The sequence below is a fragment of the Anomalospiza imberbis genome, chromosome 1 (assembly GCF_031753505.1).
Source record: "Anomalospiza imberbis isolate Cuckoo-Finch-1a 21T00152 chromosome 1, ASM3175350v1, whole genome shotgun sequence".
NCBI classification, from domain to species: domain Eukaryota; kingdom Metazoa; phylum Chordata; class Aves; order Passeriformes; family Viduidae; genus Anomalospiza; species Anomalospiza imberbis.
The window spans coordinates 36,225,245-36,292,619 of NC_089681.1; the positions used below are offsets into that span (position 1 = coordinate 36,225,245).

General features: G+C 38.8%; 1 protein-coding gene across 2 annotated transcripts; it reads right to left on the bottom strand.

Annotated features, from left to right (window-relative positions):
- Positions 1-36,567: 36,567 nt before the first annotated feature.
- Positions 36,568-59,609, bottom strand: YTHDF3 (YTH N6-methyladenosine RNA binding protein F3). 2 transcript variants are annotated; one of them, XM_068187910.1, is made up of 5 exons: positions 59,168-59,609; positions 57,112-57,136; positions 51,984-52,069; positions 49,102-50,694; positions 36,568-37,539 (listed from the first exon to the last, which is right to left on the bottom strand). In XM_068187910.1, exons 1-5 carry the CDS (start codon positions 59,189-59,191, stop codon positions 37,516-37,518), a joined length of 1,752 nt encoding a protein of 583 aa, XP_068044011.1. In that variant the 5' UTR covers positions 59,192-59,609; the 3' UTR covers positions 36,568-37,515. The 2 variants fall into 2 exon arrangements, with proteins under 2 accessions (XP_068044011.1, XP_068044020.1); XM_068187919.1 differs by lacking the exon at positions 59,168-59,609 and adding an exon at positions 57,885-58,744.
- Positions 59,610-67,375: the final 7,766 nt, after the last annotated feature.

Below are 67,375 nucleotides of genomic sequence, written 5' to 3' on the forward strand. Positions count from 1 at the left end.
CAAGGTCATCAAAGTATTCAGAAGTTGGACATACTTGCTTTTTTACTCTCTAGCCTCCTTCTGCTTTCAATTGTAGCCTCAGAGTAACTTTTTTAAAGGTCTGCTGTCTCTCTTGAGAAACATATTCCTGAGACTTATTTCCTATGAAGTCTTATCAGTCAGTTTTCTGAGTTGACTCTGTTCTCCTTGCCTTACCTCTGTAAGTTGCTTCAGGTTGTTTGCACAGGAGCGCATCATAAATCACCAAGAAATATAGACTTGAAATTTTGTCTTTGTTATAATGCATTGCCAGTAATAAATGTGGCACCTTTTTTTTTTTTCTTTCTTTTTTTAAATGTTTTCTGATTTTGGGTTTGGTGGGGTTTTTGGTGGGTCTTGGTTCGTTGTTGTTGTTGTTTTTATTCTACTTTTTATGCTACGTACCAAAAGAAACAGAAATTATTATAAGCAGAGAAACAGCAGGATGAGGAATCATTTTGGTGGGCAGAAATAAGCACCCTCATGCTCTCTTTTTATTTGCCCACCTTCACAGTTAGGGTATATTTTAGAAGGTCGAGGAACAGATATGAGAGGCATAAAAGCAAACTTTCAACATATCAAGGCAATGATATCACATTAGCAGTCGCAGCTGGAAATGGACTCATGCAATCAAATGCATCCCCTCCGACAACTCTGCAGCACAGGCAGCTCTTGGGGAGTCTGCAACAGCCTCTTTCACAGCGCCATCCATACAGCTACATGACAGAGCGAGCAAACACCTCCAACCAGCACAGGCTTCTGGTACAGGCACACAGAAATCCACCCCAGGAATTCTGCAGCGTTTCAAGGTCAGTCTCCGTGGCAAGGGCAAGAGATTTCCGCAGCAAACGCTCGTCGGTGCTGCGGCTGTAGTAACGCGGTGCCATCTGCAGCCCCACACCCCCCGAGTCCCCTGTCAGCTGCTGCCGAGCTGGAGGAGCCAGGGCTTTTCGTAATTCCACGGTCACACACGCGCTGCCCGATTTATTTAACCCTTTCTCTGCGCTTTGCTACTGAAGCGGCGACAAAAGAACCTAAACGCCCGGAGCTCGATCTGAAGCGTCAAGAGCCGAGCAGCAGAGGCGAGCGCTCCCCAGTCCGGACGGGGCTGAGCTCCGGCAGGATGGACGGGGCTGCGGGAGGGGAGCTGTGCCATGCGCTCCCCGCACACGGCGAGCACCTCTTGACGCAGGAGAGGCTGCTGGCTCCCAGGGCCTGCTGAAGCCAGCAGCTGCCACCAGTCTGTGAGGCGCTACCCAGATAAGCCCCTGCTGCCAGGCTCGGGCTCCAGTGGCATCCCGCAACCGAGGGAGGGAAAAGAGTACCAGCACAGCCAGGCTGTCGACTCTCCTTCCGATTGCTGGCATTTCAAAGGGATTTCGTTCGGCTCAAATCTCCTCACTTGTGTCTCTAAGCCCTCGAGCAGGCACAGGCTATCTCACCTTTATTTCTAGTGTGACACGCCGTCCTGGAGCCTGCAGCTGGGAAGTTTGCCCGCTCCTTCGCAGTCCCTGCAGAGCACAAGATGCAGCACGAAGGTTTTGCATAGCTTTAACCCAGAGCTCACTCCAGGCTCACAAAGGTGACAGCTTATCCCACAGTTTGCCATAAGCTGGTCATGTGAAAATTAGAAGTGGAGGTACAAGGCATTCACAACCATAACCAAGCTCACGTTCCCTTAAGATTTGGATGGATACAGAGGGACATAGAAGAGGGATGGGAAGTTTGTCACAGGGACAGTTATGACACACAAAGAAATGGTTCACATCTGGCTTGAACCAGCAAAAAGGCCCCAAATTTTCCCATCCTCAGTATATTGTCCAAAGACAGAGTCTGTCCAGCTAGCTGGAAGAAGTTCACTGCATCATTCACTGTTCACTGCAATTTCAATGCTTTTGCACTTTCATCAGCCGGGCAACATTCAAAAATCTCTGAACTGACCTCAACACAAGCATGGAAGTGCAGAAGTATAAGCAAGGGGGAGTAGGAAGCCTTGTAGCTTCTTCTGCCTTCAAAGCATTGTCTTAGAATTGGCTGGGACTTTAATTGTGGGCAGATATTTCTAGTTTCACTGCACAGCCAGTTCATTCCAGCTTAGCCACTAAATACATAAATTTTTACAGTATTATTCCACTCTCCAGTACAAGCACTTTTGCCTTGCAAACCACTTGGTTTGTCACTGCTATACAGAAAGAAAACAAGGAATTTTTTCTTTTAATAAGAAGCCTTAAATATCACAAATTGGATGCCATTCAGGACAAAACTTTCAAAAAAATTCATCTCTAATAGAAGACAAGACCTGAGCTAAATGAACACATTTTTATACATCCAAGATTTTCTTCAATTACTGAATATTATTCTTTTATTTTTTCTTTGAAACATGATGACAGTTCCTGAAATAGCATTTACTGGTAGTAAATTCTCCTAAATTATCATACCAGCTATTGCAACTGATCAATTTAATTTTGACTGATACGTTAGAGTGATTATAGAAGGACCAGGCTCCTGAATATAATTGAATTTCAATAGAACTGTGGCACTTAGTTCCTTTCAATATGTAGAAGACTCCAGACTTTAAGACTAATTATTAAAGCTGCTTAAAAAAAATGCTACAAAAAAAATTCCAAACTACTCTGCTTTTCACTTCAGAAAGTGCTCTCAAATTTACATCATTTTCCACACAAAAAAGATGACATTCCAAAAAGAAAATCATAAGAAGACAGGGAAAGTTTTTATTGAATATGATTCACGAAACATTTGTTTAGCAGAACACATACAGGCCACCAATTTTCACATTTTTGATTAAAAATTCTCACCCACTAATGAAAAATTAACAGATACCTGATCTAAATGATGTAAAGGTAAGATTAAATATTTAATAATTATCATAACCTACCGTTAGAGGGTTGTAGAAATTTCAGAGCTTTCTTTTTTCTATCAGACGAGCTGAGGTAGATTAATGTGGGGTTTTTGGCACTTAAGAAAATTGAAAATAATTAATCTGTAATGGCATTGATGGAAAAAGTGTTCAAAATGTCAATAAAAGTGCTGCTTTAACAGTACTTCAAATAGTCTACTTACGCAACTTAAGAGACACATTATCTGCCAGACTACACATTTTCCATTAAAATCTATGAAAATCTGCAGGTGTTTAATTACCTGCTCTCCCATTGTTCCTTGGCTGCACCAGGAGTAGTTTGAACACTATGTAAAAATTAATGTACAATTTAACATAACAGTTATGCAGATTAAAACTTTCCCTAGTTTCTATTTTGTATGAAGAGTCTCAGACAAATAAACCATAAGTTGCTTTTCACCAGAAAGAGTTGTTTTAATATTTTCACTAATTTCAAAACATTTTGGACTTACAGAAAGAGTTAAGTATCACTATTATAATTATCAACATAAGACCATAAAATACCTGGGGAAATACTAGAAGGAAAATTACATCTCATGGGAACAGTTTAAATACACGCTCCTTTTTCCCAAAGCAGGAGGCTGTTCAATAAATTCTTGTTCAGGAGTTGAGTTTTCACAGAATTAAAGCACGACTGAAACTGGAAGGGATTTCTGGGGGCATTTGGTTCCACTCCTGTGCTTGAGCAGGGCCACATTGCTCAGGTTTATGTCCAGACAACTTCTGAATATTTCTGTAAATGAAGAATCCACAACCCCTCTTGGCAACCTATGTCAGGGCTTCATCACCTTCACAATGAAAAAGTGTTTCCTGATGTTTAGAGGGAAACTCCCACATTTCAGTTTGGGCCCATTGCCTCTGGTCCTAGCACAGGGAAACAGGAAAAGAGCCTGGCTCCATCCTCTTTGCACCTTCACTTCAGATGAGATCCCCCTAAGCCTTCTCCAGGCTGAGCAGCCATCACTCCCTCAGCCTTTCCTCATATGAGATCTCTTCACCATCCTTTGGTCCTTTGTTAATTCTCTCTGGTACGTTCAAGTCTCTCTTGTACTGGGGGAGCCCAGATTGGGCCTGACCTTCCAGATCACCAGCAGTGAGCAGAAGGCAGGATCATCTCCCCAGAACTGCTGGCATTGCTTAGCCTAATGCAGCCCAGGATATCATTCACTTTCTCTGCAGCAAGGGTGCATTCCTGACTCATATTCAGCCTGGTGCCCACCAAGACCATGCCAAGCTGCTTTCTAGCTGTGTCACCTCCAGCATGTACCAATGCATGAGGTTGTTCTTCCCAACATGCAGCAGTTTGTACTTCCACTTGTTGAACTTCACAAGGCTCCTGTTGGCCCGTTTCTCCAGCCTGTTGAGGTTCCTCTGGATGTCATCATGATTCTGAAGCCTATCAGCCAGTTTGGTGTCATCAGCAAATTTGCTGCGGGTGGACTCTGTCCCAGTATCCATACAATAAAGAAAAACGTTAAACAGAACTGGACCCAGTATTGAAACCTGGGCATCACCTCTAGCCACTGGCCTCCAACTAGACACTGCACCGCTGATCACCCCCCTCTGGGCCCAGATGTTCAGCCAGTTTTCAATCCACCTCACCATCCACTCATCCAGGCCATGCAGCAACAGCTTCTCCATGAGGACCTTACAGGAGATGGTGTCAAAGGCCTCACTGAAGTCCAGGTATGTGGGAACCCAGGACATCCCTCTGGCTGCCCTGGCTGTCTTGAGACCCTGGCAGGGACTCAGAGACCTTGGCATGAAGTCAAAAACACCTGTGGCTTCCATTTTAGCCCGTGTTAAAAACTGCCAACTTTGTATGAGGAATTACAAGCCACAAGGGTTTGAGTAGTATGGTAGCTGAATTAACACAGGGTGAAAAAGTAGAATTTTGGGGTTTTTAGAATGGGGTTCAAGGGGACAACATGGAGGGATCTGGGCGTGTCCTGACCATCTTCTCCTTCTTCTTGCCCTCCATGTCTTGGTGTAATGGTGACACTTTTCTATTGATTTAAGGTAGAGACACACTGTCCAACATAAATGATAGATACTGGCACGTTATTGTAAACATAGTACATGTAGTTTTTAATATAAAATGTAAACACTGCCCTAGAGGGCAGACAGAAGGCCATGGTCGACTTGCTAGACAGAGGTCAGCAGGTCACAGAAAGAATGTTATAGATTAGAGAAAATAAAAAAACTTGAGAATCTGACCCTACACATTCAGACTTCTTCTTTGGCTGTGCGGGCTGGGAAACAAGGACTTTTACACTCTCAGGGTCACCTCGACGCCGGGACCCCGAGACAGCTAGACATGCTGCACTGCCCACCCTTCATCAGACTGGTTGCTCCATCACAGAAGTTTATCAAGTTGATCAAGTCAGAAGTCAGCCATGCTGACTACTCCAGATGATTTTCTGATCCTTAATGTGCCTGGAAATGGTTTCCAGGATTAGTTTGTCCATCACCTTCCCAGGGACCAAGGTGAAATTTGGTCTGTAGTTCCCTGGATCTTCCTTTTTGGAACAAGCACCTTGTAGTTCTTCTAAGTCTTTTCTGTTAGAGTTTCATCAATGTCAGAAGGACGCACAGTTTGATGATTTTGGCCAAGAGCATCTAGTATCTTGGGTCTGAACAACGTACAAAGAAGGTCTAGAAATCTGGGATTTCTTTTGGCATTTTTCCAGGATCCAACCAGCTTTTTTGGCAGGCTTCTTATTTTTCTGTTTCATGCTTCATCCTTTCAAGGCAGGCCCACAAAAGGCAGTCAGTATTTAGATGTGTAGTTCATGAATCCTGAATCAAATATACACATATACTCAAGGACCATGAAGGGCATTGCACTACATCTTCATTGACTCTGCCCATTGCAGAGTCCATTGCATGCACTTTAATACCATGCTTCACCCACGATCAACAGTCCAGGACCCACTTCTGGGACCAGGCATCTGCTTTCTTTCATTACAGAATATACTTCTTCTCTATTTCTAACACACTGTAGGGTGAGAAAGCAGGAAAGGAAACAAGCCATATTTTGTGGAACTGCTCAGTGATGCTAAGTTGCATACACTCTACAGGCTTATGTGTTAAATTCAGAGCATCACTCTCCAAGCCAACAGGAATTGAGGAACCTCCACCCTTGTCATAGAAGCTATCCTACACTACAAAAGAAGATCTAATTAGCAGTGGAACAAAGGAAAGAGGAGGTGTGGATAAACAACATGGAACGGTCTCCAGGATGCACCTGGACCACTTTAAGGATAGTAGTTTTATGTCTCACTCACTGGTCCCTTTTAAACATTTTTTTTATCTAACCAAGGCACTGCAGGATTTTGCCATCTCTCTTGAGATTAGCACATGCTATCTATTTGCCTCTCATGTGAACCAGATGGGATGTCTGTCTGAAGGGACACAGCTCATTTCTGTCAGCCCAGGTCCTTGATGCAACGCTGAAGAACCATGTTATGTTTCACTTGCCATGATGCTACACACTGGTTCCTCAGCATCTTGCAACCCCAATCCCAAAGTTTAGATTCTTCCTGAACCTTTCAAGATAGAGACTGTCATACCACTGCATCTGCATTGCAGACAGACAGGCAGGCCCCTGGACAATCTGTATTTTTTGCAATCCTTTGTGAAAACAGCTCATTGCTTTCAAAGGCATCCTGGAATATATTTTACAGTATTGTTGCTTCTTTAGATAAAAGGGCACAATTAGACCTTTCACTTGGCAGATGTCCCTTATGTGGGAATTACTGCCCAGCTCTCAAGGTGGCCATCATAGGTAAATCATGCCCTAATCTGTTGCAAAAATGTGAGATGGATGGGATCAACTGCTTTGTTATCCATGTAGGCTGTCTGATCAAAGTACTATTTTCTCTGGATAGAGAGCACAACATGTCCTATCAACACCATTACAGTTAGAGATGCTAACTTTAGTTTTATGCAAGTTATTTATAGCTTTCCACATAACCATTTAGGAACTGTAGAACTCCTACTTTCCTTGTTTCAAGGCAAATTTCAGCTTGTTCTATTCTCCAGTCTAAGCAAAGAAAATAACCTGGAAGCTGTGTGGTCCTGTTAGCAGGGGATTGCACTCCAACTAAGATGCTCTAAAAGAAACACTCCAAAAGGCAATCCAGACATTCCCCAGTTTAGGTGACAACAATATTTTGATTAAACTCCTTGACCTAGAAGTAGCACAGTCTTTGCTGTTCAGGGCTAAATGTCACTCTCAGTCCCGAAAAGTGCTAGCCCCAGGCTTCCCCACAGTATGTCTGATAGCACGTGGATGCTGCATGAGGCAGTAGTGAAAGCCTCACAAAGGGAATTTCCTCTCTCTTTATACCTTCTGCTGCTCACCACCAACCCTGACCAGCTGAAAAGACATCATTTCATAGGAGATTTCCAGATTTTGCTGATTTTGCAGAAGCAAATTGCCTTATGTAATTTCAATATTTTTGCAAAGCTAAAAATACCAAAATGGGGAGTGGAAGGGATGAGGTAATCATGTTGAGAACTTTAAATATATAGAATAGAACTAAGAGAGCAATACTTGCATTTAGTAGCTGGAAGAACCTTTCGGAGCATGAGAAAGAAAGAGACAAAGACTTCAATTCAATTCTTTTCTTTTCCTATTATGCAGGACTGCAGCATCAACAACCAGCAATTGAGAGAAGAGATACATCATTAAACTTATTTATAGCATTAACTACTTTGCATTCATCCACACAAGTGAAACTGTAAAAAGAAGAAAAAATTATAAAGGCAGTGTGTGGTTCTTTCATTAGCTTGTCTGTAATGTTGGATTGGTCCATAAATTAATGTGTAAAAAAGGATGAGGGGAAAAAAAAGAATTCAAAGCTTTGCCATTGTAATTATAGCTCTTTAAATATCAAAAGACACAAAGAAAGATTCCTTTTGAAAAGAGTACCGATTCTCTTGGCAAGCCACTATTAAATACTTGCATAAATCTACAGTCTGTATCCTGCAAGTTGAGGTGACATTGCTATCATGGCTTACAGATCTCTTCATGTGACTATTGGTGCACTTCAGCATTATTTATATTTATATATATATATATTATCAGGACACTTTGATGAGATAAGATACCTTCTTTCTGTCATGAATGAAGAGCTAGTAAATAGCAACCAAGAAATCTTGCAAGTAAAAGGACCTTGATGAAAGGTTACCTAATTGATTTGGGCTGTTCCAGATACAAACTCTGGAAGTCTCTTTGGTACAACTCAGATATTCAGGTGCAGTTTCATCACAGATGAAACCAGTAGCTCCTCCACAGTGTGCACTACATGCAAATACCATGTCACAGCAGCAAGAAATGTCTGCATCCCTCTGTCTTCAAGTTCACACAGTATTTGAGCCCAGAGAGCCACTAAAACTAACAAAATATAGTAGTAAAACATCTTCTAGTATGCAGAGCAGAGTGAATTGTTGGGCACTGCAATTTCAAATTAAATGCCACAAGCTCAGATCTCACCCACAATTTATTCCTTCACAGGCAACATTTCCTCACAATCTCCCAGTGAGTCTTTTGAAGGGTGCCACAGAGAACAGATCTCATTTTTGATACCTGCCAGGATAAATCAATGTCCGTTGTTCCTTTACAGATTGCAAGTTTCCTCAGGTCCAGTCTCAGAGCAGTAGCTCCAGATATTTTCCAAAATGGCCAAATCCCACACTGCATGGGGTCTAATCCTGAAATAAATCAGAAGCAGGCTTTTGATGAAGTTGAACCACTGCTCCCACAAGGTTAAGATCAATACCTTTGTGAGCAGCTGCAGGCCCTGTGGGTTTTTCAAGGGGCTGCTTGTTTCCTCAGGGTGCCCAGAAGTTGCCCTGTTAATGCTCAATAGTCATAGGCAGAGCCCATGTGGAGTGCAGCATCATTAAGCCTTGGTTATGGCACAGCCTCTCTTTTAAATTGACACTTTCAAACAAAATCCAAGACACAGCTCATCAAATACACAAAGGAATGAGAGAGTTCTTTGGTTAAACACAGCAACTTTTTCCCAGATGCTAGAAACATAAGCCAATGTCCAGAAATGGGCACTTACATGAGAATTTTTTTGAAGCCAGGGAACCTGGATGCTCTCCTCTTCCTGGTCCTCAAGCACACAGTCAGAGGCACTATCCTTTCTCACTTCCAGGTATTACTTTACTTTAAAGGATAATCCATCTGAAAAGAAGCAGGGTGACTTTGTTGGTCCCCTAATGGGAATTAACTGGACTACAGGAGGGGAATACAGGAATGGACCATAAACTTCATAACTGGGACATGACAGAAATGTAGGGCCCAGAGGCAGTGTGGGGCACATCATAGAGCTTCTTCCCATAGCTCCTACTGAGAAACTGTGGGTGAAACAGCTAATTTCTAAATGTAATACATTTTTGAATCCAGCTACACAGTTTTAAATCTCTCTGCTGTTGGTTTCATATTTGAAGGAAATTGGATTTAAGATTCATCGTGAAGAAAAGCAGTTGCTATCACAGATGCCCTAACCATCCAAAATACACAGTATTTTTTCCATGGGCTTGCCTAATTGTGATGAGGAAGACATTCAAGAGCAGACCCTTGAGGTACAATGTACTGCCTTCTAAGAGTGACTTGACACCATTTAGCACAACCTATACGCATTCTTCTTCATGAGCTAACAAACCAATTAATTATGAAATGCAACAGGTTTTGGCCTAAAGCCAAATTACAGTGGTGTCATTAGTCTTTGCTTTGTAGCAAAATCAAGAGTCCTGCCTGGATTACATTCTTTGAACTCTTCGGTTCAAGGATACTATGCCGTAGAACTCTTAAGTAGGTGCTGACACTTACACACATATCATAATAACGGGCACTATGATAGCAATAATCATCCACATTTGTAAAGGATTTTTCATTTTAAGTGTTCAGAACCTTTTGGTAAAACCTGTGACCTCAAACAAACATCTTTCTTTTGCATCTACCCACCTGAAGATGAAGAAACACTACCTATTATTAATACATAAAGTTTACCTGGAGGTAAACCAGCAAAACTCCTACCTCATCCACAGCTTGCCCCTGCTCTCAGTACTGCCCCTATTTCTGACTTCCTACACCTTGTATTTTTTGCAGATTATCCCTATAGATTGATTGCTCACAAATGTAATTTCAAGGAACTGCATTTTTACAAAACGAATTAAGGATGTTTACCTGAAAAATATTTTGTTTCAATGAAGATATGTTAAATTATAATAATATACTAAAAAGCAGTTCTGCTGGGTCTACAATATACATTTTAAAACTATAGATACACAGAAAAAAAAATCAATAAGCTCTGAAGCAGAGACATAATTTCAAGAAAGGTGGTGATCCCCTAAAGATTTTCTCCAATTGGGCTGCACCTCTACCACAACACTTTAAGGTCTTCCTCCTGAGATATCTTCATTTTCCACCTCATTTCATCACCCAACACTGCTATGCCACCCCCTGGAGTCACTCTCTGAATTGCTGAGCAGGCTGGAGAAGCTGCCATGAGCCTCCCAAGCCATCAATGCAGCATGCATGGCTCAGTGATGCGAGTGAGAGAGCTGCAGCCAGCCAAGCAAACGCTCGATTCAGAAATTGGGAAGGCTCGGTCTGAATCCCACTCAGCATTATTTATTATAAAGCGTCATATTTAAGCTAGCAGGATCAATGGCTCATCTCTTCAAATTTCTGTATAATTTCTGTCATTCTGAAACAATGAGAATTCACCCTGTGACTTCTGTGGTGCTGTTGCTGCTTCTGATAAAATATTATACAAACACATTAAGGAAACCAACAGAAAACACCTGAGATATCTATCTACGTTAAAGTTTTATTACTTCTGGGATCTCAAAAGGCTTAGGAAACATCACTGAACATTGTTTCATACATACTCATGAAAGGGTAACGTAATAAAACCAGGTCAAACAACACTGAATATTAAATTTAATATAAAGTATGCAAAAGAATGAAATACAGGAGGTGTTGGAAGAATTATTAAAAATAAGGAACTGTGCTTGTGATTGGAGGGTGTGGTGAATATTTTCTGGGATAGTTTGATGGGTTTTTAAATGGCACGCAAAATTATTTTACATCCATAGAAAGATGCAATTAATTCTTACTTTTTTTTCTGACTAAATTTGGAGCAGCTGAGAGGTTGGTTATTTCTATCTTTAAAAATGGACTTATAATGTTGCCATCTGTTGGCATATGACAGATATAGCATCCCACAATTCCAGACAGAGTCACAAAAATGCAGAAAATTAAAGGGACAGATGTGAGAAATACATGCTCTCATTTGGTTCCAGTGTTCACATCTGTTCTCCTCAAAGATTTTTCAATCATATAAATCTATCCACAGAAGCTAGTACCTTGAAATGTTATGGCATTTCTGGTAATCATAAAAATCATATTCAAGTAGAGTTTACTGCATTCCAAAACATCACTGGATTCATAAAAATCTGGTTTCCATCAAGAGGACACAAAGTACATAGCAACATTACCTGTCTGCTTAAGTTCCCTCTCCTTCACAAACCATGAGCATATCTCACACAGCTGTAAGATCATTGCAAGAACACAATTCCAACAGGTGTCTGCAGGTACTCTGCACAACAACTAGAAAGGATATTGGCAGCTCTTTCTGATGGTGCCTGTACATTGCCCCGTCCCTGTGGGATCCTGGAGAGCATGACCTCTGTGCTGCTGTTGTGAGGGCTCTTCTTGTCACTGAAATGGTTGCCTACCATTGCAAGCACATCTGTCTTTATTTGCAATGTCAGCCATTTCTTTTCACCATGCTTTTGATGGGTTGCTTCCTAATGCTTCCAACAACAACCAAGATTTCTCCCTCTGCCTGCTTCCCTGTCCCAGCTCCTCTAGTCACATAGCACCAGCTCCCTCACTGATTTGGATAGTGTAAGACCTCACTGCTCCTCACAGACAGAGATGAAATAACCACAAAACCAGTCACACAGATTATTACTCTTCCCTCTACTACCTCAATTTTCTACACCTGTTAGCCATTTTCCTTTGGATTTGAACTTCACCTATCATTTCCATCCAAGAAGACTGAAAAAGTGCAATCCCTTCCCTCCCCTCCCTCCCACCCCTATTCTCTTCATGGGAGTGGGGACTAAGCATGCTTGCATATTTGTGAGACACACATATTCTTCCATGGGCAAACTTGTACCTCCTTTTTTATTAATGGATAGGTTTTAATGGAGAATAGAGAAACGATGCTCAAATTCTTATTTTGTTTTTGGATATGGTAAGCCCATTTTCATCTTAAGTACAACATGCCTCCTCTGTAATAAACTACATAAATCCTCTCTCAAAATGGCAGCATCATCAAAAATTAAAAGGTATAGTACAAAGCAAACAATATTGGAACTACATAAGCATGTTGATTATTCACATGAACAGTTTTTTGGTATTTACAGAAAGCATTGACTGATGCAGCTTGCTGGCCCCATGAGCACTATGTTAAATCAGTGAAGTATGAGCAGTCTTTATTTGTATTGCAGTAATATTCTGTATTGCCATCCCATCCCAGAACCCCAGTGTGCTCAGCACTTGCAAACAACCACCAAATCACGACTTGTATTAGAGAATTAATTTTTTCCTTTAAAAACTAATTTAATCTTTGACAACTCCTCATTTTTCTACCTATTTTCAATTATTTTGAAGCACAACATTACCTGCAGGCTACCAAGTAGAAGACAGAATTCTTCCACGTGCCTCCTGGATGAAACACCAAAATAAGTAGAAAATCCTAATTACTGCATATTCCAGAAAGGTCAGTGACCTATATAAGATACACAATACATAAGCAATTACATGCTTGGCTTTAGCTGATAAGTGATAGTTGAAATAGACTTTCTGGTCACTCTTGTTCCTCAGGTAAATGAATAAGAATGTAATGAAAAACATGTTTTCCTGAAAAAGATTCTAAATTTATGACCAAAGCAATTTTTGTATCAGCTGGTACTTAGCAGTGCCTATCTAAACATGACAGAAGTTTAAAAATAACAGAAGCAACCATATATTCTTAAATTTCAGATGCCAGTAAGCAGCAGGACCAGTGATTCAATATCCCCTCTGTGGGTTGCCATTTGCTAAGATCTTGTGGCCACACAGCAGGGCCATGATTTGTGTTGCCACGAGAAGCCAACCAAGGGAATAAGGAAAATACAGCAAACTTAAATAAAATTAGGGCTGTCATTGTTAATATGGAGTCTCTCAGAAACATTTTGTCTTATATTTAATTATACTAAAAAGTAAATTATATTTATATACTTACTACAGTGCAGTTAGAAGACAGGTTTAGGCTAGGATTTTTTACAGAGAAATGTGCACTTGCAGTGTTGATCTACAGTTAACAGTTTCTCTTTTTTCATGTTTTCCTCCAGACCAATAATTCTGTGCAAGACATCCCACTTCAGTCAATTCCTTATACAACTGTTTGACCCTCAAACTCCTTCTCAAATGAGTGGATTTTTGGTTTTGTTTTTTATTTGTTTCGGTTTAGTTTGGTTTTGGTTTTTGGAGGGGTTTTTTTGCCTTTTTTCAAATTCTAGAACTATGAGGAACAGTTACACAAGTTAATTTTCTTCACTCAAAATCCTAGCTGTGGTAGAGATCTGTATCACCTACATTTAGTCATCTGACCAAAAAGCCTACACTGAAAGTCTAGAGACTAGTAGTTCTAAACTTCTTTACACAACAAAACCGCAAGAACCTCTGGGAGTTGTTTTGATGTTCTTATGACCCTGGTCATGACTGGAGACAACCTGCCTCTTTCCTCTATCCACTGGGAAGCCAGCTCCTGACCCGTTGAGGTGAAGCTGAGCTGCTGACTTGAGGAGCTTTTGAGAAATACTTGGTTCACTTATGAAATAAGATGTTACATAAAAGAGAGTCACCATGATACCAGACTCCAGCTCTTCAGTAAAAAGAAGAGCAGAAGAAGCAGCCAAATTTGTGAGGCACCCTATTCTGTCAGTCTTGCATCTCGCCCACTGTCAGGGACATAAGCAGAGAAGCAGTCAATATTCTGAATCCTGAAAAGGCCCAAGCACAAAAAAAGGTAGTGGGTTGCCTGGCACTTGCAAAATGAAAACAATGCTGGCCTTGCTTTGAATGCATTTAAACAGTTTTTAATTAATATACAAAAATCAGTAAACTTGTAGAGTGCAGATTTAGAGAGTGGGGGGGTTCAGCGTGAGACCAAAACACTTACTTACCTCTGCATCTGAGAATTGGAGGGTATGACTCATCAGCAGAGCACACTGTGCAAACGGGCACCCCTCCAGCCCCTACCTGAGCGGGAGGAGGCTCTGGAGTCAGGACTGCAGGTGGAAGCAAGACCCATATCCGCTCTTGCAAACAAGGGGTTAACAGCTTGTTATATCCCCCTCCAATAAAGCCGCTGCTGATAAATGCAGAGTGACACTTCCTTAGAAATCAAAAGTTACCAAAACAAGTCGATTTCAAATCCTGCATTGAGATGCAAACAGATTTTTTTAAAGACAAATATACAAACCAGAAAAGGTTCACCTGGCTATTTGTAAGAGAGAAAAACGCTTGAAGATGCCCAATGCTCCTGTGTCACTAGGGAAGGGCCGTGTAAAAAGTGCTTCTGTTTATTTCATTAGTATCCATTTTCATCAATACCCAAGATGGTATCATTTCACACACTAGAAAGCAATTGCCAAAAACACGCTTTCAAAAATGTATCAATTGATCAGAAAGTGCTGATGAGATGAATCAACTTATGCAGACCAAGGAGAAATACGCTCATAATCCCCTCGCAGCTGGAAGAGACTGAGCACATAGCAGCCTGGAAACAGCCGCAGCAAAGCCCTTGGGTTTTTTGCTGGTCATGCTTAACAATCCTACACCACTGCCACCTGCCGGCAAACAGAAAGGTGCACATTTCATTCCGAAAATATAAATAAAACATTAGTGGTATTTTTAACCATGAAGTGCTAAGGCTGGAAGCAAGGCGTTTGCAAGATCCAGAGATGCAGCAAGGCACCTGCGTTCCCCTGGAGACACCACAAGCTTGGAAAGCACATCACCTTCCACCAGCAGCATCAGCACCACTGACTGATGTTGCTGCTCCCTTTTAGGAAGGATTTGCCTTTGCACAAGAAAAATTAAGTTTTAAATGTTCCTTCATTAAGACAATGAAAAAACTTCCATTGATTGTGGTGGGAATCTACAGGTGACGTTTAAAAAGCACTGACCGGTTGGATAATACTTTTTTATTGACAGTTTATCTATGCAATCAAAAGAAGAATCAAAAAGAAAAGTACAGTGCAAAGTCAATGCACCACAACATTTTCTTCCTCTCACTCATGAGTTTAGGTTTTCCATGAAATACAGAAGAGTCTTTGGTGACAGGCACAGCAATATGTGCACAGACCTCAACAAACCTTCCTTGCATCTCTATGAGTGCCGAAGTGCTACACTGTTTACACAAAAAAATTTACAGCGTGAGTGCTCTTTCATTTTCCCTGACCAAAGGGTGGATCACCTGATCAATACAGATTGGAACACCAGCAGTGAGTTTTCCTGTGCATTTCTTTGGGATTAACTGATGAGAAGGAAAAACATTCAATTCTGAAAACTCAGGCATCAGCCCCAAAAGCAGAGCATCTTTCACAGGTCAAGAACTAAAATTTTTCAGTTAAAAATTAAACTTTGTAGATAGAGAAAAATAATAATAATAGCAAAAAAGCAAACAATTTATTGCCAATGCAGTGATGTTCTTTTCGGAAAGAATGCAGATTTTGTGATTTAATGAGTCTTCAGAATTTTTCAATAAACAAGATTGCGCCTTAGGAAACAAGCAAAAAAATACCCAAACAAATCTTTGTTCTGTAATCATTAGTCTGTAAACTGTAACTCTATAAACTTTAATCTATAAATTGACACATCTATATTATTTATGCTACAACAAGATCTAGGTTACGGAGCAGGCTCCTTTTAGCAGTAGGACTATATAGAAACCTACAAAGTTTCCAAGATAACAGAAGAAGAAATCACAAATGGAGGATCTCATCCATCAGCTGGCCAGGGAATCATCCTGGCAGCAATAGCAAGAAGTTTCTCTGAGCTGCCTGTGTGATTCACATCACAGAATGCAGCGAGTTGCCCTCATTTCTTGCTATGGGCAGCAGGCACTACTTACGGATGACTCCTCCAAAGCAGGCAGCAGTATAAAAGCCAGCGGAACCTCACCTTGTGGTGGAGGTAGGGCAGAGACTTGAGCTGCCTGCTTCGGGTCAGCATCAGCATTTCTGGTCACATCACCTAACAATTCTGTAAAAAGGCAGCGAGAAGATAAAGATTTTGAAGGAGGGTACGGAGATAAGATGGCACTATGAAAAAAGAGTGATGGTATTTTTAAGAAAATTAAATTAAAAGATAGAAAGAGATTGGCACCTTAGATAACTTCAGAGGTACAGTCACAGTGGAAGAAGTGGTGGGTAGGCTGGGAAGGAGCTGTGAAATGGAGTTTGTGTGCAATGTGCTAAAGAAGTGATAAAGTCTTAGCAATGGCCTGGGGGAAGAAAAAAATCTTGACAAAGTTGGAAACTGTCCTGCACATTCGAATAAAGTAAGGCAGCAATTCCCATGCCAAAATAGATGTTATAACACACAACACAACAAATTAGAAAAAGTTACGTGTGCAATTGGATCAGAAATAAGAGAAAAAAACTGCAACAATTTGCTGTAACATGCAGGAGAGGCAAAGACAATACCCAAAAATATAGCACCCTTCATAGGTCTGAAGGAAGTAAGAAAACAGCGTTGCCTTGAACATAAAAATGTATTGTGGATCTGTGGATATATAAAAGAAAGGATAGTTTGTCTTCTTTTAATATATTACTCATGTCCTTATATAGATATATGAGTGAATAAAAGAAAAATTTTGTATTTATAAAAATGCAAAGATTAAAAATATAGACCCCTTAGGGACTTCAATTAATGGTTGGGCATTGTTGAAGAGATATCACACAGGTGACTGGGGAGGAGAAAGTAGTCTGACAACAGAGAGTAAGTTTACAAGTGTAGAAATAACACTAGTCTCTGCAAAAATTTAAAAATATATATATATAAAAGAAGAGACAGGAATAAAAGCTGAAACTAGTCTCGATTTCTGAAGGACATGTAGTCAAAATCAGTATTATCACTGCTAGGAACTAGGAAGAAATTATTAGGAGATGATAGGAGTTTCTTGCAGGGAGTACAAGGGAAAGAAGCAGGAAACAGAAATTAGAACAGAACTAGAAAATAAAATGACAGCAGGTAGGATTTCCAGTGATTTTAGAGAAGTCAAAGTGAGGAGGGAAGGAGAAAACCCAAGAGCTGAAATCAACATTGGTAGATCTACAGTCAGAGAGTGAGAAAGGGAAACAGAGCATGCAGCATGTAGAGGGGGTAGTTGATGCCAAAATGAAATCTGAGGTATTAATTCACATTCAAGTCAGAGGAAAGCATGCCTTTCTTTTTTTGGCCTATGATCTAGGCAATCTCAAGAGATGAAGCCTTCTCTTTACCCAGGAGCCCAGCTTCTATTATAAAATATTAAAGCATGTGTGTTATAGAACATAACTAGATAAATGGAGCATCATAGAGAAGTAAACAAGCAATATGGCATTGAGCAGAGATCTTGCAAATGAGGGGGGAAAAATATCAGCACTTTCTTCAGTTTGGGTCTGGAATCTATCCTGAATTTGAATTAAGTATGAAGATCAAAAGTGAGTCTAGTTAATATTTAAAGATATGCTTTGGGGGAAAGTCTTGTTTTTCTGATTATTTGTGACTAACTTTTAATCTTTAAATTTTTTTATTACACTTTCTGTTGAATAATATTTTAAGCAGTGTATCTTCTGAAGTTCCCCTGAGCTCCAATTTGAATGTGATAAATAACATGCCTTCGAACTCAGAAATTATGTTCCATACTCAAAATATTATAAACATGAAAATGTTACATTATATTTTTTTCCTCCTCTTTTGTGCAGTTTCTTTTTCTTCTTATAACTTTGAGGGACTTTTTTGGGTGTAATGGAGAATACCATCTCACTTGCTGCCCATGCAGGCTCCTAAGCTCTATACCTAATAGAAAAACAAGACTAAAAAGGCTTATCTAGATTAAGTATATTATTCTTTAACCTCCTTGTCAGCATCAGAACAAGTGTGGATTATTGGTTGATTATTTATTTCTAACACCTTTCATTCAGAAGGATCAGCTCACTCCCCAAACTGTGAGGTGCTGCCACTCCCATTCAGAAAGGAACTAATACAAAACAGTGAAGTAATAATGTCAAAACTAATATAAAAACAGCATGTCATGACACTTCAATTCCTACTCTGTCCATTGGACCACATAACCTGATATCTAACATGATACAATTTATTAGAGGAGAGCTTCTATCCCACTTTTTGGAAAGTATTGTTTTACTATACTAGTAAAAGGTCCCTACATCAAGTATTCAGGAAGCAGCCATCCTAATTGCATATTAACCATATCCTTTTTCAAGTAAATAATATGAGTTATATCTCACAACAAGTATAACAGCAATAATTAATATGAGATGCATGGTAAACTCCCCCGTAGTTACTAGTTTAGATGTATTGTTTGTCATTAATCAGAGAAAGAAAACAGATTTCTGAAGGTAGATAGTATCATATTGTGCTTGGCCAACTGAAAGCCATTTAACTGAGAACTTCATTCCTACACATTGTTTTATATCTACAAATGACCATAAAATCATCCAGTTGGAAAAAAAAAATAAACAAAAAAAAAACCTTAATTTTTTGAAGCCAGAATGAATGAAATTAATACAAACTTGGTTACAAGCAAATATTTCAGCAATGAACTAATTACAGACTCTGGGAGAGTGAACAGATCCAAACTTCAATCATCTGCCCCTGAAGTAACAATCAGCCTCTTTTAATAGCATTAAAGTTGTAGGATATACAAAATTACATGGCCTGAGTAATAACCTCTGAGAAATTTAGTTGCAGGCCTCAGTAAACTTTGATATCACTGGCACAGGGGAGGTCTCAGCCTTCCTGAGAAGCAACACAGGTCTCCAGTCATCGGAGGAACATTCTAGTTCAGGCTTGAAGCTCTATCTCAAACACCTAACAGCCAGCCACAGCTCGATATCCACAAGAAGAGACCACTGTTTACACACCAGAGAGGTGTGTACTTCCATGAGAGACCAAACTGTGAAGTGGACTGGAACTTCTGTGCGTGACACCAAACCGTATTATCCCAAACACAGCCATAAGCTGTGGTTTGCTCTGTTGTTTATGTGGTTTGTCATTTATTTTTAAAGCTTTCCCAGTGAGCAGTTAAGTTGTCAGAGTTCATAGAGTGACTTCAACCTGATGATCTCATGAGTTTACATCTGCCCACAGGAATAAAAGTGCCAACAAGATGAGTTGTTTATCTCTGGTCCCCAGTGGCAGAGTACAGCTATGAAGGTCAGACATTACATTTGCAAGAAGTGACAGAGTTTCTGCATCTACTTCATCATTTCAGCACCCATAACTGAGAACTCTCCAGACATGTGAATGGCAATCAGGAAGGACAAGAACATGTGGGAAGCTGAAGGTTGCTATAGCATATAATACCATGTTGTCATGTATATTACTACGTGACAGCTGGAACTTCAGAAAGTCAAACCATCATCAAAACAAAAAAAATCTTAAGAAAGCAATTACAGTGGACAGACAAGCCAGAGTCCCTGTTTTCATTTGATGCTGTGTCTAGGAATTAAGAATGTCATTATTAGATTGCAGAAAAGAAAGAATGATAGAAACAAAACTGAAGTGAAAGAGAGGTTAATACTGTATGCTGGAAATGTGTATATCAACCCAAATTTTTTTAAAAACAGTAATCCAAAGTCCTCAGCCTTCTTTTCTCCTCATTTTTAATTTATTTTTTAATTTACATGTTTAAATTAATTGTAAGTTCCCATAAAACCACATTAATAGATATTTGCATTTTAATCTCAGGAGCTGTTTCAAATCAACTGTAAGGATCCATAAACAAAGAATGATAGCCATAATTTTTCGAGGAAGACACCAATCTTTCAGAAACAAATGGATAATTTGAATGAATGAATGGGAGCGAGAGTGAAAAACAACCCATAAGGATTGCATGAAGCTTGTTTTGGTTTAAAACAGTCTCTCATGCCATAAACATACAATATAAGATTAAAGAAAATAAAGTTTTTCCTTTGCAAACCTCATTTTGTTTACATTAGAAAAAATTCAAAATAAAACCATTAAGGAGATTAGGAATATATGTAATGACTCATAAAAGGTCTCAGTGACCGTCTGAAAAAATAAAATACATATTTGAAATTATATTTTAATTCAGGCATTATACATTTAAATAAAACATTGATAATCTCAATTAAAGAATTAGCTGGCATAACAGAATTTGGAATGTAATTACTATACATAATACAAATTTTATATTTTGATTCAAAAAGTCTCTTAGGGTGCAGTTAAAAAAATATTATTTTTTAAACCTAAAATTTAATGTCCCCAGACTTTTCATCCCTTTTAATGGACAACACTGGAAAATCTGCTAAGGCTGATAAATTGTTGCTATTAGATTTCAGATGGATCAGTCTTTAAAAGGACAGGAGCTTACTGTTCCTTCTTTGCTGTCCAATGCAAAATCCCATCAAGTTACAGCTGTAGCAGTTACTAAATTAAAAAAATGAAGGGAATACTCGTTCTGCTTTACTCAAAATTTTAATAAACCTAAGTCTCAAACTATTGGTTATTAATTCAATTTTTTAAAAAATTCAAAAGCAAGAATTCTTGTTTCTGCACCTCAGAAACTGGTATAAGCAGGACCTTGGCTGCCCAGATGCAGATGCAACGTATCTCAGCACCACAGAGGCACAGGTTACTCTAAGAGCAGCCCAGGTAGAGGGATTATCTAAGACCAGAGACGAGAAAGCAGAGAAGGATTAAGACTTCAAAACTCTCCTCTTTTCACACCACCTCTGTGCAGCGGCTCATACCTCATCTCATCTACTCCACAAAGGCTTTCCACGGACTTGGAAGTTGCAAACAGCAGATGTGAATACACAATACACTTCAAAGAGCTCACATTATGTAAAAAACCTCTGGAAGTTTAGTTTACCATCTGACTTTCTATATTTTGGGACTAGTGACATGCACTGACATGCAGGGAGGTGGCCACTACACAGAATGATGGGGTCGGCAAATCTGTCCCTGCTCATGATGGGTTGAGTTCTACAGGTGGTAGAGAAGCAGCAGTGCTAGCATAAAAACAATATAAAGCTGCCTGGCTGCAGTTAGGGCTTCTAGCATGTCCATGAAATCTCACTTGCATTTTTATTTAGTCTCTGGATTCTCATTTTTGTTTGTGTGTATAAAAGTTTAGGTTTGCTAAATTGAGAACAAAGCCTTTAGTTCCAAGTTCATTTTTGTCTTCAGCTAATCTCTTTCCACAGATGCCTAACAACCTCCAGTTAAATCTGTTATTATTAAAGAAGTAAACTGCACTGAACTCTTACAGGTCTGTGCAGAATTTTGTGTACCAAAAAATGGCTATGAACGATCATTTAAAGGTCATAACTGTTTCCACTCTTCATATCCAAAACTGAAAACCTTCAGTATCCTTTGATAAGAAGACAAATCTGCTTGCTTCCTGCCCACATAGGCCAACGTTAAAAAAAAAGTGTGTTGAGGTCCAAGGTCCATTCCAATATCCATGTTTGTCAGCAAGCATTCAGTGGCTTTAGAAAGTACACCAGAACAATTGTGTAAATGAGATACTAAGATAAGAATGAAATTTAAATTTCCCCTCAAGTACATGAGGAGGGTTTAAACATTGAATCAGCATTGAATCTTAGATGTTTTCACAGAAAAAAAAAAAAAAAAAGAAAAAAAAAAACCCAACAAAGACAGACAAGACTACCCCAAAACAAACAGAAACCTCCAAAACACAAAAACCCCACCACACCTGTGAACTGAAGTTGGATAGCTGTTTTTAAAGACTGATGTGCATTTAGGATGTAACTACTTGGGGATGGATCATCATGATGTGAAACTCCTGCTACTGCCATTCAACATTAGGTGACAGGTATTGCATGATAGCAGAGTCCTGATGCAAACTAAATGCAGCAGGCATGGCAAATACAGGTGCAAATGCAAGCATTGTCACCTAGCTCTGGTTTAAAGCAGCTGTGATGCCTGGAGTAAAACCTAAACGGGCATCGATCTGCTGTAGGCAGCTCACTTCATCTTCCCCCCTCTACTTTCCCTCCCACACCACAGTTTGTGCTGCACTGTTTGGTTCAGGGACCATGTGCTGCAGTGCTTGTGCAGACACCATGTAGCACTGTGAGCTACCATTTCTTTGCTGTGGTTTCCAGCAGGTAATAGGGAGAGTCAATTATAAGAATTCAAACTCATTTTTCTTCTTAGCCAATTGCCACAACCTATCAGTTAACAGGATTTCTCAAAATACAGAAAAACATTTTGTGCACACATAGCTTGCTTTCGGGAACTTCTGTTAACATCCTTGCAAAGCCCTCACAGCTTCAGGCACTGTGCAAACATATGGGAGTATACAGACTGAAGTAAACAGAAAACAGTAGAAAGCAATATCAGTAGACGCAAAAAATGAGGCCAGTGATACAAATTAAAAAGAGCACAGATTTATAGTACAGATTTTAATAAATAACACTGCATGTTCCAGTGGAGGCTTCATGCATTTACCACACTGATGTTATTGCTTGCTGCACAGTTGTGTTCCCAGAAATTCTTTAGGAAGGTGCCCAGCACGCTAATATAATCAAATATCTGGAAGCATCTCAATACCACAAGTGGCACCAGTGTAAAATGTATTGAACTAGCATGGATTTACACCCCCTCCCCACCCTCCCCATTCTAATTCAGTTAAATGTGAAGGGGAATAGGGCTTTATAACTTGAAGTCCCTTTTTTTTCCCTTTTAAAACAGAACCAAATAAACCAAATCTCAATGGCTCCCTCTGCTGTCATGTCTTAGAAGTTTCATTATATTTGCAAATACTTTTTTTGAAATAGTTTTTCCCTTCCCCAGTCAGTGAACATCTGGTATTTTCACAATATCAAACAGCGTGCCAGTTCTAAAGAGTCAAAGAAACCTTTATCCAAAAACAAATTTCTCAAAGTGCAATTCAATGCTTGCTTATCAAGGCTGGAATAAGTAACATCCCTTCATGTTTGCATGGCAGCTACATGTAGCATCATGAAAAAATGTTAAAGATAGTTTATCATCTTTGTAATCAGCTTCGGGTTGATCTGGATTTAACTGCATAGGTGCGGATTTTGACTCTAACAAAGCCAGACCACTTTACATGAAACAACTCTATCTGTAACAAAACAACTGTAACAAATATTTCAGAGCTCTGGGAACAGTCCTAGAGAGAGGACCTGTTTCTGCTGAAACAAAAAATACTCCACAACACATTAACCAAGCTGGAGAGCTGGACTGCCTTTGGCAAGCATTCTAGATTGCTCTTTGCCAGGCCCCAGGGACAGATAATGGTCATTACCTGGCACAGGTGAGCAGCAAAGCAGCAAAATCAGGGTGTCTTGTCACACAGCTGACAATGACTTGTCTGCCTCTCAGCATCCCAGCAGGAAGCTTAGCAGCAAATATTCCATCAGGGACCTAACTCCAAGCCACAGAAGTCAACAGGTCACTCAAAAGAAGCAAAACCAGACCCCAGGATCTGCTCTCACACACTTAAAGAATAAAGAACTCTAGAGGATATAATTTATTCTCAGCAATGTACAAAAAGGGAGGATAATAAAAATCTGCAGTGCTCAGTGAAAACACTGAGGTGTAAATTTTAGAGAAAATAAAAACACCCCAGTACTTCACTTTCCATTCAGTGGAAGCACCTCCCAGGCACAGAGTGTGGGGGGACAGGCAGCTGAGGAGGGACATCCCCCCAACAGTGCTCCCCTCTCCGTGGCTTCCTGGAAGAAGCACACACTGCCGAGTGACAGTCCCTCAGCACCACCTGAAAGTAGATTTGGTGCCTGAGGTTAATGGAATGACAGCAGAGAATATTTCCATACTAGCCACAGAATTTGTCTCAATTGCCTCCATCTTCTTTCCACTCCGAACCCAATGCCTCTCAGACCGCGAGCTATATTTATCCCTTGCACACAGGGATGTTCTCATGGTTCTAAATTAAGCAGCTTCCGTCACACCCAGGACCAGTTATAACCCTTCTCAATTGGTTCTCCACCAGATTTCTTGATGCATTTGTGGCACCCTGTCTAAACCAAGCACAGATGTACACACCGAAATAGTCACCTCACTCATCTGGTGGTGAAAGCTGAGATTGCTGGATGTCCCACACCGTACACGTCACTTTTCACACAGGATGCATTTAAACTGCTGAGAAACAACCTCTCCTTGAACTGCCAGGGTATCACTGACACCTACAGCCTAATTCTGCCTAAAGATTATACCCAGTGCATCTACCTCAATCCCCTTCCTCCAGGAAACATGCCGAAACCCACCACATTTCCAGTCTTCCCATATTCTTGCTAGCATAAAAACATCCTGTAGATTTCAACTATTCTTTTATTTTTAACTTTTTCCCAGCTCATTTTTACTGTGATGTTAGGCTAATTCACCTGCAGGAGAGAAGCTTAGTTTATTTTTTGTAAAGACATACAAACACTCTAATTTGTTACTATCAACCTCTTAGCTTGAAATGGCTTTGCTCTCATTTTGTTGGGCTAGGCTCACACCTTACATTCCACCCATCCAAATACAGATAATACTTATAACATCCCAGGATTTAACGTGGAGATACACCATCCTAATCTGACAAAAGAAAATCTGAAAGGGCTTTTGAAATTGTCCAAATAAAATCTGCCCAAATAATATTAAAACAGCTCCACATTTCAAACCTCTAAAATGCCTTCAGCTTACAATGATGGCTCTTTGCTAAAAAAGTCCATACCTATTGAATGTCAGGCTGGTTTTATTCATCTAGATTGCAAGTATAAATTACTTAATCAGCTTCTTAAAGGCAGATACTGCATACCAGTATCAGGGAAAAAAGCTTAGCAGAATGTCCAAAAAAACACTAAAGAATGACCCTTGTAGAGAATTTTGTGTTATCAAAGACACAGTTATAAGAGTGATCTATGTATTACATACCCTCCAGATTAAATCTTTTTACTCTCATGTTTGTAAGAAGTTGGATCTTCCTTTCCTTGAGTTGGTCCCAACTGCTACAGGCTTTCTGGTTTACTGGCATTACTTGTAGTACTTTCCAGACTGGCAGGCTTGGAAGGAGCAATTTTCATACAAGAATTGCTGATATTACAGAGAAAAAAAAACAAAAAAAAAAAAAAAAAAAAAAAAACCAAAAAAAAAAAAACCACAACTATTTGGCACATTTAAATATGTCACTTCAATGTATTTGATGCTGGAAAGCAAGAGGGTAGGAGATGAATACAATTAGTTAATGGGAGCAGTGATCAACCCTATTCTCTGTGCTTTTTTATACAAGGAGAGAACACAGCCTCACAAAGCTCCTCTTGCATTTATTCCAGACTCTGCCAACAGAGCTGGAATAATTATCCTGACTTGGGATCAACTAAGTGTCAGAAAGCCTGAAAAAAATAAGCTTGTTATACTTAACAGTATTTGCATGCTCAATTAATTTATTCCTTGATAAAGGAGAGCCCACATTACTGACATGAAACCATGGCATAAAAGTTAAAGGATGTTTACTATTCTACAGGTCTGAGGCACCAAAACCCCTATCCCCTCCTTTTCTGTAATGCTGTTAATCCATGAATTTAAGGCAAATCTCATTTCAACCCCATTGCAGACACACTATGTCAGATGTATCTTTTTGTTTGCTCACCCAGTGGATTTGAACTGATCCTTCTTTGAACTTCCCAGGTGTCATCCAGTTGTGAATCAGAAACCTGCAGTAGTCCAGGGGTACTGCTGAGCTGGTTGAGAACAATCCAATAAGCAAAGCTCTGGGCCAGAACTGGGCCAGCAAAGCTCTGGGCTGCAGAGGTCAGCACACATGCAGCAGAGGTGCCTGACACAGCTGACAACTAGATCAGCACTTGCACAGGTAACAACCAATGACCACAATGTATAAAAAGGACTTTTTTAATCCTAGGTGTTATTCTTTCACAAATAACAGACTCTCTGTAGTGGCAGTAACATAATCTGAGCTCTGTGTAAATTACAGTACACTTGAAATTCAATCTGTTACAAAAGTGCTCTACCCTGAGCTGAAGAAAAGAAAAAAGAAATATGAATACTCAGGGTAAAATCTGTAGAATATAAGAGGTAATACCCAGCAGCATCTCACACCTGCTCTGCAAACAGAATTTCCTGGAAGGAAAACCTCGATTTGTAAGCACTTTATTTCAGAAAGTATTTTCTCAAGTAATTACTTGAGAAAGCAAAGGACCCAACTTTCACCTGGGAGTAGGTTTTCCTATGCCAATATGCCTAGGCCCCAACCTGAGCATGACGTAAGGAATCTATAGGGAAGAAGAAACCCAAACCAGTAACTAACCTTACATCAAGTACATTTTGTCTTTGTACAGGGACAGAAGCACTTGATTCAGTGGGAGCGCAGCACCTGCCCCCGTCTAACTCCTATATTTAGGTCTCCTGTAGGTTGCTGTAGAATGCTTCCTCTGTAATACCAAATGCATATAAAGATGGAAACTTTGGCCAAATGCTCCAAAGGTAACATTGCTGGAACTGTGAGGTATTTTTCCAAGGGAAAACAGAGTGTGAAAAGTCTGTGGATAGCCCTTCTAGACACACCTAGTAACAGAAACTTTCCAACCACATTTCCACCAAGTGCAGCCTAGATTTAATCTTGCAATGTAAATGCCATTTTTCCTGTAGAATAACATGCCATTTATCATCTTGATAATTTTTCATATTTGGTTAAAGTTTCTTTTTAACAGAGAACAACCATGCTTAACTTTGTCCTTTTGAGAGAGTTCTCAGTGGACTTTTTTGTTCTTTGCTCTCAAATGAATCAATATTGCTACTGCAATTTTTTTTAAATTACATTTTGCTAAAGAATTTTCGTTCATTTAAAGGTTTCTTGAGTCAAGTTGTGTTGAGCAACTATTTATGCAATCCACAAACCATAAAACAATTGAAATAATTCAATGAACTAAATATGCAGGAAGGGTCTTGATTCAGAAAGTCTCAGCAAACTGGAGGTTAGGTGAGCATCCTGGAGGCAGTTTCTTTCCTTGCTCTCACACTGCTCTTCTTGTTCTCAGGATTGGTTGTGGTCAGAGTATCAGATTAGCCAGATTTTTGGTCCAACTCTCATATGAATTCTTATTAATTGTAAAACACAACAGCAAAAAGGGCTGAGTTAAAGTTTTTAAAATATTTTTGCAACAAACTTCTTGACTTTATTAAAACCTAGGACTGAAGTGTCATTTCATACCTTCTGGATCCCAATTTGGGGAAACTAACATACAAACAAACAAACAAAAAAAAGAAATTCAGTTTTATTTACATATTTCATACATCTATTTTTATACTCTGTTTTGAGCACAATGTTATTAACACTAACAAAAAAATGTTGAGAGTAATTTGATTTAGAAAGAACCATGAAAAAAATGTACACTGTGCAATTTAATATATCATTTTTTTCATCCAATGTTTTGGTGCATTTCTTCAGCTATTGGAGTAGAAGATTCCAATAAGGCATGCTTTTTTGTGTCAAAATTACAGCAAGATTTTTATTTGATCTGTATTGGATATTAGTCTTTGTGACACTACTGGCCAAGGACTTTGGGCTCATCATAAGTCTGTGAATCTTTGTGATTAGAAAGAACATGGCCTCAAAACTCTCTGCAATATCAGAGCATTCCATACAGATTGCAAACAGACCTACAAAACTGGATCCAAATCAGCCAACAATGAGCCTTTTATTATTCATGATGTGAGAGAGATGACAGGGGAAGGCTAAAACTTAATCTTAAACCTCTCCTGAAAAATTTCATACTCAGAGGTTTAGTCTCCCTTAAGACTCAGCAGTTCTTCTCTTTGAAAAGCTGAAGAGCTCATCCTTCTTTAAATTTTGCTAGCAGATTAGAGGGTAAATTACTTACCAACCTGGATGTCTCCCTCTTGACTTCCTTCCTCAGGCAGAAATTATTCAAGGTCAAGCTCTTACCTTTGTGAGGAAAGTTGCAACCAGCAGAACTGCAGCCATCCTGGGAGCATGCTCTGGTATTTCCACCTCTTCCCTCCTACTACTGTGATGGAATACTTGTACTACAATTGTTTTTCCCAGATCAAACTCTAGAACCAAAAGTCCTTAATTATTATCAACAATTTTATTTCAAGACCCCTTTGCAGCCATTTCTGCGCATTCTCTATCATTGGCTCAATCTGTACCTCCCTCATTAAACCCTTTTCAGTCCCTAACACTCTATCTTCATGGTCCTTTCCCTAAGATTTCCATGTATCCCACCACTATGACTTCTATTTAACCCTTTTCCCACTACACACACAAAAATATTTGCTGTCAGCACATTCTTCTTTCAACTATCCCCATTTCCTCAGTTTTATTTCGAAGCGTTTAAGTCCAGTGACATCCATTTGTGAAGTCTACAGCATCTCACCCTTTGCATGTCCTTCAAGTCTCCTGTAGAAAATGTGATTTATTGTAATAGGATTATCATATTATCAGTTAAATATAGATGAGTTTATGCCTGCTGGTGGTTGACTAAGTAGAAATGTAAGAATTACTGTATTACATTTGTGCATTCTAGTTGAGGATCTGTTTCTCAAAAAATACAAAGTGGAGAAATTTGTGCACACCAATGTTTGCAGAAATTAAATATTTAAAATATCACACTCAAGTGAATACAAATTCCTCTTTCTCTAGCAGTATTTTGATGCCAGAATTTAAGAAAAAATAGCTCATTTATTTAAATAAATCTTATTATACTGAATGACTTAAAAGCACAGCACAGTACGCAGCTATTCTGTTCTGGGCACGGCATTGTGCCATTATCCCAGTGCTTCATCAAATCATTTATTACCAGTCTGGAGTCAGAGGGTAGTTTTTTTCCCCAGTGCTTGGGGAAAGTAAATATTCTGCAGCATGGATGGTCTCACTTGGGGTCTCTAGTGTCTGTGCCTCAGTGGTACCTTAACTTTTGAGAAAAAAAAATGTAAAAACCAGCAAGTTATTTGATCAGAGCTATGGCATGGGCTTAACCTGTTCCAAGTCTCCTTTCACAGGTTTATCTTTCGAAGCGAGCTGCATTACCTTCCAGGGTCATGCAGGCAGTAGCACCTCAGTCTCAGCTTCTCTTTGCACACCCCTTTATGGGCTGGGAGATTGCCCCTGAGCTCATAAACTCACAGCTAATTGTTCACTTGTCTGCACTACACAAACTTTTTCCTGCACTGCTGGTAGGTCTTTCTGAGGCATTTGAAGATGGACAGAGGGAAGGAAAAGTACCTTCCAACTTAAAAAAAAAAAAAAAAGTTAACATTTCCCCAGTGAAAAAAAATCACCCCAGATTTTTATTCTTAGTAATCATTAGAACTGTAGATTTAAGGTCAGAAACTCCTTCAAAGTACCAAATATACCCAAAACTCCGAAGAGAAGCTCAGCTCCATACTGAACCTACATACAAATGTATAGCAAAGCTGCACATCTGGACAGCATTTCCTCCACTTCCTTTTACCTTAGGCTTTGTTGGTGTACTTGCTCCCGATAGTTGAAAATACCACACAATTCATCTGTTTCCAATTTTTTTGAAAGATTTCCCGTTATCCCTCCCACTTGTTTCAACCAAATACACCAACAGCTCATTGCTCTTTTACATACCATAGTTATGATTAATTGAATTGCAAGGAATGGGAGAAAAACACCACAAGAAGGCAGAAAGTCATGGCATCCTTCCACGTGAAATTTCTGTTGCAGACAAAGCAAGCAGGCAGGTTCACTGAATGAGACTTACATTCCTCAGCTGCAACGTTACTCTTAGATATAAACACAGTTTAGTGAGAAACTCCATCATGGTGTAATGTTGCAGAAAAGCAGCATTACAAACGTTTTCAGTCCACCTAAAAATTCTTGAACACCATTAAGACAGATTTGACACAGAGAAAACTAAACAGAAATTTAAGCTGCAAAGTGTTCAAAACATAGTTTGTGTGGGAAAACGTCAGTATTTTTTAATGTAAAGCTCATATTTCATTGTCATTTAATCAGTATGAGAATAAAAATGATGCAACTCATCACTATAGCCTCCTCCAACTATAATTCTCAGAAATAAACTAGTAACTGAGTAACTTCTTCAGATAACCAACATTAAGTAGGAATAGAAATGCTACTGACCATGGGATCAGCTGGCTAAGCCCAGTGCAGCAGCAATGACCTGGGACAGGGGAAGAGCCAATGCTCTGAACACAACATTCCAAGCCTTGCAAAATACACTGCTTACTAAAAGAAAGGATGAATATGGGAACTTTTTACTGGAAAGCAAGGTAAGACTGTTAACTGATATAAGACCAAGAGCAAAATCATAATGCAAAGTAAAAAGCAAAAGAGAGATGAAATAAAAAAAAAACCCAAAAAAAACCCAACCCTGCTGCATGCAGACAAGTTTAGGAATTCAACTGGACCGTGTGAACGTACTGAAATGAGAACGAAGACCCAATTTTACAAAACTCTCTTGGCTGTTTAATATCTTTTACCTCATACAGCTATGAATTCTCTTCAGTATTCCAGCATTTCATCTACTTCCCAAGACAAGCATTCCTGTCTCCATCTTTGACTTTCAGTTTTCAAAAAAACCATTAACACTCACTAGCAACCCAAAGAGCATAATGATAGTTATTTATTAACATTTAAAATGAGCATAAATTTCAGTAACTAAAAAAATTCTCTGAATTGTTCTGCATGTGGTATTCTTGAAATTAAAGATCAATACAACTGAAAGACCAAGCATTATCATCAAATATGAAGTTGGAAGGAATACAAATCAAGTTAATAGCAATTACATTACATTAACTTGAAGAAATTAAGTACAGTTTTATAAATTTTCTGATGAAGCACCACACTCGCAAGACCCAATGAAGCATCTCATGAGAACTGAGCTACAAATCAGTTAAGCAGCTGAACACAGGTAGCCAATTTAAGTTAAAAAAAATTATGCTAAGAATTTAGTAGCCATGTTTTCCAGGTAACTATCAGAAGAGGGACAGATTTAACATTCAATGTATTCTAGTCACACATCACAAACATCTGAATTTTAGCCAATTTAAAAATTCTTTATTTCTGGAAGAAGACATCCCAGTCCTCTCACCATCAATTTCACAAATCTGCTAATCCAAACTGATGCAAATCCTGTTAGGATTCTTGGGTGACAATGAACAGCAGCTGCATCTATTAATGCTTGCAAAATAAAATTTTAGCTTTTTTTTTAACCAGTAGATATACAATTACAGTAGGTAATGAATGATCCACAACCTTTAATCTCACCTCTTTGCTGAAATGCAATAGCTTAGCTCAAACTAAAGCTAAACCTCCATTTAGCTTGCTGAAATGCTTAGTTTGGAAATTTTTATTCCTGGACTAAGCATGAAGGGAGGATTTCTTTTTTTAACATCTGAGGTTCTTTCAGATGTTTGCAGAACAGGAAAGAAAGGATGCATAAATTCAGTGCTCAAGATGAAAGTGTAATGCTTCACATAAGAGGGCATAAATCAAGAGAGCTTGTGCATTTGGAAGTCCATAAGCTCAACTTAAATACAGTCATTGATCTAGAGTATCTTATTTCATTTTACATGAACATCCACATCATTCGCAAGATGCACGTAAACTTGTGCAGGCAGATGAAAAGTTATGGTATCCCCGAGTGGATGAAATTCAAAGCAACAATAAAAAAAATTAGGTTTCTCAAGAGTTACAAACTAATTTCACAGGCAAAGGATGTTAATTAAGATGACAAGTGCAAATGCACACAGGATATGCAAACAGCTTATAAACTCTTACACTTTGGTTATCACCAGCACTGAACTTCAGAAGAACACTTAAAAGTGGACCCTTGTATTTTAATTACTGTGTCCTTAAATTCCAATGAAATACTGTTTCTGTTTCCACCTTCTGAATGAAAATGCTGCAAAGTTAACTTTAAAAATGGCATACACCACATAGGAGACTGAATGAATCCAGTTATAAAAGCAGTATTTCTCTATCTACATTGGGGCAAACAAGGCAGACTGAGACAAGCTAAACTCAGTCAGAAGACTTCCTCTCTCCAGAGAAAGAAACAAGTGAAGTCAGGAACTTTTTTGTAGATTGTGAAAACAGCATCCAAAGCCAGGCCTCCCTTATGGACATCCAAATGAAACAGCTGGCAGACATACCTAGTGGAGTTTTCACAGAAAGGGTAGGAAAGTGGAAAGGAATGTTTACTCAGATGGGAACAAGAAATTCACTGCTTCTTGAGCATTTAACTAAGAAGAGACTTCTGGAGGAAGAACCTGAAGACCCACCCATCTGCACTCCGCCTGCAGTGTGGCAGAACAAGTTTATTGTGAAACACATAGCTAAATTGATTGGAGAAGACATCCAACTGGTCAATGACTCCTGTTTGTTGCATTTTCACTTGCAGGAAGGACAAAGAGAGAAAATAACAGATAACACAAACATTGGGCACCTCCTAATATTAATAAGCAGCAAATTTTATTATTATTTTGCTTAAAGAACCCTGGACATTGACAGTATCATTAATAAGAATGCTTCATATTATGAGAAGAGAAATACTGTTGAAAGCCTGGACTAGATACAAATTTAAATTTGTGAACTGAAAGTTCATATTCATTATATTAAAATGCACTTTATTAAAATATGTAAAGTAGATCAGACAGTATAGAACAGATGCTTTGAGGAAAGTCTGCCAGCTGTACACCAGTATTTGTACATGAGACCAAACTAATTAGAAGAACTAATTCCTATGAGCCACAGAGAAATTCTTTCCTCTCCCATGCTGAACTACACTAAATGTGTCAGGTAGAAAATAGAACAGCAAACGATGTGAACAGGTTGCTTTTGAGGAAACTTTCAAACATATTAAATAAGATCCAATGGAAAACTCTCATATTAAAGAACTTATCTATGTCACCACACTGTAATGGTACAAACAAAACAAAACAAAAAAAAAAAAAAAAAAAAAAAAAAAAAAAAAAAAAACAAACCACAAAACAAAAAAAAACCCACACAAAATTGAAACCAAGTTTGCTACACCTAGATGGGAAAGAACTACTCTCTTAATCTCTCTTAACTTATCAGTAAATAATATGGATCTTCACCCAACAAAAGGATAAACAAGACACTGAAAATCTTTGTGTATTTCCTCAACTAAATAAAAAGAAAAATTAGGAGAAATGGCTTTGGAAAGCCACTCCTAAAAGGGGTTTGCAATTGAATGCTGAGAATTATTCATTTTTTAAAAAGTGCTGGAGAAAATTCAAAGACTGTCTCCACTGAATTTTCACTACACTAGAATCAGAAATCTTCGTGGTGAAAGTCACCAGTAATTTTGAAAAATTAAGGTAACTGCGACTTACATAATTCTAAACACTGTTGCTTCAACTCAGGTTAAGTTAGGAAAAATGCAATGATTTCATTAGGAATTTTCTAGGATAACACTGCTTGCACAGGGAGGTTGGACTGTGGTCCCTTCCAATGTGACCCATTCTGTAAATACGTTTTGAGTGTGCTAATTCTCCTATGAAATAGAAAGCAACTTCAAAATAGAACATGGACTAAGCAATGAAAAATATTTAAGATGCTTCCTCCTAAATATTACATTATTTGCACGTGACCTCAACATTATCTTTTGTTTGGTGCCATAGATTTGTCTGGAATAAGAATAATTTTGGCAAGCGGCTTTTACATCTACATTTTGCAGATAGTGAACATTGAAACTGCCAGAGTAGCCAAAAAGAAAAAAAGGGAAAGGGGATGTAGAGAAGTACTTCATAAACTAAGCACAGAATAACAAAATACTTGAAGAAGTAAAATTTGTCTAGTTATGAATATTGACTTTTTCTCAATCCAAGTTCCTCAAAATAAAGTAGTACTCAGGTTTTCCTTAAGCAAGTAATGTGCACATTGAACTGACAGAAATTATTCCTGTCAATTATCAAAAATATTACATGAAAGATGCTGATGTTACAAAGTCAGACACTTAAAGGTGAGCAAAACTCTTACAATCTTAGTTTTTCCCACTTGTGTTGGTAGGACAAGCTTTTCCACAACAACTTTCTATGACAACTCTTAGGCCTCCTCAGACTGGAAGAAGTAATCAAAACAGAGAATACTCAGAATTTCCTCCCTCCTCCTCATATCACTAAGTATGTGACAACATCATATCTCACTTGTACACTACCATAATCTTACATTGGAAACAGAATTGGTTTTTGTTTTTGTTTTTGTTTTTTTTCCCCCCTGGGGAACCTTTCCCACTTTTAAATATTCTGCTGCATCTCTGGCTCACCAACCCCAGGTGTGTAGCTGTAGTGCAGCTAAGCCTATTTAACAGTGGGTACCTGCTTCTGAAAGAACAAATCTCTTTTTTACCCTCCCACCATCTCCCTTCTAAACATCTAACATCACAGAGAACTGGCCAACCCTTAAAGCAGCAGAAAATGCCTTAAACTGGCTCAGTTTGGATCACAGGAAAACAAAGACTGGCACAAAGGAGGAGGCATCAGGAACAGAAAAGGGGTTCCACTGATTCCTCCATTAGCAAGTTAGAAAGCAACCACTGTAACACCTTCACCATATTGAAAAATCAGACCAAAAAAAGGCATTTCTACATTTATTTGAGATAATAAGCACCATTCCTTTTCTTTCTGGAGGAAAAGAACTTGTGCATAAGGAAGCTGAAAATTAGAAGCTTCACATGTCCATTAACTAATACAGCACTCGACAGCTGATTTTACAATGTTATATACTATTTTTACAGTACTTTATATGCACATAGAATTCCTTTTAATTTCAGCTGCACATACTAAACTCTCAGCAGTCAGCAAATCAGTCGCAACATGACTAACACCATCAGCAATCAAACTCTTCTATTTGTAGATTTGCTAACAATCCTGAAACATTGTAAGAATTGTCACAGCTCTAAATGTGATCACCTCCTTCTCTCATAATCCTGTCTCATCTTTCCAGCTTTCAAAGCCTGCAACAGAGTGATGAACCCACTTGATGCTAAACCTGATTCAATATAAGAGCAGTGCTCATGCTATTAGAATAAAAAAGGCATAGGATAAGGCAGGAAATATTAACAAAGCCTGCAAAAATATGAATACTGCAGTGAAAGCAAACTAGGGTTGCACATGCAATCAGTTCCTGAATGCTTGACTCCAACATTAGCTTTCTGGTAACTGGGAACTTCTGGGAAATTTTGTCAGATATTTTTGTAACAAAGAAGCAGAAACATGCTGATACCTTGAGGGATCACAGAAGAACTACATCCTTTGGACTCTTTGGACTCAACTACATTGACTTTTGCCACTTCAGCTGATAAATGACAGCTGGAATAAATTAGCCCACAGAGGGAAATAGCTATAAAACCTGTTAGCAAGAAACAGATACACATGGAAGCAGTAATTTTTGGGCTGAAGCCAAATTTCATAGGGATTGGGCTTGAAACCTTTGTCTCCCAGTCTCCTCTTACAATATGCACTTTGCTTAATCCCTCCCTTATCCCACTTGCTATTTATGACACATCTAACATTTAAGTGACATCGCTTCTTTACTCCAAAATACAGGAGTAGCCTCCCTTTCGAGCTTCCAATAACTGGCAGTAAAAATTAAGATTCATATCTGCTACTCTGAAGTCTCTATCAATATTTAAAATAATGAGCAAGAAGTGCACACTGAACTTCTTGTGTTTGCATGATTGTAAGAGTGCAACACGCTTAAGAATAGAGAAAGCAAAAGTCAGCAAAATCATCTGTATTAAAGACAAACTTTTGCTACTTAAGCTCCAAAACTTTGACTGCCAAAATCAGTAAATGAAGGACTTGAAACACAATATAAACATCTGTGTTGGACAGTAAGACATGAAACATGTTCAAATATGTGCTACTGCTATTTTAAGCTATAAGATATCTGACTTCTACATCGCTGCTCTAAAAAGGGAAAGCTATCCCTGGAGTTTGGTACAGGTTGTTCAGTAATTTGTACAGTCAATACACCCTCTTAACAGTTTTTCAATATTCTCTTCCAGCAGACAGAATGTGTTGCCATATTGATTGAAACAGAAGATATACTCTTCAGAGGTTAAAAATTAGTATAGAATTGGCCCATTTCATATGTATTCTAAAACTCTTGTTGCATAGTTCTAACAAAAATCATCCTAACGTGGTTATCAACATGTCAACTCCATGGACCAAAGTATTTTCCTCAAAATATTTTCAAACAGGGCAAAAAACACCTTGACGTTAGCACAATGAAACAAAAAAATTTGAGAAACAGAGTATATGCTTGCTAAACAAGAATTATGTTTATTTAGCTAGTGAATCACCTAGAGGAGTAAATTTTCACTTTCATGATAGCAATCTGTCAGGCTTGCAAACACCCAGAAATAGGAATTAAAGATTATTTTAAATGTCGTTATAAAGGTCATAAAAAGTCTGATTTAGACTGAGGTACATTTACTCAAAACTGAGATTCATTGAGTGGTAGCAAACAAACAGTTCCTCAGACAAATGCACTTTTTTCAGTATACATGTTACAGAAAAAAAAATAAAGAAATGTGCATTAACTGGTGGTGTCCACCAAGCTGCATATTAATATTCTCTTACACCAAACAGTTTGAAACAAGGGAAATGTCATTCTATTATAATTTCATGTTACAATTCATTTGGCTAAACTGCAGCTTAAAGTTGCTTTGCCATATTAAAAGATTACTACAATAATTTTCACATGAACATTTAGACTTGAGTTTTACTCCAGGACTAAATATGGCATGATTTGCTTTTAATCTGTTGAATAGCTAAAAACTGACAATTAAAAAAACTACAACAAAGAAAAAATTAAGTTGAAGCAATGTGAATCTCACATCATTGAACCACTTCTAATGGTTAAATGTTAGTATTTAACAAATTCAAAGAGTTAATGAATCCTTGCATTCGTTCGGTCTCCTGTGCCTTAGCTAGGATGCATAAATACAAAAGACAGCAGATACTGGTAAAAGCTTCAGGACAGAAAGTGCTTGACGAAGGTACAGTTCTCAAGTGTGTTTGGTGAGAGAGTATAAGGGCAGATGCACTGATGAGAACCATTACAAGAAGAGTCAATTTCGTGTTAAAGTGTTCAAAGATGTCACCTTAAGCAGAAAAAAGCTTTAATAACGTCTTCTTAGACATATTAGGCATTTCCAGAGTCTACATCATTAGTGTTGTATTCTAGCAGGACATCTCCATATAGTTATTGTTTGTTTCTATTTCTCTCCTGAAAAAAACAAAAACAAAAAAGGACAATCATGTTAATACACACAGATCAATATTATCTCCTTTTCTTTCATTACAGCATTTTCATTGCTTTCAATTTAGCTAAATCAGGCAACATGCTTCCAAGGAAAAAGCTTCAATTATTTCCAGGAATACAAAATTATACAATTTAAGTCAACTTCTTAAAGAAAAACACAGAAGTATACGTCAAACTAAAAGGTAAACATGTTCCAAAAAGCTGCTCTCAAAAAAATGGAGTCAATGTCAATTTTAATTCACTTACAGTATCTCTGTCAAAGACCCATATAATAAAAAGTCCTTAAGATCAAAAGGTAAAGTAACTAGTTGGCCCATCACCTCATTCTCCATACAAATACTCAAATGGCAAGAAAATTTTTTTTTTTTTTTTTTAAGAAGGCCACACATACCTTTTTTAGAAATGGACCATATTAACTAGACAGACCTCACAGCATTATGAGATGCCACATTTGGCATTTAGGGCTAAAATACTAATGGCACCGTAACTATCAGGGACTAGCAAACCTGTATTCTGTAGTACAGGTTTAACAATAAATGACACTTTGAGTGCTTTAACATCATCCTCAATTTTCTTTACTTAGTTCAACATAAACATACACTTCGGCATTACGACTACCTCCAGGAAAAAAAATAAAAACGGATCAACAAACCATATATTGTTACCTTCATAATACATCTTCTAGCCTGTAAAAAGACACCAGTCAGTGTAAAAAACTAAGACCTTATCTTTCAATAGCATTTTCCCTAACACCTTTCTTTATATGTACAACTGAGCACATTAAGGAAATATACAAATACCTGCATGGAAGAGAGTAAGGTTCCCATTGCCATTAAAAGAGAATAAAAAGTATAAAATACCTCTCCATATATTTATTATTATTGCATATTATAAATGGAACAATAACATAGCACAGAAAACAAAATAACCCAGGAGGCATTTGAACGGCAATTTCAAAACCACTGAAACTCTATTATGCTAGAAACTATTTAAGAAAATTGCAAATGAGCATACAACCCCACACAGATTCTTCCAAAAAGACAGTCTATTGATAGAAGAAGGTATGTAACACCTATACACTGCTTATTACTGGTGATCTTAGTGCTTTCCAAGGCAGATCTCCAAGTTGCTTCAAGATGAAAACCAAAACAATAAAACCCAGTTTTGATCACAATGAGCAGCTCATGGTCCCAGCAGCTGTGTGTCTATGACTGGACATTAGCTAGAGCAGAATTTCAGTATATTTAAAGTGAAAGCAATACTTGTACTATCAGCTAGAAAATTATTTTTCCTAGTTCAAAAGTACATAACTAGTATTTTCATAGTAAGATACTTCTTTTTAAGATTGATAGTATCAGTCATTAATACAAGCTGCTAACAATGCACTCTTGGCTGAAAACAGATGACTGGCCTCATGCCTCACTATGCATGTAAGGCATGCAAAAATAGCCTGCTCAGGCACATCTCAGATTATTCCTCTAATATTAGCAGACTTCAATAGCAAGAACTACACAGTGTTAAAAACACTCCTGTGGTCATAAGTAGGAGCCTATGAAATGGCAATGTTCAAATTCATAGCAATTTTAAATACAAGCTGTATACAACTAAAATCATCAGTTCCTGTTCATTTGCAAGTATTACATACACAAGCACTGACTCAGGCTGTCTAGAAAGACACTCTGCATTTCAAACTGCTGTACTATAAACTGACCAACACTATGCTTTGTGAAGATCCCAACTCCAAATGTATTTAAGTTCATAAAAATTCAAAGTAGAAAAGGAATGATATCCTGACTATCTTCTTCCACTTGATGAAACAAAGGAGGTGCTGCAAATTTTACATCCACTTTGAATTCTACAGAGGAAAAAAGGCTTCAAAACATCAGTACATCTTTCTTGTAGTCTCAAAGTTACGTAATACCACATTTATATTTAAATACTTTAAGCAGACATATAAGCATGACATTTTTCAGTGCAAGTGAACTGTACATTCTTCAAATACTGGTAGCAGTGATATTTGGCACTCTGTACTGCAAAACAGGGAGAAAGAAGACTTGATTCACTCAAAACACAGGCAGTGCTATTCCACTCAAAACCAAACTCCTCCCCAACTCCAAGTCAGATCACACTCCTGGACCACTGTCTTTCCTGGGGGTTTTGGGTGTTTTGGTTTTTGAGTTTGCTGGCTGGTTTTTTTGGTTTTTGGTTTTTTTTTTTTTTTTTTTTTTTTTTGTGGTTATAGACAAACTATCAGAAGAATTTACCTCTAGAAGGTTTCCAGCACCAGAGTAAAGGTTTCCAGCATAACCACTTCTTTTTTACCCAATTAATTTAATTTCTTATATTCATATAAGCAAAACTTTTGTCACATCTCTTGCAATGCTCTTGGATGAAAACTTTCTCCTGTATATTTAAGTTCCCTGCCAAAGGTCAACTCACAATGGTCAGATTAGCCAGCTCTAGGGGGAGTTTATGAACAGGAAAGAAAATTAAGTACCATTCAAATCAGGACGATACGGGAACATATTGTTCGGTTAAAGGTACTGGCAGCTGCAGACCATATGCCAAGTACATTTCACACATGCAAGTAACTTTCTGCACAAATCAAGTAAAGGTGAATCTAAAAACTGCTTCAGCCTTAGAAATGTGCATCAATCTAGTACAAACAAAACTATGAAATTAGTTTTGAACTGCAAAGCTGAGTTACTTCCAAATTTTAGTTGTCTGAATTCAGAGCATTAATTGAATGATCCCATGCTGAGAAGTAGCTGCAACATAATTTATCCTCCAATATAATGAAATCTCTGTGCTAACAAAATTTCAAAATTCAAAGCAACAAAAACATTTCCTGATGTGATTTGAAAGAAGCTACTGAGAACGCACACAACCCTGACTTTGGGATTTCTTTGCCACAAAGAAGGTGAATGAAAAAGCCTTGTTTTAAGTAGTCTATATGTAAATGCAAATGTAGCCTAACAAGAACAAGAAGCTACTACAGTCTTTGGCTGTATTTTTTCCCTAAGGTCAGGAAAGGCAGATCTGAAAGAATGACTCTGGCTGATTTTTACAGTAATTGCAAATGCAAGCATTTCAAGGTGTCCATCTGGAAGCTATCCAGGGTTGCAAACTTACACAGGCCAATTGCAGAGTTCCCACACACCCTCCAGCACTATCAGCTGTAACTGGAGGGGAAAAAAAAAAGTAAAATTTTGCCAAACCTCTGCCTCTTACAGCAATGTTTAAAGTGTTCATGCCTGGAGCTGTCTACTCTGCCCCTCTCCCAAGAGGGAGCATTCTAACAAGAGCTTCAGAAGCTGCTTTACTGCAAACTGTGATTTAATCTTGAACTTAGAAGCCCTGCTCATCTGCAATGTAAGCTAACATGCCAGACTGCATTCTGTGAAGTGAGGCACGGGCACTCATCTGCTCTGCCAACTGTGCTGCGTGGGCAGAAACACCTGGCAGAGGCAGAGCAGGCAGCTGTAGAGGTGGTGAAAAGAAGCCACAGCAAAGCTCACGAAATCTCATTTACTAATGGCATCAGCCATAATCTGCAATTTATTTCGCTCCAGTGTACCATTAAAGCTAGGACAGCATAAGCATTGGCCTTAGTGCTTGAGAACCACAATGAAAAACAGATTACTAGAAAAGTGAAAAATTCCAGAAATTGTTTCCTCCGTTCATATGACTGGCTGTTAACGTAAATTAGATTACTGAAACTTTAAAGTTGTATAAAATATCGTTGTATAAAGTTGTATAAAATATTTTTAACTTCTCACTCTTGAACTCCCAATTAAGAGGGCACATCTCAACACAGAAACTACCTCAGAAACAGATAAATATATTTAAATAGATTTCTCTGAGAAGCACTTCTGGGAAGAAGGGAGAGAAGAAAGAGATGAGAAGGGTCTCTAGAAGTCTTAAATAAACCTACAAATTTTTCCTGTGCAGATGCCATTCCCTCCCTAAACACTTATTTTCTTCTATTCCTTGACCCAACATGAAAACCACAAGGCACAAATTAAAAATCAAAGTTAACACACAAGTCAAATAAGGTTTTACAACTTCAGAGTAGCTCCTTCTCCCAGTAAGCTTTGAGAATTAATACTCATCTGAGACCCTGTTGCTGCAGATCAGTTGAACTACAGATAGTATATAAAGGTTCTCAAGCATATAAATATTAAGAAACTCTGCAAAAGCCAGAAGACCTAGACTTCTAATTTATTTATTCTTCCTACTAGTTTTGATGGCATTTTACTTAGTCACTGAAACATACCTGTAAACATGTTTTCCTATTACAGGAAAAAAAAGTGAAAAAATTACTGTAAAATGGTGAATAAATTTCAATTTTATCAAACTCATGCACTGTTAGTAGAACATGAACAGACCATACTATTTTATTATGGTAATGATAAAGGCAGTAAGAAGTTAATCCCCATCTGAAATTCCACACGGTACAACCATGCAAAAGGCAGAGGTGGAGAAAGAAACACAACTACTTGAAGACACTATATGATAACACACAACAAGGTAAGGCTCTGCAGAAACCAAGCTTTGAAGTCCATGAGCCAGAAATGCCCTTCCAGTCTTGTCTTCCCAGGCAGGTACTTTCAGTGACATATCAGCCAATTCCAACTACAAGTAGCAAATATTTTGCTTCAGCGCTATTCATTATTATACACTGAAATATCAGACTTTAATTATCTACAAGACAGCCATTGCAGCAAGATGATTAAAAGAAAAAAACAAGACTCCAGATCCTCACTATTATTTGTTAACAATGCTCAGAGTATAACATTGGCTTTTGAAGACTGACAAGTGACAGCTTCTTACCAAATCTATAGAAATTGCTTTTAGTGATGACCTCTGTCCCAGCAAGAGAAGCAGAAAGATGACTCTGACACCTGGGTTAGCTGTTCTCAGATGCCCGTGGGCTACAAGAACACATTATTTAATTGCTCTGCTAAGGAATTTATGGTAGCCTTGGAAGGGAAATAATATTCACTGCAGGGCTTACAAAAGGCACTGAGGAAGAAGTTCTCATGCAGTTTTTCTTTAAACCTCATCACTCATACTCTTTGAATAGGTGTAACTCAAATTCAAATCTACCATGAGGAAAAATGAACTTACTTTATCTTGGTTTCCTATTTATATGAAAATGCAGTGAACGTGGAAATTTACATTTACTTTTTACAACTGACTATAATCTGTATGGTACAGAACAAAACAACAATCATTCATCAATATTAACTACACTACCAAACCTCTGAAAAATTCACAAAGAACTGGGCTCAAAAAACCTATCATCTGCTAAGTTTTGTAATGTTTCATTTCATCTAGATGAATATGAAGTTTTAAGCAAATTAGTTTTGATATAAAACAAAAAAATCCTAGTTCAATCGAATCTACAGGAACAGCTTCAATAGACATGCAACACCTGTATGTTTTAAAGTCCCATTTTTTTCCAGCAAACCACTTCCAGGAATCACCACTGAGTTTCTGCTAGCTAGCCCATCTGCATTATGAATCAATGAAGCAAGGCTGTGAAGAGTCAGATGGGTTTGGACTTCCTTGCAACATGCAGACATATTTCTTCCCTGCAAACTGCAGGAAAAGCATCACTGTTCTAGACAATTTGTTGTTAATAGAGAGAGCACTGAAATCTGAGGAGATGTAGCAGGAAGCAGAAGGCTGCCTCAAGAATTTTTACAGCTATCTGTGTATACTTAAGATTCTGCTTCTGCTCTGGAACAAGAGATAGAATTTCTCCTTTGCTTTAAAAATCACAACTTAAAAGACATAGCATTTAGAAAAGGTACATCTATCACAGGTCCAGCTCAATTCAAGTTTGAAGTCTTGTCTTAGGTAGCTGCCTTGATATTTAAGAACATAAAGTATTAGATTACAAAAAAGTGAATGGTGTCTTAGGCTTTGAAGTAAACCATTTGGTTGATATTCCTAGCTTTTCCAATAGGGGTCCCTATTTTACAGGAGAAACTGGTCTTTCCACTCCCAGAGTAAGAGAAGTTGAATCCACCCTGTAAAAAGGACCTTGTAGGCTTGAATTTCAGGTAGAGATTTCCAACAAACAAACAAACACACACATGACGATCTGTACAAGTGTTGCTATGAACTAAGACTGTCTGTGAGTTTAATTACTTTGCACCTCTTTTATTCAACAGTCCAATATTGCACTTTCCCTCTTGCATCATCATTAGAGAAACAGGCAACATCACTGCTCAAACTCTTATATCTCTCACTTCTCACTCTTACTTCTCTCACTCTGTAATAGACCACAGTATAACATCTATCCCCATCCTCTAATGAATTCTAAACTATACCTTGGAACAGAAACAACTGACTCTACCAAACGCACAGAAAACAGGCACATTTGAAATCCCTGTGTCTGTAACATAAGAACATGAAGGTAATTTTAAGTTTTTCCAAAAGACTAAAGATGCAAAAGCAAATGAAGACGCAGCAAATAAACATACCATCATGGAAAAGAAATTCTGGAGCAGTACGCTCAAAATTATTCTAGCTCCAAATAGTCTTCTCCCATGACCAGGGGTACATATTCATCTCACAACTATCAAGGGAGGAAAAAAAAGTGCTTCCTGTTTCTACTTTCTCACTTCCAATTATGAAGATTATACTCTTGATAAATATGAAGTTCAAGGAAATTGAAAAATAAAGTCCCTTGAAACTTCATCAAAAGCATACAGGAAATGAATGTGTTTCTCAGAAGATATTACTTACATAACCCTCTTTTAAATAGTTTCCATGTTTATTACATAAACCTCTTTCTGATGTAAATACACAAACTTTTAGAAGTTTAGTACAAATATCATCAACTGCATTAAAAAATTTTGTCAAGCACCTGTTTTCCTTATCTGAAAATCTGTCAATGGATCTATATCTGACTTTGACATTATAATATAGTAACTGATGGTTTGGGGTTAAGAGGAGAAAGAATCAGCTACAGTGCACTCTTAATGGATGATTTCTCCCTTCAAGATATTTTTAAGAAATATCAAGTCAATCACAATGTCAGCAATGTCCTAGAAAGAAAAGGAGTTACACTACATAATAGTGCAGCCTGATAAAGACCAAATTATCAGAGAAACAAAAGTTACATTGGTATCAGAATGGAGGGGAAAAAAATTACTCCTTTTGAGAGTCAAGAAGTTCTAGCAATGTCAGCATTCCTATTACAAGATATGTAATAAAATAGAAGCTAAAATTTTAAATGCTTATTCATCTGCCATTTAAAGGCTTCCTGAAAAGTAAAAAAAATGCCATATGCGAATTAGATAAACACAAATATATACTAAATTCTTCTATCTTACTTCATGAGTAAAAATCAATTACTGTTCTGGACTATCGCACCAAGAAAACCATCTAAAGCATTCCACAATTACCTGAAACCATGACCTTTTTCCCACTGTATGCTACAAAGGTAGAATTCTCCATCAAAAAGCACCAAAAGAAGTCCTAGGACAACTGGTAATAAGCCACCATCTGAAGGCAAGGAAGTCGTAATCTGCCAACAACTGCATTTTTAAATGCAGAGCTACATTTTATTTTCACCCATATACTTACTGAAGATCAGATACAAAGCTACTACTACAGATGTTTTTCTTTATTTTCAATACCTTTTGTTTTCTAAAGTGTAATTATGTCATCCTAAAAGGCCTATTTTCAGATTTCTGTTTCATTCATTTAGTTATTACAGCTTTCTGCAGAAAGACAATCAAACATCTTTTTAAAAAATATGCATACAAGTTGCACATTTACACCACAAAGCAGCAGTTAACTAAGGACAAATGGAATTCCAGACCACTTCAATCTATGTCTGACAGAACTCATGAAAAGCATCGCTCATTTCTCTGATCCTTTGGTAAAAGATCACACCACTTGTATGTTTAAAACAGGAGTCTGGAACCTGAGCTGTAAGAGAAAGGGAATGATTACTGCACAAGCCCAGCTGTAGATACCTTACCCACACCAGGGTTACATCAAACAGGGGTAGACACTACAGTTCTAATATTTATGCTTAAAGAGACTATTCTTTGTCATCTTCAAGTTACCTTTATCACATGGCAAAGTTATTCAAGTTTCATGTTTATCAGAGACTATTCCTTGTACTTTCAGAAGTATACTGCCATATTTTAATAAAACATACTGCTAGGCCATATTGGAAATGAATTATTGATCCCCCTGAGTTGTTAAGATTAAACTTTTACAACCAATTATTTTAAGATAAATTAGCTGTTATGGTGAACAGTTATGAAGTAAATTAAATCCCTAAATCATTTGCTGTTTACGATATTTAGATTGCTGGCTGTATGAAAGTTTGTAACCACCTATGCAATAACAAAATATTAACTGAATTTCAAGGAACACGGAAGGGACTACTGCTGCCTGATGCATTTAATATTTTATTAACAGCTATAAGCATATTTTTCATGACCAAAATACTGGAAAAAAGTGATTGCCACAGGCACCAAAGAAAATAAACAGGAACTTAATTTACACAGTTCTACAGGCAGTAGAAAGTGCACATATTTAAATATAGCTCCATGAAAATTTAGCTGGCACTAGGTAATAAAGAGTTATTCAATTAATCATAAACCAAAGCTTACAATACTAATTGGTGCATTTACAGACATGAATCATAAGAGTTAACAATGGTATGTTTACAATTTAAAGACAGGTTGCTTGTACACTGTGTGATAAAAGAAAAAACACAGATTTAAAATCAACATTCAATTGTAAGAGAATGCTAAAGATAAACTCTCAGTAGATGTCATTAGTTTAATGTGAACTTCCTATATTTTAAGTCTATATTAATTTGCTCAAGACACACCTCAAATCCATCTACAAAGAGAAAACCTCACAACTAACCTACACAGTTCTACAGCAATTTTTGATAAATGGTTATAAAACCAATTTATACAATGCCATAAAAGAGCCAATGTCCACTATCAGAAGTATCTTGACAAGTATGTTTTCTCTCAGTGTTGGGAAAGGTAACTATTTACAAAGAAACAAAGAGGTCAGTACTTGAGTGAGTCATATAGATACTGCAGGTTTCTCTGAAGGTATTATTCAAATAGCAATGTTACTTTATTACTCAAATACCCATCATCACAGTTATGTAGTTCAAGACCTACTAAATGCTGAACCCAGTACTTTGAATTTTAAGTTTAGCACACATAGAAACACTTCCACTAATCTACATTCTTCATCTTCATTACATTTTGTGGCTTTTACCTACTACTGAGGGAACAAAACCATAAATAAAATCATCTTCCTGAGCTGCTAGGGCATGTCTGAATTATGACTTGTTTGTGAAGTTGTTTTTTTTTCAAAAAAGGAGGTATTTTTGAAGCAAACCAGTTATTTGTGAAATATCTCAAGATTTTGAAAATTTAGAAAATACTGAAGCGTGAAGGCTAGAGATACATTATAATCTTAGTCCACCTGAAACATTACAAAGTAACATCAAAGCACAGAATCAGAATGTCTGGAAAGAGCCCATGAGGATCACCGAAGTGCAACTCCTGGTTCTGTGTCCAAGAACAGAACCTGCGAGTACTGAAGAACAATACCTGAGAGTACTGAAGAACAATACCTGAAAGTATTGATCAAACACTTCTTGAACTCTGTCAGGCTTGGAGCTGTGACCACTTTTCCCTGGGGAGCCTGTTCCAATGTTCAACCACCCTCTTTTCTTCTATCTGATCTACATCTTCCCTGAGACAGCTTCAGGCCATTCCCTCAAAACCTGTCACTGGTCAAAGAGTGACGAAATCAGTGCCCGCCTCTCCACTTTCCCTCATGAAACCACAATAAGGTCTCCCCCTCAGTCTCCTCCAGGCTGAACAAACAAAGTGTCCACAGGTTCTCACATAGCTTCCCCTCCAGACCCTTCACCATCTTTGTGGCCCTTCTGGATGCTCTCTAACAGCTTTATGTCTTTCTTATATTGTGGCACTGAAAACTGCACACAGGACTCGAGGTGAAGCTTCACTAGCACAGGGTAGAATGGGACAATCACCTCTCTTGCCTGGCTGGTGGTTCTGCACTTGATGAAGTGGTACCAAAGCCTGAAAAAGTCAAAGTCATTCCCTTACATTTAATATTAGTTAAGAAAGCAGTCCATCACCCCATCATCGAGATACCATGAAAGTTAATGATACTCATTTAGGGCACAATCCATTTTCTTTTTAGGAAAAAAATCCAAAAGACATTGCATACCCAACTGGGGTATTCGTCTAGCCTCCCAACAAAAGAAAACTTTCAACATAACAATTTATTGCAGAGTTGTTCAACAGAACTACAAAATTGGTTTGGGGTATGCCTGACACTGTTCTACAGGAGATGCAACACATATGTTGAAGGATTAGGAATGTACAACAGGGGTGAAACCACCACAGTACTAGAAGTCTAAGAGAAGTAAACATTTCACCTGCTTCACAGCTTCTTTATGTGTTGGCTTCAAGTGAACAAATTCTTCACTTCATGTATCTCAAGGCCCTTAGCATAAATCCTAAACTTTTGGAGGTTTTTATTCAGCAAGGTGGTGTGACATGATGAACAGAGATCATTAGCAACAAACCATACTGATGGCAACTCTTATTTTTGAATCCCTGCATATCATCTAACTGGTAAAAACAGCTCCTGAAATGTTTTTAACCATGAGACAAATCATACATTTACAATTACTGGCAAGTCTGGAAAGCAAGTAAATATAGGAAAAGTAAATATTGTAGCCCATGGTGAGCATAAGTGTTATGATTAGGGAGGGTACACAAGACGAAGTAAACAAGTACTATAAAACTGCTTGAATTAAATGCTTTTCCCTTTTCTGGTTTCCTGAAACTCCTCCAAAACTAAACATTTCTCTACAGAGTTATCACATTTTCTCTTCCTTGCAGAAATGAACTACAAATTACTTTTTTTAGGAAATGGACTATCAGAAAGGTCAAAAAATTATTTTGACACTATTCATCACTGTATCACTTCTGTTTTTCACAGTTCCACAAAAGAGAAACTGAATCAAGGAGAAAACCTGCTTTTCACACTAATCATGTGGTTAACATTTAATTAAAGCAGAATTTGAATTGAAATGCTATTTTAAATAAAGTACGCTTCTTTTCTAATTTCTGGTCCTTTCTGTGACATCCAGAAACTGTAAATATCTAAGCAAGAAGAATTATGTTATGCATAATGGACCCCATTCAGTTTTCATTTGCATTGAAGAAGTAGAACGTGTCAGATGTCTGCTTATTCAGGCCTACCTTCGTATTGTGATTACACAGATGGCTGTACTAATAAACAAGTCACAGGAACTTAAATTTTTTCATTAAGAGCCAGTTATATCAAGTAGACACTTTAAGTAAGAAATACCACTTTCTGATTTAACACTTGCAGACAGAAATTCCAGATGAATGAAAAACAATGCTTCTGAAAACAGAAAAAAAAAAAAAGAGACCTACTGTAGCAACATTGATTTCTTACCCTACGCATGGCTTCCTCCTCCTCTTGACGCTTCTCATAATGTGCAAAGTCATCAAAGATTGAGGTGGTATGCTTGAAAGTAGCAATTATTTTAAGCACTTGCTTGGCTTTTTCTAGGGGTACCTCTTGAGTGTCCCTCGAATTGGTAACTGGTTTGTTGTCATTGTTTTCCAAGCGAATATGTCGCAGTTGGTTATTGGGAACGTCTTTGACAAAGATCCATTTGACATCAAACTTCCCCTTCCACTTATCCTGAGACCAGACACCAGCATATGCATTGTAGTCCACAACAGACTTCATCTCAGCCACTCCGCAAAAGTGTCCACTGCCATTCACACTGAAGAGTAAATAGAGCGGGCCTTTTCCATTCAGGGACCGGTAAGCAGCATCCAAGCGCTTATTCCCATGCTCAGTGCTACACCAGATAGAGTACTTAATGGAGCGATGAATATCGTCCTCTGAATAACTTTTGATTATAAACACACGTCCATTCTTCAGATTCCAATCGAAGTCTTTGGGATTGTAGTTGTTTATGGCCTTTAGTTTCTCCAGCACTGGGTGCACTTCCACACCAGAAGGTGAGGAGCTGACGGATACAACACCTAAACCAAAGTTCTCACTACCAGCTCCATTGTTCTGGCTGAAGCCCACACCCCTATTACGAGGAGCTACCCAGCGGTTTTGCAGCTGCTGCTGCTGCAACTGGTGAGGCTGGGCCTGCTGCTGAGGTCCTTGTTGCTGTTGTGGTTGCTGTGGCTGAGGCTGCTGTTGAGGCAGTTGGCTTTGCACCAGTGGTGGTGGTTGAATTAATGGCTGAGGCTGCTGGATAATAGTCTGAGGAGGCAGTACTGGTTGAGCTGGGGGAGCTTTTACCACTGACCCTTTGTCATCCCAAGTTCCAATATTCATGTTGTGTTTTATAGGTGGCGGCGGTACAGCAGGGCCCCCAATGCCCACATTACCTTTAGGCTTGAGTTTCGGCTGAGGTTTAGCAGGTTTCCTTGCAATTGCAGCCCATGAGGTTGGTTTAGGTGCTGAACTGCTAACTGGGGGCACGCTGTTAGCTGCAATGCTTGTCATACCTGTACTGCTCAGAGCTGAACCTACAGTTTTTGTTACAGCAGCCGTCATATCTCCACCAATTTTCAGTCCAGTCATGCCTTGCTCAATGCTGCTAATCCCAGGCACCTTGCTCAGAGTATCACTGCCAAATCCAGCCTGTCCATCAGCTATGGCTCTCCCAAGAGAACTAGGTGGATAGCCATAGCTGCTGCTGTAAGCAGAGCTTTGTGTTGATTGTCCCTGAGATCCACTTGTCCCCCACGTAGAGAAGTCTGCATTCCCAGGAAAAAAATTAAATCCATGCTGCCCAAGAAATGGAGGGGTATTTCCTAATGCCCCAGGTTGACTAAATACACCATCAGGTATGTAATGGTGTTCACCATTGCTCATCTGTCCATAAGTTGTCAAATATGGCATTGGAGGGTCACCTGCAGTTGACCATGCTGCTTCACCTAAAGAGTATGGAAATCCAATGGATGGAGCATAATAGCTAGGCATATATGGGTCTGACATTGGTGGATAGCTGTTACTCTGCAAGAAAATAAAATTTTAAAAAATCAGCAATATTGACAATTATGCTCAAGGGAAAAAAACCTGCAATACAATCCAAAACATTTTAAGGGTTATATGAACGTATTTGTAAATTCCAGCATTCCTCACAACATAAATGATGAGTGAGGTATCTGTCAGATAAGGCCATTTCTTCAAGAGACCTTCTCAAAACGTTAAAGGGCCCCCTTTTGCTCTGGAACATTATCCTCATTTTTCAGCTACTATGCTAGGTTTAAAATGCCTCCATGCCAACAGTATAAAGAAAATAACAAGCTACTCTAAAACAAGTCATAACTGTACCTTTATAACTAAAGAAAAATAGCTGCAACTATGATTTAAAGTTGTGGTATTCTTGGATTTTGTCATATTTCTCATTTCTAATTGGAGACTCCAACAGAACGTTAGAGTTAAACGGATGCAAGGATGCTTTTTGTTTTAGGAGTAGCCACAAAAAAGAGGTAACATATCCATGCTATGGAGAATGGGCATTAAATCAGTACTACTCCAGACAGACTCCTGGGAAATCACACAACTTATTTCTTGAGACATTTGAAGGACTACCCCCATATGATTTCTGCTGTTTTTTGTAGAAAAAAATGCACATATCATCCTCTAGCTGATGCTTCCTTAATGCTGTATTGTTGGGAAAAAAACAAGTGAAGGCAAGCAGAAATTCTTAGTCTTTTAATAACTTGCACTCTCTCTCTCTCAAGATCACTCCAGTTTACAAACTTAACATAACTCATATTAACTCTCAACTACAGAGGCAACTTCCAGACTTCACAGCTCTGGAAGTCAAGCCATTAGCTTCTTGGCAGAAGAGCTGTACCAAGCTGTAGTGATACTAAGCTTCCATCTATTATGCCATCAGCTGTGAGCTACTTCTACCACCTTTAAAGGAAACCATATCCAAGAAGTTAATATATTCTCAGAGCCAATAAAACTGTTGTTCTGGACTGCATCCAAAATGATGATTTTGTTTTAAATGCAAGGGTTTGGGGTTTGTTTTTTAGCTCAAGTTTCATGTAACTGTAGCTTCTTTCTGAAGCTAGAGCAGAAGCTCAAGAGCAAGAGATGTGAAAGCATGCTTTTTAACTGAAGCTTTTCCAGAATTTTTAAGAATACTTCATCAACTTAAGATATCATATAAGACAAAATATGACATAAAATTATATTTCTATGTATATTCAGGCAAGTCAGCCAAAAATTAAGTCTGGAAGTCAGCAAAACGTCAGTTAACTTCAAGGTACTAATCAATGTTCACTTACCTGATTTGTCTGACTACTTAGATATGGCTCAAAATCATCATCATTTACTGCATCCTTTTGATGAATCGAACCGTTTTGTACTGAAACTAAAAATAAATCTGTATTAGAATAGTTTCTTGAAAAATCTATGCTGCACTTTCACTCTAGGTAACACTTCTAAATCACCTGTACATTGAAATACATATTATTGTTAAGTACCATTCCAATTTAAACAAAATAGCTCATTCTACCGATCATGAGGATCAGATCTCAAGAGAGGTCTGCAAAGATGGCAGCTAGAACAGTCTACTCCTGACTATTCTTTCCTGAGAGCCACAGACATGTGGATGAAGAACTGCAGGCACACCTTATTTGCACAGGCAGTAAATCCAGCCTTTCCGGAAGTACCAGACCAAGTGCAAATGTGCAGACCAACCCGATCTATAGACATATTCAATAGGTTCAGGGAAAGTTGCAACATACAGCTTTCTCCTGTCAGGGGGAAAGGCAGTTACCCACCAAGACAACCATGAAGGACACCACTATTCAGCTATTTAATCCTGTATTTCCTACATAACTGTACTGCATTAGTGACATCTCTGAAGCTCTGAGGTGACAAAGCAAGGCAGAAATAAAAGCTTAAGTCCCAAAGGGTGATTACAAGCCTTTCCCAACACATATGCCACTATACGCTGGAATCTCTTCCCACCTGCTCTTCTTGGTCTCCTATTACCTTTCATTTCATCTAAGGCATTACACCTACCTGGGATTCTTCAGCTGCCCAAATTACTTGAAGAGTCTCTCTACCATCCCTCAGGCTACTATTCAAACAAAGCCACACTGCACAAATTTCTGCTAAGTTCCACTGTTTCCCATGGTGCAAAGCAGAACAGGGACTTAAACCAGCACTTTCAATTACACAACCTGAAGATGAAGATCTGTTCTCAAAAATAAATTTACTGGTTATCCAAATGCAACTTATTTTTTGTCAAATATGTTCAGTGGGGGGAAAAAAGAAAGTCTCAGGATGATCAGTAAGATGCACTGAAAAACCACAACTGCAGAAGTTACAAAACAGCAGATTTTCTGAAACTTAAACTGAGTTAGGAGCCAATTTTATGGTTTTCCTCTTTTAGCAAAAGCTTCTGAAAAGTATATACAGCCATGTAATTAAATATTCAGCTTTTCTGAAATTAGCATTCAAGAGTCAGGGTTTTTTTCTTGCTTCATTGCGGGAGGGGGGTTGACACCCAAAATTCACATTGTAAGCCAAGTGGTGCTTGAGTTTTTTTTTTACATTGACTTCAAAATCCCTAAAACAAAACTGCCTTCAGTGAATGAAACTAGCTGAAAGAAATGACAAAGTAATAGATATAATCACAAGGAATAATCAAAATCCTGGAAATTTTTATTAACTTCAGAGAGCAGTAAAAAAAAAAAAAAAGGTAAAAAATGCATAATTTAACACAGAAGGTTTTTTCAAAGCAATTATCTGGGAAGAAAGCAATCTGTGTTTCGAATATCTTCTTTAAGTTTTAAAAGAACACCAGACACTTCAGTTATTACAAACTGGCACACTGCATTTCCGTACTAGCAACAGTCAAATATGACCAGCAATGCTGAGCACAATGCAGTTTGCAAGTGGATAGAACAATATTCCTAATTAAACACCACATTTAAATTAAACATTAGATGTTGGGAGTTCTTTTACCCCATAAATAGAGTTTCAGTTCAGGTCATGTATCATCCTGAATTTACACACAATGGTAACATATTAATGAGCTGGAATTCCTCTTTATATTTGGCTCAGTTACACATAGGATGAAGCCTCAAAACATTATGTCTATGTCACGTCCACTGCTCAGACTTAACTAAATAGAAAAGACAGCACAACTCTCAAACACAATTCTATTATAATGAAAAACATGGGCAGCAGAATACAAGTTTCTTAAAAGTATGCAACAACAAGTAAAGGAAATAACAGATGTACATCAAGACTAGTATCCCATCAAAATTAATCTCCTCATACTGACAGCTAATCTTCATAAAACGTGCATCTGCTGAGGTTATTGTTCCACAGGTATCTAAAGGTCACTGAAGACCAGATTATTTTTGGTCTGACATTACAACTAACAAAAAATATTCTTGTAAATGTATTTTCTTTCTTATTCATTCTGTACCAAGATATTAAGTCAGTGACACAAAATATTTCTACAGTGATGTTTTTGCTGGTGAAAGATATACATTTCCCAGTGAAATAGCATCACTAGAAGCATGTTTCTTTAGCTTTTCATTCTAACTTTACATAATGTGTTAATAGTGAAGAATGTAGCCTGCACAGACATTTAACAAGAGCAAATGAATGCCTCATTCCCAAAATCTCATGTTAAGTGTTCCAACTGAACAGGGCAGTGATGAAGAATACTAATTGAAACTAATCTACAGATACTAAAAATATCTGTATCAATATGATGCTAAAAATACCGTATGTTTCTGCAAACACTGTGAAAACATACAGTGTAATTAGATATTGGGAAGAAGCAACTCATCAAATAGAGCAATTTAAAGCTAATATTCTTTTAACTGCTACTATCCTTGGAATAACCACTCACAAAAAATGATAGCCAAAGGTGCAAGAATAACTTTTTCATTAGAAGTCATCACACCTTAATGTATGAAATATTTCATTCTTGTTTTAAATCCAATAATTACATTTAAGCCTCCAACAAAACAAAAAATTGTTACACACACAAGTGTAAAAACAAGTCAGCACCTTCCTATGACAGATTTGATACACTGGCATAATAAACAAAAGGGGGGAAAAACATAAAGGAGTTGCAGGAATGCCTTTTTTCTTCACGCCCCCATAAGTCATAATTTGATGGATGTCAGTTCTGATGTTTTATGTCAACTGTACAGTAGTTGACAACTAGAATAACTGAAGTTTCATGACAGGATGATTTACTCATTCAAGTCTCCAAAATACCAACACAAATATCTGACACAACAGATAAACAGTACTGTTCTACATACTAGAACTTCAGTCCCACAAATTGTGGCCAAAGGAAACAGCACAGTATACCAGTTTACAATCAGTTAGTTTAAAGCATCCAAGACATTTTACTAGACAATAAAAATCAGCTACCTACCAATATCATTTGCAGGTCTAATATTTTTCATTTCAATATGAAATATATATACACCCCTTTTACTGCTCACTCATTCTCTCATATGTGCTACCAGATGTGGACAGCTTCTGCCATCCTCCTTAACATTACTACTCTTATGCACAGAACCAGCTTCAGATTGGTCTGTTAACTCAGTATCACATCTCCCCTCAAACTCCTCTAAGCTGAAACCTATCACGACAACTGAAAGACTACTGGCTGCTAACATGTGGTGAGTATGGACTGACAACACTGACTGAATTCAACCACTTGAAAAAGCCTCTAGCCAAAAGCCAACAGCTTGTGCTACAGTGAAAATGTTAGCACAATCTCCTACACCTTTAATCTAATGCTACGTCATAACTTAGTTTCACTAAGCAGATATTACACCAAATAAATTAACAGAACAGAGATTAATTGTTCTGTTTCACTACAGTTCTCACTTAGGTCATAGTCTCACCAAGAGAATACATCATGAGTATTAGTTATTTAAAAAGATGCACTCCACAAAAAAATCCAAGATCAGAAATGCAAAAATCTCTTCCTTACATAGCAAGCAGGGATGTGTTTTGATTCAAACATTCCACAGCAGTGACAAATTATAGAACACAAAAATATGCTAACATAAATAAGCCAAAGTAAAGCTGACTAGTGCATTTTCACACACTACAACATACCACCCAAATAGAAATGCTTAATACTTCCAGTCCAATTCACATATATACAGTTCAAAAGCTACTTGTGTGAGTCTCTAACAGATGCACCTAATTAACCTCGCTAAAACTGAGAAATGATAATTCAAAGATTGTGAAGCCACAAACTACTTGCTATAACAAGTCTGACTTTTCTTCCCATTTAAGGGCAACATGGAAGGTTATAACCACAAACTATTTCAAAAACATGAAGTAGTTAAGGAGGTAAACATGTTCATTTTTCTCTGAAGGCAGAGAAATTAAAAAGAACAGGCCTCAATGAGATCTGGGAACCACATGCCACCTCACAAGCAATACATGTAACAAGAAGCAGATAATCTGCACAGAGACAGAATGACAGAATAAGTATGCTGTGGATAACATTAAATGACAGCTCAAAGAGAACAATTAAATTAGTTCAGATAATGAACTAAGAGGGGCAAAGAGTGCCCAAGCTCAAAAAAAAGTTTCTTATCTGCATAAGTATAATAAGCATATTAACAGAGGTAGCTACATGCATGCTATTCTACTGCGGAGCAGCTAAGAATTAAATAGGCACAAAGTGGACTGTTTAGGTGCAAAGAAATTCCAAATAGAATATTAGTGAGAAAACAAATTCCAGACAAAATATGCAAGATAAAATCTGAAATGCTTTTTACAACTGACTTGCCAAGAATTTTAGAGAAAAGAATATTAAGTAGTTAGTAGTTCCTTCCTTCTTTGGGAAAGAAATCCCACTGAGTATGGTATTTAAAAACTAAGACCATGACAGAAACATGAAAAAAGCAGAAAAGCAGAAGGCCTACAAACACAGACAAATGATCAGTTACTGGTGCTAAAATGAAGCAAGACTACAAAAATTCTGAGAATAAGGAAGGTGATGTTTTCTGCTCACAGATATGAGTAACTAGTCACATGGTTGCTGTCTAACAAACTAAGGAAGCTGCTCAGAAGATTCTTCCTGATGATTCTACTGACTACATAGAAAGGCCCAAGGTGTACTGTTAAGAAGAGATTATACAGGCATATCACAAAGGCGGCTAAAAAGAAATAACTATTTAACTGTCTGACTTCTGACATTAATCTTTTGCAAAACAACACATTGTAAACCGATGTACTGCCATGCCACAGTAAAAGTGCTGGGAAGTAATATTTTGGCACACAATTTACTGTCATCCTGCTCTGAAATAAAAGACTTCCTATAGCTACAACCTCTTGCTACGACTGTCAGACATTATCCTTCATAAAAGCAATATTACAGATTTTTACAGAAATACAAGGTCAACTTACCTTTATTTCCCTGTCCTTTAGGTCTCTGTATATAGAAAAGTGGGGGGGGAGGGGGGAAGCAAAACAAGGTCAGTTAGAATCCTCTAATATCAATTTCACTGTAATTCTATTTATTTGCCACTTCTGCCCTTTTCAACTTAAAGATCACTTTAAAATATTACTAATCCATGCTACTATAAAAATGTTGTGACATTACTTAAAATAGCATTATAAAATACTACAAAATCAAAACCTGATAGAATTTAACTAAATATTGAAATCATCCAGGACTTAACAGCATGTGAAGATTAAATGGTGCTGAAAAGCTGAACAAGTGAATTTTAATTGCCCCAGAGCCTGAAAAAATATTAACAATAAACAAAAATAACACAGAATTTAAAAAAAAAAGTTTAGTACCTTAAGATTACTGCCAATACCCAAATTTCATTATGATATGTCATCTTTTAAATTGACTGACAGGTACTGATCAGAGAATAGCATACAAATGCCTTGCTTTTTCGATATACAAAGGAATATAGTCTTGTATCATATGCTGAACTTCAAGTTGTGCATTCCTCACCTAGGCAATTATACAGTCTGTACAAAGCCTTCACACAAGGAAATAATTCCTTAAGTAGGATTTTTATTTTTAGGATTAGTCATTACAAAACACTGTTAATCTGTCATGCACCAAGAATCAATGTAACGTTACAAGTTACAGTACCCTTAATTCCTCTACAGCAAGATAAACTAACTTCGAAAAACAAATGCTAGTCCATGAAAATCTAATGCACCTTCTCATATTACTTTCAACTAAGCAGGAGTGGGTCTCCAGGCTCCATCATTCTCTTAACAATTTTTAGTCCTGAAGAACTCAGTATTCGAGGTTTGAAAGTTTAGGAGGTAACCACCTCCAAGTTACTTTCATGAGCATTTGTCTCAGTTACCATAAAACTGTTCGACACTGCTTCATCTAGAGGTGCACTGGTTAGACACTGCCCTCTCCCAGTACGGGAAAAATCTCTGTAACCTGAAAAACCCCAACCACCTCATCTTTTGGGATGAATCTAATCCAGACACAAAGGCATGCAAAGGCCAACAAGAGACACAGAACTAGAAAAAGTTGGGAAGAAGCAGCCTTCATGAAAGACAGAACAATGAAAAGCTAAGAGATCACTGAGCTAGAAATAAATGCTTAAAGGAAACTGGAGAGCATGCACAGAGACAAAAGAAACGGAACATTAAAGGCACAGAGAGAAAATAAAAGGAGGGAAGAGACTGCAGGGCTAAAACTTTTGGGGAGTGGCAGAAACCCACAGACGAAGCAGAGATCGAGACAGAACAGCTTCCAGCCAGAAAGAGAGATCAGCAGAGGCCTAGCAAAGGTAAAAAAATAACAAATTCTAAGCTCCGTGAAGGACCAAGTTCAAAAAAGTGCTGCACAGCACAAAGAGAAAAACTGAGAACCACTGGAAGAAGCGAAGGTCGAGGGAAAAGGAGAAGTCAGAGGCCCGAAGGGAGAAAGGTGGGCGAGGAGAGCGAAAGGCAGGAAGAGAAAGGATGCGGTAACGGGGAGCCTGGGGGAGTTTGGGGTGCGCAAGGAGAGGAGCCGAGGCTATGCGCCGCGGGGAGCCCGGCTCTACGGCGCTCCCGGAGCGAAGAACCGGGAGCCCGGGGGCCTGGCGGGGCAGGGCCGGCTCCCGAGTAGGTCACACACAAAGGGGGCCGCGGGCGGGGGCCGGGCCGGCAGCGCTCGGGGCTGAGCGGCGGCGGGCGCTGCGGGCGGGCAGGGAGGCGGAGCGGCTCCGGCGCGGATCAGCGGTTATAAATAGGGGCGGCCGGGCCGGGAAAGAGGCCCGCCATCCCGGCCGCGATGGACAGCCGCTCCCCATGGCGGCGGAGAGGAAAGGACGGAGAGAAGGAAGGAGGGAAGGAGGAGGCCGCGAACCGCGCCGCCCCGGCGGCGAGGGAAGGTGCAGGTGGCCGCCCTGCCGCCGCCCTCCCCCGCCGCGGGTAACGACGGGGCTGGGAAGAGGGGAGAGCGGGCGGCCGCCCCCCCCCGCCCCGCGGGCGGTACCTGGTCGACGCTGGTGGCTGACATTCTTCACGGGGAGCCGCGATCCCCTCGCTCCGCTCCGCCTGGGCCTCGAGTGATTCCGCACGCCGGGGCCGCTCGCTCGCCTCCGCCGCCTCCTCCTCCCCACCGCCGCCGCCGCCTGATTGTCGTCGCCGCCGCCGCCGCCGCCTGGGCTCACTGCCGCCGCCGATCGGGTTCCCGCTGGAAGGAGCCGGCCGGACGCAGCGCCGCTTCCCCCCCCTTGCTCTGGGCTCCGCTTCCCCACAATGGCGGACGAGGCTCCGGCTCCCACTTCCGCTCCGCGCCGCCCTGACCTTCCGCTCCCCCCGCCGCCGGCGTCGCCGCTGACCTTTCCCTTCCCGTCCCCGCCTCCTCCATGTCACGTGGGGCTCCAAGCCGCGTCGCGCGCGCGCGCCCTCCCGCCGCCCAGCGGCTCCCGGGGCGCGGGGGGGCGGGGCCTGCGGCGGGGGGCGTGAGTGCGCGTGCGCGCGGCGGGAAGCGGCGGGCGGAAGGAGCCGGGGCTGTTCCCGCCCCCGCCGCCCTGGGAGCGCGCGTGCGGCTCAGGAATGCCCGGCAAGGGGGCGGTGGAAAATGTGGAGGATTCTGTCCCCCCAACCGCGGACCTGCTGGGGCAGGGCGGTGTGGCGAGGGCGGCGGGCATCCGGCCGCGGGACCGTGAGGCGACCCAGCCTGGCTGCCCAGAGTGGCTGGTGCTGCCTGCGGAGGGCTCGGGCGGCCTTCTCGCGGCCGCTCCTGTTGCCCATCCTCTTCTGGATCACAGGATCACAGAATGGGTCAGGTTGGAAGGGACCCTTGTGTGGCATCTGGTCCAACCTCCCTGCTCAAGCAGGGTCATCCCAGAGCACATGGCACAGATTGTATCCAGGCAGTTCTGGAATGTCTTTGGGGTGGGGGCAGTCTGTTCCAGTGCATGGACACCTACACAATAAAGAAGTTCTTCCTCATATTCAAGTGGAACTTCTGTGTATTGGTTCCTGTCTGTTGCCTCTTGTCCTGTTGCTTGGCATCACCGTGAAGAGCCTGGATCCATCTTCTTGACAGCCTCCCTTGAGATACTTGTACACACTGATGAGCTCCCCCTCAGCCTTTCCTCATGAAAGTGGTGTTCCAGACCCTTGAACCAGCTCTGTAGCTCTCCACTGGACGGGCTCCAGGAGCGCCATGCCTCTAGCGCTGTGGAGCGCAGAAGTGGACCCAGTACTCCAGGTGCTGCTGCCACTTCCACAGCAGGTTGTAAGCAGGGTCCAGGGCGCTGCCTGGGGTCAGAGCCTGCAGCTCAGAGCCTGGGCTGTCTGCACACTCCAGGCAGGTGAGCTCACAGCTGACAACGCCTGCTCATAACACTTACCCTGCAAGCTCTTGCCCCTCTGCTCTGCTCCTGCCCAGGTACCTGTGCTGTAGTACAGGTTTGGTGGCAGAACACACGATGCTTCATCAAATGCAGGTTTTTCTACCTAGCTGCTTTCAACTCCATCATTAATGAATTACACCGTCCTTAAGTGATGGGAGTTTAGCAATTGTGTAGGGGCTTTCCACAGCAGCTGTCAGTAAAATCCAAGACCAACAATGCCCCAGGGGAGAATCAAGTATTTATAAGCTTGAATCAGAAAAGTCAGCATTGTAGTTAATATGCTGCTTAGAGTCTGAAGGCAAGAATGCCTGAAATCAAATACAATTGTGTAAACAACTGTCAGGGCAATGGGAAGGTGCATACCTCATGACCCTGAGTACAAGTCCCTTTTAAAACTTGGTTACATGTGTTTTTTTCTTCTCAAATTAAAGTGTATTTTTCTGTTTTGGCTTTTCTTCTAACAATTGCACAAAGTGATCTTGGGGGAAGAGTCAGTTTATAGTGGCAAATAATTTCTTAAAATTGTTGAAAAGTGAACATTATACTGGAAGTTACCCAGAGTTTGTGTGTGTAAGACTTGCAGAATGCTCATTTATTCTGTTGCGGCTCAGTCTGTGATTTTGACCACTACCCATGAAGGAACACCCTACAGTACAGAGGGAAGCAACAAGGATGATGTAGGTCTGGATGTGGAAAATAGGTTCTAAAAGAAAATATTGAAAGAAATGGTCTTGGTTGGGTTAGAAGGAGAAGAATGAGGCTGGGATATCATAGGAAGAAAATAATCAAATATTTTTATGCATTTCAAACATCAAGGACAAGGACAAAATATCATGGATTTAAATTGGAGCTGGCAAGGTTAAAGTTGATTTTTTTATGACACCTGGATGAACTAGTTGACCTTTAGTAGATCTGCAGATTTAACTGGATAAGAGCCTTAAAACACTGTCCACAAGTAAGAGTGCACTCCTGCCTCTAGCACAACAGTTAAAAAGCAGGTGGAACCCTTAGATTCAGTCTTTCAAATCGTATTTCTTTCTCTTTTTTACAGTTTTCCGAATCCACAGGCAGGTATGGTGTGAGGATATTTTCACTTCTTAGTGAAGTGTTATGCCTACAAAAAGATTGAATAGGCAGAAGAAAAGTAAAAGTGCAAACTGAAACAGGCTCTGGAAGGAGTGCCTGCATTAGACTGTGTCCTGACTGATAGGCAAGGCATTCACTTCTGCCTTTGGTTTGTTGGGGATTTTTGTTTGTTTTCCTGGCATCTTCTATCCTTATTTCATTTAGCCACAATGAAATAACTTCAGTCTTGGAACGCATTTTGGTGTGGCGATGATAATACTGCTGTGAGAAATGTGGCTTCTAATCTCTTCCCAGTGATGAGAGAATTCAGATCTCAGCATTTCTTAGGTCATGGGGACTACCCGCCATGGGTACATCGCACCAAGACACAGTGAATACGGCACTGAGAATTCCAGTTGCAATCTTAGAGACCTTAAATTTGACATCAGTAACACTCAAAAAGAATCAGCCATAGAAGTCCATTAGGGAATCTGGTCCAGTGAAACAACAGCCTTTGAACCATCTGGTTCATAGCAAATTGCCAGTTCTCAAGATTTTATCCTGTGATCCAGGAAATGTGGCTTAATCCTCTATTTTTGGAATCATAAAATGATATTAAAATGCCAGTGTTTTAAATGGTTTTGGCCCTCTTGATAAGACAAAGAAGTCTGGAAGGAAAGCAGCCAAAAACTTCAAAAATGGGCATCAGGAAAGGAGAACTCAAATTTACTACTTAACATCTCATTGTTTCTAACCCATGGCCATTTATTTTATAAGGCTGACAATTGTTTTTAAATATTTGGAGTTTTAAATGGTGCTTCTTTTGTAGAAGTACTGTACTGCCTTTGAGATAGTGCTGGCCCCTGGTGACTTAATAACATCTATTTAGTTAAATATGTGATGTAATTGGGGAATAGATAAAAGCACTATGATTTTTTTATTCACTTTATCATGGTTCCTTTGATTTGCATGACAAAAATCCAATGTGCTGCAAATATTTCCAGTTTTTGATAATGTTGGTGTCTGTGCTTGCAAGAGGTTCTACATTGTTCCTCCTTATCTATACCATTAGGAATGTGGTAGAGTGAAAATTATCCTTAAGGAAAGTGCAAGTTCAGCAGGATTCCAGTCTACATTGCAAGCTTAGGCTCAAATGAACCTTTTTGATGGGGAATAATGCAAGCCTCTGAGGACTTACTGGAATGCTCTGTGGCAATTAGTTCTGTAATATTATAGTTCAAGTTCCAGCCTTATGTGGCTCTAGAGACTTTGGAAATATATACGCTTCATTTTTCAAAATGCTTTTAGGACTCTTTTTTATCCCCTCTAATTTTCCATCATCCAGTAGTTACGTTCAGTAATATTGTTTGTGATCTGAACTATGATGGTTTGATTCCACCACCCTGTGCCATCAGATTATCGTACTGAAGGTCTGCGTCATCTGCATGCATGACTTGCAGAGTTGGTGCCAATGGAGCCATTTCTAGGCCACTCTGCTGGCAGTTTTCTGAATTGACTTAATTGGACAGGGAGTGCCAACCTACAGGAATATTCTCGACAGGACTCCATTTCCTCGTGGTTCTTTGAAATGCATATCAGATGGACATGCGTTCATGACCCTGGAAAGGACTTGGGGCCCTTCTAGAAATGGAGCTCTAGACTGCGACAGTGCTCAGGAGGACAGTTTTCTTTTGTTTAACCTTGAAATCAGTAGGTCTTTATCAAAGTCTTCCTCGTTATATTCAGCAAAACCTTTTGGATTTTCCCTTTACTGCTTTTAGCATAGTTATTGTGCCAGCCTAAAAGCAAACTTACAGGTTGTCTGCATTTACCATTTTGAGATACCTTTTTCCCTTTGGCTTCACTGGACAAAACCAGAAGAAGATCATTCATATTTTTTAAAAGTGAGGAAAACTTTATGGTAACAATTTCTTTGGGAATGATTGAGATTTAATACACTAGTTCAGAAGTGCTTGAAAAATGCAGAGAAGTTCCTCTTCTTAACCATTAAAATGTAAAAAAACCACCATGATTTTCTCCTACATCTCCAAGGTTGTCACTGGACTGTAAAACAGGTGCTTTGTCCAGTCTTGGATACACACACAGAAGGTGGCTCCAGGAATCTTAGAAACTAATACTAGACAACAGACAAACTGTAAATAGCCTGCTGCCTCTGTTTCTCAGTGTAGCCAAACTGTAGCTCTAAACAATTATGAAAATATATGTTAGAAAATACATGCTACTAGTATTCTTCTGTTTCTCCTGTCTCAAAAAATATTAAAAAAATGTCAGTGCATTTTGATCTAGTCTTAGTGATAGACCATCTCCAAATAGTAAGCTGGATTATGTGGCCTTCAGATACCAATATTTGTATTATTTTCTGTGATTGAGAAAATCTGTGAATTATTCATGAGATGAAGTCAAAGCTCAGGTGTTGGTGACTGTTTGATGAACACGCCTTCCAGAATGTCCCAGTTAGCACTCCTCCAGCTGCCCCTTGGCTTTAGCTGGGGTCAAGAGATTGGGATGCCCAACTTCATCTGGCATAAAGGATCATTGCATTAATGAAAGTCCTCAAAACATGGGTTATAAAGAAGTGACAAACAGAGCTCAGCTGCAGATAAATAATTTCCCTCTGTGTGCATGAGACTTAATAGTTCTGAGCTATTAAATATAGGAATAAAGATTTTGTCATATGTCATTTACTCAGTAGTTATTAAACAACTACATGTTCTGCCCCCTGTGAGAAATTAATTTCTATGTTGAGGTCCAGGGCAGGTCCCAAATTCCATGAAGCATTCTTTCACAAGATTTGAACACTTCTGAATCTATAGTAGCATCTACACGGCAGGGTATTTTAAAATATGCAACAGGCATTCTGGAAAATGCACTGGTCATAAAAAAGTGATAAAATTTTACAGTATGTTAATGTTGTTGACACACTTTTTGGGAATGAGGAAATACAAGTTTGCACTAAGGAAAGAATTTCAAGTAAAACATTATATGAAAGCATTGTAAAATTGTATGATTGACTGTAAATAATCATAGAATAAAATTACAATTGATGGACAATTAAATTAATAGCTCAAAGCTAGCATTGTGACAAAGCAAAGCAGCTAAATTAGTGTACGCTGTCTTTAAAATAGAAATTGCTGCATTTAACCAACAATTATTTCACCTCCTAGATACTTTGATTTTCTTTCCTTTGTTATACAGTGTGGTTTTTTTTTAGTGGGCTCCATTATCTGGGAGCATGAGGCAAGACAGAAGCTTTTCACACTGGCAAGCTCTTCTCCACAGAGATACTAATGTATACTAAAGTATTGCTATATTTGATACCAGTGTATGCTAGATGTTTGGCTTAAGGGAACATGTAGCCATATCACAGCAGACTGTGTCTACAACAATGATTAGTTACTGACAGATCTGCTCTTGTTAGTTCTTATGAAAGACAGTCTTAAAAATTAAATAAATATGCCCTTTATTACTTACATAGTCTCTGTGAAACCCTTCCGTCCATCAGTCTACTTTTTAGTTTAAATATCACTCATATTTTGTGTAAAATGAATGTCTCTTACTGCCTTTGCTCCTAATCACATAGAGCAATCTATCTTTTGGTGTACAAATTGCTCATCCTTATTGCCTTCTTGAAGCTGGGCTCTGCCATCATCCTGACTACAGCCTGAGGGCTACAGAAGATTCCCAGTAAAAGTAGTTTATATGGATCGGTTACTTCTGCTCTGCATCATAGCATTATTTGGACTGTACTTTTCCTAGTCCATTAGCAAACAGCTGATGGTCTGTTCCTACCTGTCTCAAGATATTCCATATGCCAGATCAGAAAAAGAATGGAACTATTGTACAGACACTGCTAGATAACCCCCCCTGTTTGTCAGAGTATTTTTTGGTGATCTGTAGTAAGAAAAGCTTCTTTAGTTCCATTTAGGCTATGCATTTTTACTCCAACACAGCTTCTTATATGTTTCATCCCTGTCTCAAGATGTGGCTTTGATGAGCTTTAGGTAAATATACACAAAGCTAGTATTTTAGGAGCCTCACATGCTAGCCTGCTTGCTTGAGAATATGTACAGAGTGCTATTCTCTAGTTTTAGTTTAACTTCATAATTTCCTGATGTTCAAGGAAAATTGTCAGGAACAATTCCATTATTATTTCAAAGACAAACTGTGTGATTTCCACTTCAGACATTAGATTAAAGAATAATCTTTGTAGTTAAAATGAAGTGAGACATGGTGTGCATTAGCTGAGACAGTCACCTCTTCCATAAATTTGCTTTGGCACTTATTTAGGAAAATAACTATTAAATACATTATGGAAAGGGTGCACTATTTTACCACTTTATTTGTGATCTTTTGTTTGCCATGGTGGAAAATACCTGTAAACTTTTCTGAAGTCCTATTCTGCAAGTGACTGCATAATTTTGACTCCTGCACTCTTGATTATTTCATTAGATAAATGAAATATTTTTTTACTGCCTGGCTCTTCGTGTCACAGCAGGGGCTTATTTATTTTTTCCCCTCAAACTTTTACTTTTCTTTTTTTCTTTTTTTCAGAAATGGCAGACAGTTGGGTCTTTTTCACAGGATTCTCTGGTTTTCATTCTTGCTCAAGAAGTCCTGCAACTTTTGTCTTTGGTAAAATGAGTGTTATGGCTCTGCTCTCAGCAGCCATAATACACCCCATTTCATTAATCTGATTTCTAAACTTGGTAAATTTTCATCAATTTTATAACCTTACAGAACTTACTAAACTCCTTCTCTCAGCGATGCTTGCATTTTTTCCTAGATGCCTTTTGCTATGTGGTTTGCATAGCGGTTGGATTTAAGAGTCGTACAGCCCAGTGCTGTAGATGTCAGCTGCTAAGCAGAAGAAGAGGGACTCAAAGGTTATCTCCAGTACTATCTCTGAGCTTGCTTGTTCTGACAGATCTGGAGAGAATTAAAGCAATCCCTCTCTCCAAACCCTGTGTCTAGAGCCTGCTGTCTATAAAGGGATGTCTATGCAAGATGAGTTCTCTGTTAATGTGCTTAGAAGGAATCAGAACATTTGATATTTTGTATTTGCACCATTCTAAAATAATACAAATCTGGGAAAGGAGGTTATGTTTTCTTCGAAATATCTAAGCCCTCCACCTACTTTATCAGCACAGCCACTCAGCATCCCCAGGATTAAGGTATTTATAGCACATTATTTAGGCACAAAATAAATATATTTTATTTATATTTAAATATACGGATATTGACAAAATAATACCATTAACAAATAGGCACCAAAGTGGGATTCCTCCATTAGTATATGTAGGAAGAGTGCAAGTTAAATTCTGTTTTAAAGCAGAGATATCTTGTAATGTACCACTTACAGACCAAACCAACTTACATAATTTCAAAATAAAGATAAAATTGTGTTGTTTGGTAGATAGTACATTCATCATATGCATTCAGTCAACCAATAGTAACTACATTCCCTCATTATTGACAAATGTCTGTTCTTTATCTCTGTTGGCAGCTCTGTGTTACTTACAAGAATGGATTTATTTCCTGTCATGCCTTCCTGTAAAATAGCAAGTTGAATCTAGACTCTGAGTTCAGTGTAAAATGCATAAAAATACTTTCAATATGCAAAAGTTAGAACTAAGACCCTTTTTTTCCTAAATATAGATTAATTAAATGAATAAATATAAAATACAGATGAAATAGCTAATTAGATGATTGAACCCATAAGCCGTTGGTTATTGTGTAGCATTTTTATTTTA

Excerpts from the sequence above, each read along its gene's own strand:
- YTHDF3 (XM_068187910.1), bottom strand. The coding sequence starts at position 59,191 with ATGTCAGCCACCAGCGTCGACCAG. Across the intron at positions 57,137-59,167 it reads CAGCCACCAGCGTCGACCAG|AGACCTAAAGGACAGGGAAA; the intron begins GTACCGCCCGCG and ends TTCTATATACAG. Across the intron at positions 50,695-51,983 it reads TAAGTAGTCAGACAAATCAG|AGTAACAGCTATCCACCAAT; the intron begins GTAAGTGAACAT and ends ATTTTCTTGCAG.